The 50,789-nt window shown below is 46.5% G+C and overlaps 4 protein-coding genes across 4 annotated transcripts; all 4 read right to left on the reverse strand.

Annotated features, from left to right (window-relative positions):
• Positions 1 to 796: 796 nt before the first annotated feature.
• Positions 797 to 5,200, reverse strand: LOC144607802 (interferon alpha-1-like). The gene is made up of 4 exons (XM_078424904.1): positions 5,108 to 5,200; positions 4,025 to 4,114; positions 998 to 1,237; positions 797 to 895 (listed from the first exon to the last, which is right to left on the reverse strand). The coding sequence occupies exons 1-4, from the start codon at positions 5,126 to 5,128 to the stop codon at positions 797 to 799; spliced, it is 450 nt and encodes a 149-aa protein (XP_078281030.1). The 5' UTR covers positions 5,129 to 5,200.
• A 5,713-nt stretch (positions 5,201 to 10,913) lies between these two features.
• On the reverse strand, positions 10,914 to 15,567 carry LOC144607769 (interferon a3-like). The gene is made up of 4 exons (XM_078424828.1): positions 15,547 to 15,567; positions 14,469 to 14,558; positions 11,115 to 11,354; positions 10,914 to 11,012 (listed from the first exon to the last, which is right to left on the reverse strand). Exons 1-4 carry the CDS (start codon positions 15,565 to 15,567, stop codon positions 10,914 to 10,916), a joined length of 450 nt encoding a protein of 149 aa, XP_078280954.1.
• A 7,303-nt stretch (positions 15,568 to 22,870) lies between these two features.
• Positions 22,871 to 27,211, reverse strand: LOC144607786 (interferon a3-like). The gene is made up of 4 exons (XM_078424851.1): positions 27,170 to 27,211; positions 26,087 to 26,176; positions 23,073 to 23,312; positions 22,871 to 22,969 (listed from the first exon to the last, which is right to left on the reverse strand). The coding sequence occupies exons 1-4, from the start codon at positions 27,188 to 27,190 to the stop codon at positions 22,871 to 22,873; spliced, it is 450 nt and encodes a 149-aa protein (XP_078280977.1). The 5' UTR covers positions 27,191 to 27,211.
• Positions 27,212 to 36,534: 9,323 nt separating this feature from the next.
• On the reverse strand, positions 36,535 to 43,859 carry LOC144607790 (interferon a3-like). Its single transcript, XM_078424865.1, has 4 exons — positions 43,839 to 43,859; positions 42,755 to 42,844; positions 36,736 to 36,975; positions 36,535 to 36,633 (listed from the first exon to the last, which is right to left on the reverse strand). Exons 1-4 carry the CDS (start codon positions 43,857 to 43,859, stop codon positions 36,535 to 36,537), a joined length of 450 nt encoding a protein of 149 aa, XP_078280991.1.
• Between the last annotated feature and the right edge of the window lie 6,930 nt (positions 43,860 to 50,789).

Raw genomic sequence — 50,789 nt, forward strand, 5'->3', positions numbered from 1 at the left:
TCATTACTTTGGGTGGGGTGGGAGCTGCTTTACGTTCTCATCGTCCACCCTGGGTAGTTCTACGGAACTGGCTAAATTTGCACCAAAGCGTCAACTACGGTTGTCTGAAGCACCAATTGCCACTTTTGATTGTTGTAGTTGACATACAAAAGAAAGATTACTTTGTGTGAAGGATGAAGTTAAGCATAATGATAGAGCAAACCCACCACGTGAGAGGGCTTAGTGTAGGCGGGTGCACTTCCAATGCACAATCTCATTGCAGCAGTGATACATGGAGGACATTTTTTTATAAAAAGGGACAAAAAGCTACAATTCTAAAGTTCAAACTGTTTCCACAGAAGCAAACTGGATGGACATTGTAACAGCTCATATTACTGAGATCATTCAATATGAAATGCCACCAGTTCACTTCAGAGTAGGAAATGAAATAGTATCGACCATAACAGAGACTTGCTACAGCAAGGCATTGAGAATGGTCAGCTGACCACAGAGCACCTTATCCATCATGGAACTCTGCATTGCAGCAGCTGCCAGTCTTTGAAAGAGAATTGTTCACCTGATTCACATTTCATCACAGGATAATGATACAAAAATAAATATCAATAAATTAAAATAACACTTAAATACAGAGAATAAGCCAAATGTTCTTTGTTCTCCATCTCTCGCAAGATGAAATTCACATTAGTATCAGAAAATAATGTATAGTAAAGTCAGCAAATGCTCAAACTCCATATTCTGACAACAGCAGAAGGTGTTCTTTAAATTAATAGACATCAATTTTAGTCTTTAAAAATCTTCAGTGTTCCCTGCTGATTGTTGCCATGATGAGAAGGAGCTGTTGTAAATGTGCCCTGGTCTCAGCGTAGGTTATTTCCCAGGCACAGTCACTGAATCCCTGAAAAGGGAAAAAGTCAAGTAAATTTATTAGATAATGAAGAGGTTGGAATTGTCTGCAAATTCTGTTGGTAATTACAAAGTGTCATGTGTGGCAGCTCACCTTCTGTTTCAGAAACTTTGTCAGATCCTTAAAATATTTAAGAATTGTGGCATTTTTCCTTGCCCTGGACCCTGTCCTTGCTTTCATGACACAGACTTCCAGCTCTCTCAGCTGCCGATCCAAGAGAAGTGTGAAGTGTTCCACTGTGGCCTGGACCCACGTTACTGAGCTCAGCTTCATGCTGTAGATCCTGCGGAGGTGATGCAGTGTTTGATGGACAATCGCGATCCTGTCCTGGGCCTGTGCAAAACACACACGGTGACATTAGACAGATCCTGGATCCAGTAGGTTTTAAAGCAAGAATAGAATGCTTATGAGTCTTAGTAGGGCAAGGTATCAGGTAATCAGGTATAGTTTCAAACAATCAATGCGTAAGTACTAGAGGGCATGGCTTTAATGTGAGAGGGACAGTTTAAAGGAGATCTGTGAGGCAGTTTTCAATACAACTATTGGATCGGCACATGGATACACAGGGATTGGGGGGGATACGAGGTATTGGCAGGTAGATAAGTGATGGTCTTGGCATCAGGTTTGGCACAGACACATTGCGCAGAAGGGCCTGTTCTTGTGCTGTACGTTCTATGTTCAACTGGAGGTCTGCTAACCTTTCACAAATGAAAGAAGGTTAGAGCCAAGTGAAATTGCATATATATTTTTGAACAGTGCATGTGCATTTATCAAAAGGACACAGTGAGTAACTCAGTGGGTCAGGCAGCATCTCTGGAGAAAATGGATGGGTAACATTTTATGTCAAGACACTTTGTCAGACTGATTGTAGGGGTTGGGGAGAAGAAAGCTAAAAAAGTGCAGAGGCTGGGCCAAAGCATGTCATGTAATAGATTAGCATGGGCGAGTGGGGGTTTTGATAGGCCGATGGATGGAACAAAGGCTAGAGGTAAGAGAGAAAGGGGTGGAGTTTGGAAGATTTAACAATTAGTTTGGCCTCAGGCGCAGGACATGAGTATCATGGACTGTGGTAGAATGTGAATCGGTTTATATGACTGGTATGTATGGTGAAGGACCTTCATTACAGAGAGGCGAGAGAAGATGTGGCTGTTCTCCTCAAGCCGGAGAATGTCAAGCTGCGGTGATAAAGAGATGTGCATTGTCATTAAAAGGATGGTGAAGAGGAAACAGTTATATAAACACATGCAGGGCCAGGAACAGACATATGGGTGGTAGGCATAAATAAAGATATTGAGCGTGGGAGGAGAAGTCTTGCAATTTGTCTGAAGGTTCATTATATCTACACCTTGGGATAGCTGTTCGGCATTCGCCATTACTTTTTTTTTAAATCAGCAGAGGCATTTTCCTCATCAAACTTGAATGGAGGGAAATCATCTGGTCAAACAATCAAAGTGCAACACGGTCACTCAAATAGACCCATCATCCCTCCCTGCTCTCATCTCACATGAAGGATTTATTCATATGAACATCAGATCCTTCAATTCTTTGGAGGTTCAACATTTAGACCACTTGGATTCAAGAAAGGAAGTGGTCTCGATACCTCCTAAATGCTGTTAGAATTTCTGCCTCAAGGACCCTCTCAGTCAGTGAGCCCAACATCCAACTACACACTGGATGGAAAATATTTTTTTCCTCTATCCCATCCAAGCATTTAGTTCTCACAATAAAGCAAGACCTCTGGTTAGTGGTACCTCTTTTATGGGGAAATGTTTACTGTAGTCCACCCTATTCATATGGATCATAATGTTGTACACTTCTATTGGGTCCCCTGTGCCCTCTCCTCCATGAACCCAATCGACTTGCTGGGTGATGTAAGGATTTAACCAAACCAGAGGTGAACCTCACAATTGCTCATTGCACTCAATCATTTGGAGGGTAGAGTGGTGTCAAGGTTTCATCGCCTATGCTGGACACAGCTTGTGAGATGATTTAAGAGGAGGGGATAGTGAAGATAGTTGTGAAAAAATTGCAGCAGGTTCTTGATCGATTGGCCAGGTGGGCTGAGGAATGATTGATCGAATACATAAAAATGTGGGGTGTTGCATTTTGGGATGTCTAATATGGGCAGGACCTACACAGTGAAAGGCAGGGCTCTGGGGAGTGTTGTAGAGCAGACAGATCTAGGAGTGCAGGTGAATGGTTCCTCGAAGGTCAAGTCGCAGGAAGAGAAGTTGGTCACAAAGGCTTTTGGAACATTGGCCTTCATCAGTCAGAGAATTAAGTATAGAAGTTGGGAGGTCATGTTGCAGTTGTATAAGAGGGTGGTGAAACTGCATTTAGAGTCTTGTGTTCCGTTCTGGCACCATTTTATAGGAAAGATGTTGTCAAGTTAGAAAGGGCACAGAGAAGATTTAAGAGAATGTTGCCAGGACTAGAGGGTCTGAACCATCGGGAGAGATTGAGTAGGCTGAGACTCTATTCCCTGGAGTGCAGGAGGATGAGAGGTGATCTTATAGACGTGTATAAAATCATCACAGGAATAGATCGGGTGAAAGCACAGAGTATCTTGCCCAGAGTAGGTGAATTGAGGACCAGAGGACATAGGTTTCAAATGAAGTGGAAAAGATTTAATGTGAATCTAACTGGTAAACTTTTCACACAAAGGGATGTGGGTGTATGTAACAAGCTGCCAGAGGAGGTAGTTGAGACTGGGACTAACCCAACGTTTAAGAAACACTTATACATGTACATGGTAAGGACAGGTTTGAATCATTTGGATAGGATAGCTGGGACATGTTGGCCAGTGTGGACAAGTTGGGCCGAAGGGCCTGTTTCCGCACTGTATTGCTGTGACTGTGAGAGGATTGCCAGGAGATTAACTGAAATAAACTCAATAGATGGACGAATGAACTAGATAAGGTGAAACCGGGAGAGATTGGGTGGGAGCGCACTGCAGGGACCACAGGCAGTTGAACAAGGCCGCAGAACAGATGACATGATCAGAAGTAGTTGAATACAGACGTCACATTCTCTGGCAAAGGATCAGATGGGATTCGTTAAAACGTTTAACCGAAGCAACTGGAATGAACCACATAGATGTAAAATGCCGAGTTTACTCACATGAACCCCCATGGAAAGTTTCACCAGCTCCAAGGGTTTGGTTTCCAACGACCGTCGCTCAGTCCCACACTGTCGGGAGAGGTGGCCAACCTGAGACACAAGATGTCAACGTTACTCGGGTTAGGTTTATATTGGCGCGTGTACCGATCTACAGTCATTAACTTTGTTTTGCATGTTATCCATTCTAATCAGAAATACTGTAAATAAATGCAATCAAGTCAAACATGTCGAGTAGGTGGAGCGAAGGGGAAGATCCAGAGTGTAGAATATAAACAACCCCAGACAGACAAATACTGGAGAACAGACTCCGTGTAATCACTGACACTTTAACAACAAACAGGCCGGAGAGTGTCGGATCAGTCACTGGGAGCGGGAACAACTCACCATTTCATTCAGTTTGCCCAGAGTATCCGTGTTGAGAACTTGCAGTAACTGCAGCCTCTCACAGCCCAGGCTCAGGGTCCCGGACAACAACACCCACACAATGCAAACTCTGCAGATACTGCCCAAAGCCATCTTCAACCCACACTGAGTAAAGCACCGATCCGAGACCAGAATCGGCTCCGAAAACGGTCCCTGATCGCTGACTGAAACTCTGGATATGGAAATGCAGCGGCTTGTGATCCTGGAGCGGCCGCCTGTGCTGCCGAGACCGATGTCTGTGGATTCTGTGAGCTGTCTCTGCCATGCTGCCCGCTTTAATATCATACAATCCGAAAATAGGTGATGTTTGAAAAGTAAAATGATTGCGCTGGAAATTTGGAAGGTGTCGGGAGAGAGCGGTCTCCGTTCTGAAGTAAAGAATGTGAAAGTGGGAGAGTCCCGCAGCAGCGACGGGGAAATCCGCGATGGGAGAGAACAAGCGGCGCTGCGGCTCAGAGCTTCGCAGGTTCACATCAGGGGGTCGCAGGTGTTGTGGGGGAGGTTCAGTCTGGGCAGGGGACGGGGTGGGGAGGGGGACGTGACTGTGTCTGTGCATTGCTGGGGGCTGCATTTTATCCGGGTTACAGTAACACTGCGCCTTTCAGCGCTCACCCTCGGAGCCACGGACAGAGATTGTGTTAAAGCCGCCCCTCCACTCACCCAACTGCGGTGAAGCCACATCTCACGGGGACAGTGCGGAGAGCCGGCTCACGGCCGCTTGGTTGGTGGCGACTCTCTCAGCGCCGATACACCTGACCCACACTCTGCTCTCCAAGGGAAAGTGCTTCTGGCCTCTCTGTTCTTTACATCAGACCGAGTGTGAAGTCGGTCCCGATCCCTTTCCTCTCTTCTCTGCCGCCGCGGAAAGTCTCCGGCTCCGTCTGCCGGGGGAAGCGGCCGCGCCGCGACTTCAGCCAAAGCGAAAGTGTCCCGGGGAAAGAGACGGGCTCGTCACATTTGAAAGTGGGCGTGTGTGTGAACCGCTCGGGTCCCGCTGAGAGGCTGAAGGGAAACGGGATCACCTGGTATTGGGTTATTGTTGCACTGAAATATTGTGAAAGCCTTTGTTCTACCCAAAGATACTACTAAGAGACTAGTATCTTTGGTTTTACCGTCATTCGGTTAAATCTAACCTTGCAGTAGCACAACTCGTTTAGTTCAGTTCAAAAGTATGTCCTCGACCCGAAACGACCCATTCCTTCTCTCCAGAGATGCTGCCCGACCCGCTGAGTTACTGCTGCATTTTGTGTCCACCTTAGTTTAGTTCAGACACAGAGCATCGAAACAGGCCCGTCGGCCACCGAATCCACACTGACAAACCATCACTCGTTCACGGTACTTTTCTGTTCTCCCACTTTCCCATCCATTCCCTGCACACTCGGGACAATTTACAGAGGCGCTTCTTCAGGTTGGCTGCCCGTGAATAGTGGAGTTCCGCAAGGGTCGGTGCTGGGGCCGCTTGTTTCCACGTGGTATAATAATAATTTGGATAGGGGATTGAAGGCCTTGAGGCCAAGTTTGCAGATGATGCTAAGAAAGGTGGAAGGCAGGAAGTGTATAGGAAGCAAGGACTCTGCTGAAGGACTTGGACAGGTTAGGGGAGTGGGCAGAGAAGTGGCATACTAATTCAGCATAACAAATTTTGGAATCATGCATTTTGGTAATTAGAATAAAGACGTATTTATTCACAAAATGCTGGAGTAACTGAGCAGGTCAGGCAGCATCTCAGGAGAGAAGGAATAGGTGACGTTTCGGGTCGAGACCTTTCTTCAGAGTGATGTCAGGGGGTGGGACAAAGGAAGGATATAGGTGGAGACAGGAAGATATGGGGAGATCTCGGAAGGAGGAGTGGAGAGAGGGACAGAGGAACTATCTAAAGTTGGAGAAGTTGATGTTCATACCACTGGGCTGCAAGCTGCCCAGGCGAAATATGAGGTGCTTTTCTTCCAATTTCCGGTGGGCATCACTATGGCACTGGAGGAGGCCTATGACAGAAAGGTCAGACTGGGAATGGGAGGGGTAGTTGAAGTGCTCGGCCACTGGTAGACAAGTTTGTCCAATGCGGACCGAGCACAGTTGTTGAGCGAAGCGATCGCCGAGCCTGCGCATGGTTTCGCCGATGTAAATAAGTTGACATTTAGAGCAGCGGATGCAATAGATGAGGTTGGAGGAGGTGCAGGTGAACCTCGGTCTCACCTGCAAAGACTGTTTGGGTCCTTGGTTGGAGTTGAGGGGGGAGGTAAAGGGTCAGGTGTTGCATCTCGTGCGGTTTTAGGGGAAAGTGCCCGGGAATGGTGTGGTTTTGGTAGGAAGGGACGGGTGGACCAGGGAGTTACGGAGGGAATGGTCTCTGCGGAACGCAGAGAGGGGAGGGGATGGGAAGATATGGCCAGTGGTGGGGTCCCGTTGTATGTGACGGAAATATTGGCGGATGATTTGTTGGATCCGCTGGCTGGTGGGGTGGAAGGTGAGAACGAGGGGGATTCTGTCCTTGTTGCAAGTGGGGAGAGGGGGAGCAAAGGCGGAGCTGCGGGATGTAGAATAGACCATAGTGAGAGCCTCATCTATAATGGAAGAGGGGAAGCCCCGTTTCCTGAAGAATGAAGACAATTTGACTTGACTTGACTTGACATCTCTGACGCCCTAGTGTGAAACACCTCATCCCGGGCGCAGATGCGGCGTAGACGGAGGAATTGGGAGTAGGGGATAGACTTTTTGCAGGGGACTGGGTGGGAAGAAGTGTACTCCAGACAGCTGTGCGAGTCAGTGGGTTTATAGTAAATGACCGTCACTAGTCTGTCTCCTGCGATGGAAATGGTGAGGTCCAGAAATGGGAGGGAGATGTCGGAGATAGTCCAGGTATATTTAAGGGCAGGATGGAAATTGGAAGTGAAGTGTATGAAGTCAGTGTGTTCTGCATGGGTACAAGAGTTAGCACCAATGCAGTCGTCGATGTAGCGGAGGTAGAGTTCGGGGATGGGGCCGGTGTACGCCCGGAACAGGGATTGTTCGACGTACCCGACAAAGAGGCAGGCGTAGCTAGGGCCCATAAGACAATAGACAATAGGTGCAGGAGGAGGCCATTAGGTCCTTCGAGCCAGCACCGCCATTCAATGAGATCAAGGCTGATCATTCTCAATCAGTACCCTGTTCCTGCCTTCTCCCCATACCCCTGACTCCGCTATCCTTAAGAGCTCTATCCAGCTCCCTCTTGAATGCATTCAGAGAATTGGCCTCCACTGCCTTCTGAGGCAGAGAATTACACAGATTCACAACTCTCTGACTGAAAAAGTTTTTCCTTATCTCAGTTCTAAATGGCCTACCCCTTATTCTTGAATTGTGGCCCCTTGTTCTGGACTCCCCCAACATTGGAGACATGTTTCCTGCCTCTAACATGGCCAATCCCTTAATAATCTTATACGTTTCGATAAAATCTCCTCTCATCCTTCTAAATTCCAGTGTATACATGCCTAAGCAAACAAGTATAAGAGTGGCCAGAGCTACGCCTCTGCTTTGGAGGATGTGGGAGGAGTCAAAGGAGAACAGCTATCTGGACTACACTTCTTCCCACCCGGTGCCCTGCAAAAAGTCTATCCTCTACTCCCAATTCCTCCGTCTACGTCGCATCTGCGCCCGGGATTTGGAGGCCAAAGTGGATATCTCTAAGGAACAGCTAGACAAATTCCTGATAAGAATGGATGTGAAGGATCATGGGGAGAGGTCAGCAAAGTGGGTTTAGGAGCCATAGGTCAGCCAAGATTGAATGGCAGAGTAGAGTCAAGAGGCCGAATGGCCTTATTTTACTCCAATATCATGGGGAAAAGGCAGGCACGGGTTATTGATTGTGGACGATCAGCCATGATCACAATGAATGGCGGTGCTGGCTCGAAGGCCCGAATGGCCTCCTCCTGCACCTATTTTCTATGTTTCTATGTTTCTATAACTTGTGAACTTGTGAACAATATAGTAACATGTAGATACTAGGGAATGGTGATGTTGATTTAATTAAAATTACGCAAATATCTGGAGTAACTCAGCACGACGGGTAGCATCTAAGGAGGATATGGCCCTTCTTCAGACGGAATGTTGAATGGAGAAGAAAATTGGAAAAGAGATAGGGCCGGGATATGAGAGATGGATACATGTGAGGGGGAACAGTCCTTTTTTGAACGTACAGTGGTACCATCCCGCAGCTCTTTCTTTGCTACATCACGACTGCAATTAACTTTGCCACTAACTTTCACCCTGCACTCATATTCACGTGGACTATCTCCAACACACCTCTCCACTTTCTTCATCTCTCTGTCGCCATCACAGGGGACAGATTATTGACAGGCATTTATTACAAACCCACCAACTCCCAATGCATTGCTTCTGAATGTTTCTTTAGTAAAAATGTTTGCCCCCTGCTGTCACAGAAGGATCCCTCCCTCACTCATGTCTTCATTGTGTCCCATGATTCTGTTCTATTCCAAGAAGGAACAAGGATAAAGTTCCCCTAGTTCTTATTTTTCACACCACGGGCTTTTGCATTCAACAAATCATTCTCTGAAATTTCTGCCAATTTCAAGCGATCCCACCACCATTCACATCTTCCATCCCTTCCCCTTGTCACCTTGGATATAAACCACTCCGTCTGCAACTCCTTTGCTCAAGCCTTCCTTCCCACCCCCATCCCACATACTTTCCCCAGCAACTACAAGATACGTAACACCTGCCCCTTATCTCCTCCCTCACATCCATCCATGCACATGGGCAGTCCATGCAGGTGAGACCAAGGTACACGTGCACCTGCTCTAACCTCATCTACAGCATTTGGTGTTTTCCATGTGTCCTCCTGTACCCAAGAGTCTGATTAGGCCTGCTAGACCTCTCGGTTGCAGGTAACTTCAATTCCTCTTCCCATTCACAGACTGAGCTTCCTCACCTGGGCCTCCTCCATTGCCAGTGAGGCCACACTTAAACTGTAGGATCAGGCCTCGTATTCTGCTTGGGTAGATTACAGCCTAATGGTATGAACATTGAATTCTCCAATACTACAGTTAACTACAGTAACTGGCAAACCAAATGCCTACCTCCCCTTTCTGCCACTGTCTCGTCTCCTTCTACCTATTTTAATTGCTCCGGCCTTACATTATCGCCTTATCTTGCACTTCCAGAAATGTCGCCTATCCATGTTCTCTGGAGATGCTGCCTGACCTGTTGAGTTACTCCAGCACTTGGTGTTTTTCTGCCTATGTTGTACGTTCACTTCAGGCACAAACATTCTTCATTCTTGTTCAGAATTTTGAATGAAATCAAAGGATCAGAGGCAATTCACTTCACTATGAATACACTTGCTTTTTCTGTGCACCTGAGATTACAGAGGAAGGAGTACGTATAGTGGAGGAGGTGCCTAAAATCTAGAGAATTTCCATTCAGCAGAAACTTTGGCATAAACAAATATAATGCTAAAAATATGTCCAATACCAAAAGCATTTTAGAATCACATCTCAATTTAAAGTTTTTTTAATTTATGAAAAAATATTATCCATTGCTTATTTCTCAAAAACAATAAATTAACAAAGATATTGAACTCTATTCACATATGTTTAAAATATATACATCACAGAAAATATTAATAAATTATGTTCAATATATATTCTGACCAGTGAGACAACAAGCTGATAATCATTACTTTGGGTGGGGTGGGAGCTGCTTTACGTCCTCGTCGTCCACCCTGGGTAGTTCTACGGAACTGGCAACATTTGCACCAAAGCGTCAACTACGGTAGTCTGAAGCACAAATTGCCACTTTTGATTGTTGTAGTTGACATACAAAAGAAAGATTACTTTGGATGAAGGATGAAGTTAAGCATAATGGTAGAGCAAACCCACCACGTGAGAGGGCTTAGTGTAGGCGGGTGCACTTCCAATGCACAATCTCATTGCAGCAGTGATACATGGAGGACAATTTTTTATAAAAAGGGGCAAAAAGCTACAATTCTAAAGTTCAAACCGTTTCCACAAAAGCAAACTGGACGGACCTTGTAACAGCTCATATAGCTGAGATCATTCAATATGAATTGCGACCAGTTCACTTCAGAGTAGGAAATGAAATAGTATCGACCATAACAGAGACTTGCTACAGCAAGGCATTGAGAATGGTCAGCTGACCACAGAGCACCTTATCCATCATGGAACTCTGCATTGCAGCAGCTGCCAGTCTTTGAAAGAGAATTGTTCACCTGATTCACATTTCATCACAGGATAATGATACAAAAATAAATTAAAATAAATTAAAATAACACTTAAATACAGAGAATAAGCCAAATGTTCTTTGTTCTCCATCTCTCGCAAGATGAAATTCACATCAGTATCAGAAAATAATGTATAGTAAAGTCAGCAAATGCTGAAACTCCATATTCTGACAACAGCAGAAGGTGTTCTTTAAATTAATAGACATCAATTTTAGTCTTTAAAAATCTTCAGTGTTCATTGCTGATTGTTGCCATGATGAGAAGGAGCTGTTGTAAATGTGCCCTGGTCTCAGCGTAGGTTATTTCCCAGGCACAGTCACTGAATCCCTGAAAAGGGAAAAAGTCAAGTAAATTTATTAGATAATGAAAAGGTTGGAATTGTCTGCAAATTCTGTTGGTGATTACAAAGTGTCATGTGTAGCAGCTCACCTTCTGTTTCAGAAACTTTGTCAGATCCTTAAAATATTTAAGAACTGTGGCATTTTTCCTTGCCCTGGACCCTGTCCTTGCTTTCCTGACACAGACTTCCAGCTCTCTCAGCTGCCGATCCAAGAGAAGTGTGAAGTGTTCCACTGTGGCCTGGACCCACGTTACTGAGCTCAGCTTCATGCTGTAGATCCTGCGGAGGTGATGCAGTGTTTGATGGACAATCGCGATCCTGTCCTGGGCCTGTGCAAAACACACATGGTGACATTAAACAGATCCTGGATCCAGTAAGTTTTAAAGATAGAATAGAATGCTTATGAGTCTTAGTAGGGCAAGGTTTCTGGTAATCAGGTATAGTTTCAAACAATCAATGCGTAAGTTCTAGAAGGCATGGCTTTAATGTGAGAGGGACAGTTTAAAGGAGATCTGTGGGGCAGTTTTTAATACAACTATTGGATCGGCACATGGATATACAGGGATTGGGGTGGATACGAGTTATTGGCAGGTAGATAAGTGATGGTCTTGGCATCAGGTTTGGCACAGACACAGTGCGCAGAAGGGCCTGTTCTTGTGCTGTACGTTCTATGTTCAACTGGAGGTCTGCTAACCTTTCACAAATGAAAGAAGGTTAGAGCCAAGCGAAATTGCATATATATTTTTGAACAGTGCATGTGCATTTATCAAAAGGACACAGTGAGTATCTCAGTGGGTCAGGCAGCATCTCTGGAGAAAATGGATAGGTAACATTTTATGTCAAGACACTTTGTCAGACTGATTGTAGGGGTTGGGGAGAAGAAAGCTAAAAAGGGCAGAGGCTGGGCCAAAGCATGTCATGTAATAGATTAGCATAGGCGAGTGGGGGTTTTGATAGGCCGATGGATGGAACAAAGGCCAGAGGTAAGAGAGAAAGGGGTGGAGTTTGGAAGATTTAACAATTAGTTTGGCCTCAGGCGCAGGACTGAGTATCATGGACTGTGGTAGAATGTGAATCGGTTTATATGGCTGGTATGAATGGTGAAGGACCTTAGTTACAGAGATGCGAGAGAAGATGTGGCTGTTCTCCTGAAGCCGGAGAATGTCAAGCTGTGGTGATAAAGAGATGTGCATTGTCATTAAAAGATGGTGAAGAGGAAACAATTATCTAAACGCATGCAGGCCCAGGAACAGACATATAGGTGGTAGGCATAAATAAAGATATTGAGCGTGGGAGGAGAATTCTTGCTATTTGTCTAAAGGTTCATTATATCTACACCTTGGGATAGCTGTTCGGCATTCGCCATTGCTTTTTTTTAAAATCAGCACAGGCATTTTCCACACCAAATTGAATGGAGGCAAATCATCTGGTCAAACAATCAAAGTGCAACACGGTGACTCAAATAGACCCATCATCCCTCCCTGCTCTCATCTCACATGAAGGAATTATTCATATGAACATCAGATCCTTCAATTCTTTGGAGGTTCAATATTTAGACCACTTGGATTCAAGAAAGGAAGTGGTCTCGATACCTCCTAAATGTTGTTAGAATTTCTGCCTCAAGTACCCTCTCAGTCAGTGAGCCCAACATCCAACTACACACTGGATGGAAAATATTTTTTCCCTCTATCCCATCCAAGCATTTAGTTCTCACAATAAAGCAAGACCTCTGGTTAGTGGTACCTCTTTTATGGGGAAATGTTTACTGCAGTCCACCCTATCCATATGTATCATAATGGGCGGCATATGGGCGGCACGGTAGCACAGCGGTAGAGTTGCTGCTTTACAGCGAATGCAGCGCCGGAGACTCAGGTTCGATCCTGACTACGGGTGCTGCACTGTAAGGAGTTTGTACATTCTCCCCGTGACCTGCGTGGGTTTTCTCCGAGATCTTCGGTTTGCTCCCACACTCCAAAGACGTACAGGTATGTAGGTTAATTGGCTGGGTAAATGTAAAAATTGTCCCTAGTGTAGGATAGTGTTAATGTACGGGGATCGCTGGGCCGCACGGACTTGGAGGGCCGAAAAGGCCTGTTTCCGGCTGTATATATATGATATGATATGATATGATAATGTTGTACACTTTTATTGGGTCCCCTGTGCCCTCTCCTCCATGAACCCAATGGACTTGCTGGGTGATGTAAGGATTTAACCAAACCAGAGGTGAACCTCACAATTGCTCATTGCACTCAATCATTTGGAGGGTAGAGTGGTGTCAAGGTTTCATCGCCTATGCTGGACACAGCTTGTGAGATGATTTCAGAGGAGGGGATAGTGAAGATAGTTGTGAAAAAATTGCAGCAGGTTCTTGATCGATTGGCCAGGTGGGCTGAGGAATGATTGATCGAATACATAGAAATGTGAGGTGTTGCATTTTGGGATGTCTAATATGGGCAGGACCTACACAGTAAAGGCAGGGCTCTGGGGAGTGTTGTAGAGCAATGGATCTAGGAGTGCAGGTGCATGGTTCCTTCAAGGTCAAGTCGCAGGAAGAGAAGGTGGTCACAAAGGCTTTTGGCACATTGGCCTTCATCAGTCAGAGAATTAAGTATAGAAGTTGGGAGGTCATGTTGCAGTTGTATAAGAGGGTGGTGAAACTGCATTTAGAGTCTTGTGTTCCGTTCTGGCACCATTTTATAGGAAAGATGTTGTCAAGCTAGAAAGGGCACAGAGAAGATTTACGAGAATGTTGCCAGGACTAGAGGGTCTGAACCATCGGGAGAGATTGAGTAGGCTGAGACTCTATTCCCTGGAGTGCAAGAGGATGAGAGGTGATCTTATAGACGTGTATAAAATCATCACAGGAATAGATCGGGTGAAAGCACAGAGACTCTTGCCCAGAGTAGGTGAATTGAGGACCAGAGGACATACGTTTAAAATGAAGTTGAAAAGATTTAATGTGAATCTAACGGGTAAACATTTCACACAAAGGGAGGTGAGTGTATGTAACAAGCTGCCAGAGGAGGTAGTTGAGGCTGGGACGAACCCAACGTTTAAGAAACAGTTAGACATGTACATGGTTAGGACAGGTTTGGATCATTTGGATAGGATAGCTGGGACATGTTGGCCAGTGTGGACAAGTTGGGGGCCTGTTTCCACACTGTATTGCTGTGACTCTGTGAGACGATTTCGAGGAGATTAACTGAAATAAACTCAATAGATGGACGAATGAACTAGATAAGGTGAAACCGGGAGAGAGGGGTTGGGAGAGCACAGCAGGGACGACAGGCGGCTGAACAACGCCGCAGAACAGATGACATGATCAGAAGTAGTTGAATACTAACGTCACAATCTCTGGCAAATGATCAGATGGGATCCGTTAAAACTTTTAACCGAAGCAACTGGAATGAACCACATAGATGTAAAATGCCGAGTTTACTCACATGAACCCCCATGGAAAGTTTCACCAGCTCCAAGGGTTTGGTTTCCAACGACCGTCGCTCAGTCCCACACTGTCGGGAGAGGTGGCCACCCTGAGACACAAGATGTCAACGTTACTCGGGTTAGATTTATATTGGCACGTGTACCGAGCTACAGTCATTAACTTTGTTTTCTATGCTCTCCATTCTAATCAGAACTTCTGTAAATAAATGCAATCAAGTCAAACATGTCGAGTAGGTGGAGCGAAGGGGAAGATCCAGAGTGTACAATATAAACATCCCCAGACAGAGAAATACTGGAGAACAAACTCCGTGTAATCACTGACACTTTAACAACAAACAGCCTGGAGAGTGTCGGATCGGTCACTGGGAGCGGGAACAACTCACCATTTCATTCAGTTTGCCCAGAGTATCCGTGTTGAGAACTTGCAGTAACTGCAGCCTCTCACAGCCCAGGCTCAGGGTCCCGGACAACAACACCCACACAATGCAAACTCTGCAGAAACTGTTCAAAGTCATCTTCAACCCACACTGAGTAAAGGACCGATCCGAGACCAGAATCAGCTACGAAAACGGTCCCTGATCCCTGATCTCTGGATATGGAAATGCAGCGGATTGTGATCCTGGAGCGGCCGCCTGTGCTGCCGAGACCGATGTCTGTGGATTCTGTGAGCTGTCTCTGCCATGCTGCCCGCTTTAATATCATACAATCCGAAAATAGGTGATGTTTGAAAAGTAAAATGATTGCGCTGGAAATTTGGAAGGTATCGGGAGAGAGCGGTCTCCGTTCTGAAGTAAGGAATGTGAAAGTGGGAGAGTCCCGCAGCAGTGACGGGGAAATCCGCGATGGGAGAGAACAAGCGGCGCTGCGGCTCAGAGCTTCGCAGGTTCACATCAGGGGGTCGCAGGTGTTGTGGGGGAGGCTCAGTCTTGGCAGGGGACGGGGTGGGGAGGGGGGCGTGACTGTGTCTGTGCATTGCTGGGGGCTGCATTTTATCCGGGTTATAGTAACACTGCGCCTTTCAGCGCTCACCCTCGGAGCCACGGACAGAAATTGTGTTAAAGCCGCCCCTCCACTCACCCAACTGCGGTGAAGCCACATCTCACGGGGACAGTGCGGAGAGCCGGCTCACGGCCGCTTGGTTGGTGGCGACTCTCTCAGCGCCGATACACCTGACCCACACTCTGCTCTCCGAGGGAAAGTGCTTCTGGCCTCTCTGTTCTTTACATCAGACCGAGTGTGAAGTCGGTCCCGATCCCTTTCCTATCTTCTCCCCGCCGCGGGAAGTCTCCGGCTCCGTCTGCCGGGGGGAAGCGGCCGCGCCGCGACTTCAGCCAAAACGAAAGTGTCCCGGGGAAAGAGACCGGCTCGTCACATCCGAGATTGGGCGTGTGTGTGAACCGCTCGGGTCCCGCTGAGAGGCTGAAGGGAAACGGGACCAACTGGTATTGGGTTATTATTGCACTGAAATACTGTGAAAGCCTTTGTTTTACCCAAAGATACTACTAAGAGACTAGTATCTTTGGTTTTACCGTCATTCGGTTAAATCTAACCTTGCAGGAGCACAACTCGTTTAGTTCAGTTCAAAAGTATGTTCTCGACACGAAACGACCCATTCCTTCTCTCCAGAGATGCTGCCCGACCCGCTGAGTTACTGCTGCATTTTGTGTCCACCTTAGTTTATTTCAGACACAGAGCATCGAAACAGGCCCGTCGGCCACCGAATCCACACTGACAAACGATCACTCACTCGTTCAAGGAAATTTTCTGTTCTCCCACTTTATCATCCATTCCCTGCACACCCGGGACAATTTACAGAGGCGCTTCTTCAGGTTGGCTGCCCGTCGGTGCTGGGGCCGCTTGTTTTTACGTTGTATAATAATAATTTGGATAGGGGATTGAAGGCCTTGAGGCCAAGTTTGCAGATGATGCTAAGGAAGGTGGAGGGGCAGGAAGTGTATAGGAAGCAAGGACTCTGCTGAAGGACTTGGACAGGTTAGGAGAGTGGGCAGAGAAGTGGCATACTAATTCAGCATAGCAAATTTTGGAATCATGCATTTTGGTAATTAGAATAAAGACGTATTTATTCACAAAATGCTGGAGTAACTCAGCAGGTCAGGCAGCATCTCAGTAGAGAAGAAATGGGTGAAGTTTCGGGTCAAGACCCTTCTTCAGACTGATGCCAGGGGGACGGGACAAATGAAGGATATAGGTGGAGACAGGAAGATAGAGGGAGATCTGGGAAGGAGGAGGGGGGAGAGGGACAGAGGAACTATCTAAAGTTGGAGAAGTCGATGTTCATACCTCTAGGCTGCAAGCTGCCCCGGCGAAATATGAGTGCTTTTCCTCCAATTTCCGGTGGGCCTCACTATGGCACTGGAGGATGCCCATGACAGATAGGTCAGACTGGGAATGGGAGTGGGAGTTGAAGTGCTCGGCCACCGGGAGACCAGTTTGGCCAATGCGGACCGAGCACAGTTGTTGAGCGAAGCGATCACCGAGCCTGCGCTTGGTTTCGCCGATGTAAATAAGTTGACATCTAGAGCAGTGGATGTAATAGATGAGGTTCGAGGAGGTGCAGGTGAACCTCTGTCTCACCTGGAAAGACTGTTTGGGTCCTTGGATGGAGTTGAGGGGGGAGGTAAAGGGACAGGTGTTGCATCTCGTGCAGTTGCAGGGGAAAGTGCCCGGGGATGGGGTGGTTTTGGTAGGAAGGGACGAGTGGACCAGGGAGTTACGGAGGGAACGGTCTCTGCGGAATGCAGAGAGGGGAGGGGATGGGAAGATATGGCCAGTGGTGGGGTCCCGTTGTATGTGACGGAAATATTGGCAGATGATTTGTTGGATCCGCTGGCTGGTGGGGTGGAAGGTGAGAAATAGGGGGATTCTGTCCTTGTTGTAAGTGGGGAGAGAGGGAGCAAAGGCGGAGCTGCAGGATGTAGAAGAGACCCTAGTGAGAGCCTCATCCACAATTGAAGAGCGGAAGCCCCATTTCCTGAAGAATGAGGACATCTCTGACGCCCTAGTGTGAAACACCTCATTCCGGGCGCAGATGCGGCGTAGACGGAGGAATTGGGAGTAGGGGATAGACTTTTTGCAGGGGACCGGGTGGGAAGAAGTGTACTCCAGACAGCTGTGCGAGTCATTGGGTTTATAGTAAATGTCCGTCACTAGTCTGTCTCCTGCGATGGAAATGGTGAGGTCCAGAAATGGGAGGGAGATGTCGGAGATAGTCCAGGTATATTTAAGGGCGGGATGGAAATTGGAAGTGAAGTGTATGAAGTCAGTGAGTTCTGCATGGGTACAAGAGGTAGCACCAATGCAGTCGTCGATGTAGCGGAGGTAGAGTTCAGGGATGGGGCCGGTACCCGACAGAGAGGCAGGCGTAGCTAGGGCCCATAAGACAATAGACAATAGGTGCAGGAGGAAGCTATTTGGCCCTTCGAGCCAGCACCGCCATTCAATGTGATCATGGCTGATCATTCTCAATCAGTACCCTGTTCCTGCCTTCTCCCCATACCCCTGACTCCGCTATCCTTAAGAGCTCTATCCAGCTCTCTCTTGAATACATTGAGAGAAATGGCCTCCACTGCCTTCTGAGGCAGAGAATTCCACAGATTCACAACTCTCTGACTGAAAAAGTTTTTCCTTATCTCAGTTCTAAATGGCCTACCCCTTATTCTTAAATTGTGGCCCCTTGTTCTGGACTCCCCCAACATTGGGAACATGTTTCCTGCCTCTAACGTGGCCAATCCCTTAATAATCTTATAAGTTTCGATAAAATCTCCTCTCATCCTTCTAAATTCCAGTGTATACAAGCCTAAGTAAACAAGTATAAGTGTGGCCATAGCTATGCCTCTGGTTTGGAGGAAGTGGGAGAAGTCAAAGGAGAACAGCTATCTAGACTACACTTCTTCCCACCTGGTGCCCTGCAAAAAGTCTATCCCCTACTCCCAATTCCTCCGTCTACGTCGCATCTGCGCCCGGGATGAGGTGTTTCACACTAGGGCGTCAGAGATGTCCTCATTCTTCAGGGAACAGGGCTTCCGCTCTTCCATTATAGATGAGGCTCTCTCTAGGGTCTCTTCTACATCCCACAGCTCCGCTCTTGCTCCCCCTCCTCCCACTCGCAACAAGGACAGAACCCCCCCTCATTCTCACCTTCCACCCCACCAGCCAGCGGATCCAGCAAATCATCCGCCAACATTTCCGTCACCTACAACAGGACCCCACCACTGGCCATATCTTCCCATCCCCTCCCCTCTCTGCATTCCGCAGAGACCGTTCCCTCCGTAACTCCCAGGTCCACTCGTCCCTTCCTACCCAAACCACCCCATCCCCAGGCACTTTCCCCTGCAACCGCACGAGATGCAACACCTGTCCCTTTACCTCCCCCCTCAACTACATCCAAGGACCCAAACAGTCTTTCCAGGTGAGACAGAGGTTCACCTGCACCTCCTCCAACCTCATCTATTGCATCCGCTGCTCTAGATGTCAACTTATTTACATCGGCGAAACCAAGCGCAGGCTCGGCGATCGCTTCGCTCAACACCTGCGCTCGGTCCGCATTGGACAAACTGGTCTACCGGTGGCCGAGCACTTCAACTGCCCCTCCCATTCCCAGTCTGACCTTTCTGTCATGGGCCTCCTCCAGTGCCATAGTGAGGCCCACCGGAAATTGGAGGAACAGCACCTCATATTTCGCCTGGGCAGCTTGCAGCCCAGTGGTATGAACATCTACTTCTCTAACTTTAGATTGTTCCTCTGTCCCTCTTTCCCCTCCTCCTTCCGAGATCTCCCCATATCTTCCTGTCTCCACCTATATCCTTCCTTTGTCCCACCCCCTGACATCAGTCTGAAGAAGGGTCTCGAACCGAAATGTCACCCATTCCTTCTCTCCTGAGATGCTGCCTGACCTGCTGAGTTACTCCAGCATTTTGTGAATAAATACTTTCGATTTGTACCAGCATCTGCAGTTATTGTCTTATACATCTTAGAATAAAGACATAGATTATTTTCTAAGTGGAGAGAAAATCCTGAAATCGGGGGTGCAAAGGGACTTGTGAGTGCAGGTGCAGGACTCCCAAAATGTTAATTTGCAAGTCGGTAGTAAGGAAGGCAAGTTCAATGCTGGCATTCATATCAAGAGAACTGGAATACAAGAACAGAGATGTAATGCTATAAGGCGCCGTTAAGGCCGTCTTTGGAGTACTGTGAGCAAATACAGGCCCCATATCTGAGGAAGGATGTGCTGCGTCTGGAGCAGGTCTAGAGGAGGTTTACAAGAATGATTTCAGGAATGAGTGGGTTAGTATATGATGAGCATTTGACAGCACTGGGACTCTACTCGCTGGAATTTAGAAGGTTAAGGAGGGACCTCATTAAGGAGGGATTTCATTAACTTGCAGAATAATGAAAGGTATAAATTGAGTGGATGTGGAAAGGATGTTTCCACTGGTGGGAGAGTCTAAGACCAGAGGTCATAGCCTCGGGAATTAGAGGGCGCTCTTTTGGAAAGGAGGTGAGGAGTAAGTTCTATAGTCACAGGATAGTTAGTAGTTAGTATGTGGAGCTCATTGCCACAGAGGGCTGTGCAGGCCAAAGTGGATATCTCTAAGGAACAGCTAGACAAATTCCTGATAAGAATGAATGTGAAGGATCATGGGGAGAGGTCAGCAAAGTGGGTTTAAGAGCCATAGGTCAGCCAAGATTGAATGGCAGAGTAGAGTCAACAGGCTGAATGGCCTTATTTTACTCCTATATCATGGGGAAAAGGCAGGCACGGGTTATTGATTGTGGACGATCTGCCATGATCACAATGAATGGCGGTGCTGGCTCGAAGGCCCGAATGGCCTCTTCCTGCACCTATTTTTTATGTTTCTATAACTTGTGAACTTGTGAACAATATAGTAACATGTAGCTACTAGGGAATGGTGATGTTGATTTATTTAAATTACGCAAATTTCTGGAGTAACTCAGCACGCCGGGCAGCATCTATGGAGGATATGGACAGATGATTTTTTTGATCAGGGCCCTTCTTCAGACGGAATGTTGAATGGAGAAGAAAATTGGAAAAGAGATAGGGCCGGGATATGAGAGATGGATACATGTGAGGGGAAACAGTCCTTTTTTGAACGTACAGTGAGTGGTACCATCCCCCAGCTCTTTCTTTGCTACATCACGACTGCAATTAACTTTGCCACTAACTTTCACCCTGCACTCATATTCGCGTGGACTATTTACAACACACCTCTCCACTTTCTTCATCTCTCTGTCGCCATCACAGGGGACGGATTATTGACAGGCATTTATTACAAACCCACCAACTCTAAATGCATTGGTTCTGAATGTTTCTTTAGTAAAAATGTTTGCCCCCTGCTGTCACAGATGGATCCCTCACTCATGTCTTCATTGTGTCCCATGATTCTGTTCTATTCCAAGAAGGAACAAGGATAAAGTTCCCCTAGTTCTTACTTTTCACACCACGGGCTTTTGCATTCAACAAATCATTCTCTGATATTTCTGCCAATTTCAAGCGATCCCACCACCATTCACATCTTCCATCCCTTCCCCTTGTCACATTGGACATAAACCATTCCGTCTGCAACTCCTTTGCTCACTCCTTCCTTCCCACCTACATACTTACCCCAGCAACTACAGGATATGTAACACCTGCCCCTTATCTCCTCCCTCACATCCATCCATGCACATGGGCAGTCCATGCAGGTGAGACCAAGGTACACGTGCACCTGCTCTAACCAGATCTACAGCATTTGGTGTTTTCTATATGTCCTCCTGTACCCAAGAGTCTGATTAGGCCTGCTAGATCTCTCGGTTGCAGGTAACTTTAATTCCTCTTCCAATTCGCAGACTGAGCTTCCTCTCCTGGGCCTCCTCCATTGCCAGTGAGGCCACACTTAAACTATAGGATCAGGCCTCGTATTCTGCTTGGATAGATTACAGCCTAATGGTATGAACATTGAATTCTCCAATACTACAGTTAACTACAGTAACTGGCAAACCAAATGCCTACCTCCCCTTTCTGCCACTGTCTCGTCTCCTTCTACCTATTTTAATTGCTGCAGCCTTACATTATCGCCTTATCTTGCACTTCCAGAAATGTCGCCTATCCATGTTCTCTGGAGATGCTGCCTGATCTGTTGAGTTACTCCAGCACTTGGTGTTTTTCTGCCTATGTTGTATGTTCACTTCAGGAACAAACATTCTTCATTCTTGTTCAGAATTTGAATGAAATCAAAGAATCAGAGGCAATTCACTTCACTATGAATGCACCTGAGATTACAGAGGAAGGAGTACGTATAGTGGAGGAGGTGCCTAAAATCTAGAGAATTTCCATTCAGCAGAAACTTTGGCATAAACAAATACAATGCCAAATATATGTCCAATACCAAAAGCACTTTAGAATCACATCTCAATGAAAAGTTTTTTTAATTTATGAAAAAATATTATCCATTGCTTATCTCTCAAAAACAATAAATTAACAAAGATATTGAACTATTCACATATGTTTAAAAAATATATATCACAGAAAATATTAATAAATTATGTTCAATATATATTCTGACCAGTGAGACAACAAGCTGATAATCATTACTTTGGGTGGGTGGGAGCTGCTTTATGTCCTCGTCGTCCACCCTGGGTAGTTCTACGGAACTGGCAAAATTTGCACCAAAGCGTCAACTACGGTAGTCTGAAGCACCAATTGCCACATTTGATTGTTGTAGTTGACATTACCAAAGAAAGATTACTTTGGGTGAACAATGAAGTTAAGCATAATTGTTCAGCAAACCCACTGCCTGAGAGGGCTTAGGGTAGGCGGGTGCACTCCCAATGCACAGTCTCATTGCAGTAGTGATACATGGAGGACAATTATTTTTTAAAGGGGCAAAAAACTACAATTCTAATGTTCAAACCGTTTCCACAAAAGCAAACTGGACGGACATTGTAACAGCTCATATAGCTGAGATCATTCAATATGAAATGCCACCGGTTCACTTCAGAGTAGGAAGTGAAATAGTATCGACCATAACAGAGACATGCTACAGCAAGGCATTGAGAATGGTCAGCTGACCACAGAGCACTTTATCCTGTCATGGAACTCTGCATTGCAGCAGCTGCCAGTCTTTGAAAGAGAATTGTTCACCTGATTCACATTTCTTCACAGGATAATGATACAAAAATAAATATCAATAAATTAAAATAACACTTAAATACAGAGAATACGCCAAATGTTCTTTGTTCTCCATCTCTCGCAAGATGAAATTCACATTAGTATCAGAAAATAATGTATAGTAAAGTCAGCAAATGCTGAAACTCCATATTCTGACAACAGCAGAAGGCGTTCTTTAAATTAATAGACATCAATTTTCGTCTTTAAAAATCTTCAGTGTTCCCTGCTGATTGTTGCCATGATGAGAAGGAGCTGTTGTAAATGTGCCCTGGTCTCAGCGTAGGTTATTTCCCAGGCACAGTCACTGAATCCCTGAAAAGGGAAAAAGTCAAGTAAATTTATTAGATAATGAAGAGGTTGGAATTGTCTGCAAAATTCTGTTGGTAATTACAAAGTGTCATGTGTGGCAGCTCACCTTCTGTTTCAGAAACTTTGTAAGATCCTTAAAATATTTAAGAATTGTGGCATTTTTCCTTGCCCTGGACCCTGTCCTTGCTTTCATGACACAGACTTCCAGCTCTCTCAGCTGCCGATCCAAGAGAAGTGTGAAGTGTTCCACTGTGGCCTGGACCCACGTTACTGAGCTCAGCTTCATGCTGTAGATCCTGCGGAGGTGATGCAGTGTTTGATGGACAATCACGATCCTGTCCTGGGCCTGTGCAAAACACACACGGTGACATTAGACAAATCCTGGATCCAGTAGGTTTTAAAGCTAGAATAGAATGCTTATGAGTCTTAGTAGGGCAAGGTATCAGGTAATCAGGATTAGTTTCAAACAATCAATGCGTAAGTACTAGAGGGCATGGCTTTAATGTGAGAGGGACAGTTTAAAGGAGACCTGTGAGGCAGTTTTTAATACAACTATTGGATCAGCACATGGATATACAGGGATTGGGGGGATACGTGGTATTGGCAGGTAGATAAGTGATGATCTTGGTATCAGGTTTGGCACAGACACAGAGCGCAGAAGGGCCTGTTCTTGTGCTGTACGTTCTATGTTCAACTGGAGGTCTGCTAACCTTTCACAAATGAAAGAAGGTTAGAGCCAAGTGAAATTGCATATATATTTTTGAACAGTGCATGTGCATTTATCTAAAGGACACAGTGAGTAACTCAGTGGGTCAGGCAGCATCTCTGGAGAAAATGGATGGGTAACATTTTATGTCAAGACAATTTGTCAGACTGATTGTAGGGGTTGGGGAGAAGAAAGCTAAAAAGGGCAGAGGCTGGGCCAAAGCATGTCATGTAATAGATAGCATGGGCGAGTGGGGGTTTTGATAGGCCGATGGATGGAACAAAGGCCAGAGGTAAGAGAGAAAGGGGTGGAGTTTGGAAGATTTAACAATTAGTTTGGCCTCAAGCGCAGGACTGAGTATCATGGGCTGCGGTAGAATATGAATCGGTTTATATGACTGGTATGAATCTCTTCGTTAGAGAGGCGAGAGAAGATGTGGCTGTTCTAATCAGCCGGAAAATGTCAATCTGTGGTGATAAAGAGATATGCATTGTCATTAAAAGGATGGTGAAGAGGAAACCGTTATTTAAACGCATGCAGGGCCAGGAACAGACATATAGGTTGTAGGCATAAATAAAGATATTGAGCGTGGGAGGAGAAATCTTGCAATTTGTCTAAAGGTTCATTATATCTACACCTTGGGATAGCTGTTCGGCATTCGCCATTACTTTTTTTAAAAAATCAGCACAGGCATTTTCCACACCAAACTTGAATGGAGGGAAATCATCTGGTCAAACAATCAAAGTGCACCACGGTGACTCAAATAGGCCCATCATCCCTCCCTGCTCTCATCTCACATGAAGGATTTATTCATATGAACATCAGATCCTTCAATTCTTTGGAGGTTCAATATTTAGACCATTTGGATTCAAGAAAGGAAGTGGTCTCGATACCTCCTAAATGCTGTTAGAATTTCTGCCTCAAGGACCCTCTCATCCAGTGAGCCCAACATCCAACTACACACTGGATGGGAAAAAAAAATTCCCGCTATCCCATCCAAGAATTTAGTTCTCGCCATAAAGCAAGACCTCTGGTTAGAGGTACCTCTTTTGTGGGGAAATGTTTACTGTAGTCCACCCTATCCACACGGATCATAATGTTGTACACTTCTATTGGGTCCCCTGTGCCCTCTCCTCCATGAACCCAATGGACTTGCTGGGTTATGTAAGGATTTAACCAAACCAGAGGTGAACCTCACAATTGCTCATTGCACTCAATCATTTGGAGGGTAGAGTGGTATCAAGGTTTCATCGCCTATGCTGGATACAGCTTGTGAGATGATTTAAGAGGAGGGGATAGTGAAGATAGTTGTGAAAAAATTGCAGCAGGTTCTTGATCGATTGGCCAGGTGGGCTGAGGAATGATTGATCGAATACATAGAAATGTGAGGTGTTGCATTTTGGGATGTCTAATATGGGCAGGACCTACACAGTGAAAGGCAGGGCTCTGGGGAGTGTTGTAGAGCAATGGATCTAGGAGTGCAGGTGCATGGTTCCTTCAAGGTCAAGTCGCAGGAAGAGAAGGTGGTCACAAAGGCTTTTGTCACATTGGCTTTCATCAGTCAGAGAATTAAGTATAGAAGCTGGGAGGTCATGTTGCAGTTGTATAAGAGGGTGGTGAAACTGCATTTAGAGTCTTGTGTTCCGTTCTGGCACCATTTTATATCAAAGATGTTGTCAAGCTAGAAAGGGCACAGAGAAGATTTACGAGAATGTTGCCAGGATTAGAGGGTCTGAACCATCGGGAGAGATTGAGTAGGCTGAGACTCTATTCCCTGGAGTGCAGGAGGATGAGAGATGATCTTATAGACTTGTATAAAATCATCACAGGAATAGATCGGGTGAAAGCACAGAGTATCTTGCCCAGAGTAGGTGAATTGAGGACCAGAGGGCATAGGTTTAAAATGAAGTGGAAAAGATTTAATGTGAATCTAACGGGTAAACTTTTCACACAAAGGGAGGTGGGTGTATGTAACAAGCTGCCAGCGGAGGTAGTTGAGGCTGGGACTAACCCAACGTTTAAGAAACAGTTAGACATGTACATGGTTAGGACAGGTTTGGATCATTTGGATAGGATAGCTGGGACATGTTGGCCAGTGTGGACAAGTTGCGCCGAAGGGCCTGTTTCTGCACTGTATTGTTGTGACTCTGTGAGAGGATTTCCAGGAGATTAACTGAAATAAACTCAATAGATGGACGAATGAACTAGATAAGGTGAAACCGGGAGAGAGGGTTGGGAGAGTGCACAACAGGGACCACAGGTGGTTATCAAGGCCGCAGAACAGATGACATGATCAGAAGTAGTTGAATACTAACGTCACAATCTCTGGCAAAGAATCAGATGGGATTTGTTAAAACTTTTAACCGAAGCAACTCGAATGAACCACATAGATGTAAAATGCCGAGTTTACTCACATGAACCCCCATGGAAAGTTTCACCAGCTCCAAGGGTTTGGTTTCCAACGACCGTCGCTCAGTCCCACACTGTCGGGAGAGGTGGCCACCCTGAGACACAAGATGTCAACGTTACTCGGGTTAGGTTTATATTGGCACGTGTACCGAGCTACAGTCATTAACTTTGTTTTGCATGCTATCCATTCTAATCAGAAATACTGTAAATAAATGCAATCAAGTCAAACATGTCGAGTAGGTGGAGCGAAAGGGAAGATCCTGAGTGTACAATATAAACAACCCCAGACAGAGAAATACTGGAGAACAGACTCCGAGTAATCACTGACACTTTAACAACAAACAGCCCGGAGAGTGTCGGATCGGTCACTGGGAGCGGGAACAACTCACCATTTCATTCAGTTTGCCCAGAGTATCCGTGTTGAGAACTTGCAGTAACTGCAGCCTCTCACAGCCCAGGCTCAGGGTCCCGGTCAACAACACCCACACAATGCAAACTCTGCAGACACTGCCCAAAGCCATCTTCAACCCACACTGAGTAAAGGACCGATCCGAGACCAGAATAAGCTCCGAAAACGGTCCCTGATCGCTGACTGAAACTCTGGATATGGAAATGCAGCGGCTTGTGATCCTGGAGCGGCCGCCTGTGCTGCCGAGACCGATGTCTGTGGATTCTGTGAGCTGTCTCTGCCATGCTGCCCGCTTTAATATCATACAATCCGAAAATAGGTGATGTTTGAAAAGTGAAATGATTGCGCTTGAAATTTGGAAGGTGTCGGGAGAGAGCGGTCTCCGTTCTGAAGTAAGGAATGTGAAAGTGGGAGAGTCCCGCAGCAGCGACGGGGAAATCCGCGATGGGAGAGAACAAGCGGCGCTGCGGCTCAGAGCTTCGCAGGTTCACATCAGGGGGTCGCAGGTGTTGTGGGGGAGGCTCAGTCTGGGCAGGGGATGGGGTGGGGAGGGGGACGTGACTGTGTCTGTGCATTGCTGGGGGTTGCATTTTATCCGGGTTATAGTAACACTGCGCCTTTCAGCGCTCACCCTCGGAGCCACGGACAGAGATTGTGTTAAAGCCGCCCCTCCACTCACCCAACTGCGGTGAAGCCACATCTCACGGGGACAGTGCGGAGAGCCGGCTCACGGCCGCTTGGATGGTGGCGACTCTCTCAGCGCCGATACACCTGACCCACACTCTGCTCTCCGAGGGAAAGTGCTTCTCGCCTCTCTGTTCTTTACATCAGACCGAGTGTGAAGTCGGTCCCGATCCCTTTCCTCTCTTCTCGCCGCCGCGGGAAGTCTCCGGATCGGTCTGCCCGGGGGGAAGCGGCCGCGCCGCGACTTCAGCCAAAGCGAAAGTGTCCCGGGGAAAGAGACGGGCTCGTCACATCCGAGAGTGGGCGTGTGTGTGAACCGCTCGGGTCCCGCTGAGAGGCTGAAGGGAAACGGGACCAACTGGTTTATTCACAAAATGCTGGAGTAACTCAGCAGGTCGGGCAGCATCTCGGGAGAGAAGGAATGGGTGACGTTTCGGGTCGAGACCCTTCTTCAGACTGATGTCGGGGGTGGGACAAAGGAAGGATATAGGTGGAGACAGGAAGATAGAGGGAGATCTGGGAAGGAGGAGGGGAAGGGAGGGACAGAGGAGCTATCTGAAGTTGGAGAAGTCGACGTTCATACCACCGGGCTGCAAACTGCCCAGGCGAAATATGAGGTGCTGCTCCTCCAATTTCCGGCGGGCCTCACTATGGCACTGGAGGAGGCCCATGACAGAGAGGTCAGACTGGGAATGGGAGGGGGAGTTAAAGTGCTGGGCCACCGGGAGATCAGGTGCGTTAATGCGGACCGAGCGCAGGAGTTCAGCGAAGCGATCGCCGAGCCTGCGCTTGGTTTCGCCGATATAAATAAGTTGACATCTAGAGCAGCGGATGCAATAGATGAGGTTGGAGGAGGTGCAGGTGAACCTCTGTCTCACCTGGAAAGACTGTTTGGGTCCTTTGATGGAGTTGAGGGGGGAGGTAAAGGGACAGGTGTTGCATCTCGTGCGGTTGCAAGGGAAAGTGCCCGGGGTTGGGGTGGTTTGGGTAGGAAGGGACGAGTGGACCAGGGAGTTACGGAGGGATCGGTCTCTGCGGAACGCAGAGAGGGGAGGGGATGGGAAGATATGGCCAGTGGTGGGTCCCGTTGTAGGTGACAGAAATGTTGGTGGATGATATGTTGGATCCGCTGGCTGGTGGGGTGGAAGGTGAGAACGAGGGGGATCCTGTCCTTGTTGCGAGTGGGGGGAGGGGGAGCAAAAGCGGAGCTGCGGGATGTATAAGAGACCCTAGTGAGAGCCTCATCTATAATGGAGGAGGGGAAGCCCCGTTTTCTGAAGAACGAGGACATCTCGGAAGCCCTAGTCTGCAACACCTCATCCCGGGCGCAGATGCGGCGTAGACGGAGGAATTGGGAGTAGGGGGTAGACTTTTTGCAGGGGACCGGGTGGGAAGAAGTGTAGTCCAGATAGCTGTGCGAGTCGGTGGGCTTGTAGTAAATGTCCGTCACTAGTCTGTCTCCTGTGATGGAGATGGTGAGGTCCAGAAATGGGAGGGAGATGTCAGAGATAGTCCAGGTATATTTAAGGGCAGGATGGAAATTGGAGGTGAAGTGTATGAAATCAGTGAGTTCTGCATGGGTGCAAGAGGTAGCACCAATGCAGTCGTCGATGTAGCGGAGGTAGAGTTCGGGGATGGGGCCAGTGTACGTCTGGAACAGGGATTGTTCGACGTACCCGACAAAGAGGCAGGTGTAGCTAGGGCCCATGCGAGTGCCCATAGCTACGCCTCTGGTTTGGAGGAAGTGGGAGGAGTCAAAGGAGAAGTTGTTGAGGGTAAGAACCAGCTCTGCTAGGCGGAGGAGAGTGTTGGTCGATGGGGATTGGCTGGTTCTACGGTCGAGGAAGAAACGGAGGGCTTCGAGACCATCCTTATCATATCATATACATACAGCCGGAAACAGGCCTTTTCGGCCCTCCAAATCCGTGCCGCCCAGTGATCCCCATACATTAACACTATCCTACACCCACTAGGGACAATTTTTACATTTACCCAGCCAATTAACCTACATACCTGTATGTCTTTGGAGTGTGGGAGGAAACCGAAGATCTCGGAGTAAACCCACGCAGGTCACGGGGAGAACGTACAAACTCCTTACAGTGCAGCACCCGTAGTCAGGATCGAACCTGAGTCTCCGGCGCTGCATTCGCTGTAAAGCAGCAACTCTACCGCTGCGCTACCGTGCCGCCATCCTTGTGGGGGATGGAGGTGTAGAGTGACTGGACATCCATGGTGAAAATGAGGGAGTGGGGGCCTGGGAACCAGAAGTTATCCAGGAGATGGAGAGCGTGTGAGGTGTCTTGGACGTAGGTGGGCAGGGATTTAACCAGGGGGGATAGGATGGAGTCGAGGTAGGTAGAGATAAGTTCGGTAGGGCATGAACAGGCAGAGACAATGGGTCTGCCGGGACAGTTGTGTTTGTGGATTTTGGGTAGGAGGTAGAATCGGGCCGTGCGGGGCTGGGGAACTATGAGATTGGAGGCACTGAGGGGTAGATCGCCGGAGGTGATGAGGTCGGTGATGGTGCTGCTGATAAAGGTCTGGTGTTTATCGGTGGGGTCATGGTCCAGGGATAGGTAGGAAGAGGTGTCTGATAGTTGTCGTCTGGCCTCGGTGCGGTAGAGTTCAGCACGCCAGACTACCACAGCCCCTCCCTTCAGCGGGTTTAATTATCAAGTCCGGGTTGTTGCGGAGTGAGTAGAGGGCTGCACGTTCAGGAGGGGAGAGGTTGGAGTTAGTCAGGGGAGTGGAAAATTTGAGGCGGCTGATGTCACGCCGGCAGTTTGAGATAAAAAGTTCTAGTGAGGGTAGTAGGCCATACTGGGGGGTAAAAGTGGAGGGGGTCCATTGGAGATGGGAGAAGGGGTCATCAGTGGGGGGTCGGGACTCCTTCCCGTGGTAAAAGGCTCGGAGGCGGAGGCGGTGGAAGAAGAGCTCCACGTCATGGCGGACGCGGAACTCGTTGATGTGGGGGCGGAGGGGAACAAAGGTAAGGCCTCTGCTGAGGACCGACCGTTCGGTGTCTGAAAGGGGGAGGTCAGGTATTGGGTTATTGTTGCACTGAAATATTGTGAAAACATTTGTTTTACCCAAAGATACTACTAAGAGACTAGTATCTTTGGTTTTACCGTCATTCGGTTAAATCTAACCTTGCAGGAGCACAACTCGTTTAGTTCAGTTCAATATATGTTCTCGACCCGAAACGACCCATTCCTTCTTTCCAGAGATGCTGCCCGACCCGCTGAGTTACTGCTGCATTTTGTGTCTACCTTAGTTTAGTTCAGACACAGAGCATCGAAACAGGCCCGTCGGCCTCCAAATCCACACTGACAAACCATCACTCGTTCAAGGTACTTTTCTGTTCTCCCACTTTCCCATCCATTCCCTGCACACTCGGGACAATTTACAGAGGCGCTTCTTCAGGTTGGCTGCCCGTGAATAGTGGAGTTCCGCAAGGGTCGGTGCTGGGGCCGCTTGTTTTCACGTTGTATAATAATAATTTGGATAGGGGATTGAAGGCCTTGAGTCCAAGTTTGCAGATGATGCTAAGGAAGGTGGAGGGGCAGGAAGTGTTTAGGAATCAAGGACTCTGCTGAAGGAGAACTCCCTCTTAAATATAGCCAATGAACTGGCCTCAAGTACCTGATGTGGCAGAGAATTCCGCAGATTCACCACTCTCTGTGTGAAAAAAAACGTTCTCATCTCGGTCCTAAAAGACTTCCCCCTTATCCTTAAACTGTGACCCCTTGTTCTGGACTTCCCCAACATCGGGAACAATCTTCCTGCATCTAGCCTGTCCAACCCCTTAAGAATTTTGTACGTATCTATAAGATCCCCCCTCAATCTTCTAAATTCCAGCGAGTCTAAGCCGAGTCTATCCAGTCTTTCTACTCACTATCCCGCGGTCTAGGCTTAAGCTCAGGGGTGACCGCACTTTTGCGGTTGCAGCTCCTAGACTGTGGAACAGCATCCCTCTCCCCATCAGAACTGCCCCCTCCATCGACTCCTTTAAGTCCAGGCTCAAAACCTATTTCTACTCCCTAGCGTTTGAGGCTCATTGAGGAGGCGCTGTGAACTGTTTGCGTGCTACTGTCTGTTTCATTTTTTTCCCTTAGTACCTAATCAGATGTACAGCACTTTGGTCAACGTGGGTTGTTTTTAAATGTGCTATACAAATAAAATTGACTTGACTTGACTTGACTTGATATGAAAGTCCTGCCATCGCAGGAATCAATCTGGTGAACCTTCCCTGTACTCCCTCTATGGCAAGAATGTCTTTCCTCAGATTAGGAGACCAAAACTGTACACAATACTCCAGGTCTGGCCCTGGGGGTTTATCGGCCTTTAATCCATTCAATTTACGTAACACCACTTCCTGACTAACCTGGAATTCACTCAGTTCCTCCATCTCATTTGACCCCCGGTCCCCTGCTATTTCCGGCAGATTATTTATGTCTTCCTTAGCGAAGACAGAATCAAAGTAGTTATTCAATTGGTCTGCCATGTCCTTGTTCCCCATGATCAATTCACCTGTTTCTGACTGCAAGGGACCTACATTTGTTTTAACTCATCTTTTTCTCTTCACATATCTATAAAAGCTTTTGCAGTCAGTTTTTATGTTCCCTGCCAGTTTTCTTTCATAATCTATTTTCCCTTTCCTAATTACGCCCTTTGTCCTCCTCTGCTGGACTCTGAATTTCTCCCAGTCCTCTGGTAGGCTGCTTTTTCTTGCTAATTGGTACGCTTTATCTTTTGTTTTGATACTATCCCTAATCTCCCTTGTTAGCCACGGATGCACTACCTTCCCTGATTTATTCTTTTGCCAAACTGGGATGAACAATTGTTGTAGTTCATCCATACGGCCTTTAAATGCCTTCCATTGCATATCCACCGTCAACCCTTTAAGAATCAATTGCCAGTCTATCTTGGCCAATTCATGTCTCATGCCCTCAAAGTTACCTTTCTTTAATTACAGAACCGTTGTTTCTGAATTAACTAGGTCACTCTCCATCCTAATGAAGAACTCAACCATATTATGGTCACTCTTGCCCAAGGGGCCACGCACATCAAGACTGCAAACTAACCCTTCCTCATTACTCAATACCCAGTCTAGAATAGCCTGCTCTCTCATTGGTTCCTCTACATGTTGGTTTAGAAAACTATCCCGTATACATTCCAAGAACTCCTCTTCCTCAGAACCTCTGCCAATTTGATTCACCCAATCTATATGTAGATTGAAGTCACCCATTATAACTCTTTTAACTTTGTTGCACGCATTTCTAATTTCCTGTTTGATGCCATCCAAAACTCTACAACTACTGTTAGGTGGCCTGTACACATCTCCCACTAGCGTTTTCTGCCCCTTAGTGTTTCGCAGCTCTACCCATATCGATTCCACATTCTCAAACCTAATGTCCTTCCTTTCTATTGCGTTAATCTCTCTAACCAGCAATGCTACCCCACCCCCTTTTCCTTTCTGTCTATCCCTCCTGAATATTGAATATCCCTGGATGTTCAGCTCCCAACCTTGGTCACCCTGGAGCCATGTCTCCGTAATCCCAACTATATCATATTCATTAATAACTATCTGCACATTCAACTCATCCACCTTATTACGAATGCTCCTTGCATTGAAACTCAAAGCCTTCAGGCTTGTTTTTACAACACTCTTACCCCTTATACAATTATGTTGAAAAGTAGCCCTTTTTGATTTTTGCCCTGGATTTGTCTGCCTGCCACTTTTACTTTTCACCTTGCTACCTATTGCTTCTACCCTCATTTTACACCCCTCTGTCTCTCTGCTCATGCTCCCAACCCCCTTCCACATGAGTTTAAATCCTCCTACTGGTGGGAGAGTCTAAGACCAGAGGTCATAGCCTCAGAATTAAAGGGTGCTCTTTTGGAAAGGAGGTGAGGAGGAACTTCTATAGTCACAGGATGATGACTCATTGCCTCAGTATGTGGAGCTCATTGCCACAGAGGGCTGTGGAGGCCAAAGTGGATATCTCTAAGGAACAGCTAGACAAATTCTTACCCCAGGGCCATACGAGAACTGAACACTACCTTTGCACTAGGCAACACCATTAAAAAATCTTGTACTTAATATAATTGTATTTAATTGTATTTATGTATTTATTTGTTTTTGCATTTATTGCATATATGTGGGTTTTCTCCGAGATCTTCGGTTTCCTCCCACACTCCAAAGACGTACAGGTATGTAGGTTAATTGGCTGGGTAAATGTAAAAAAAAAAATTGTCCCTAGTGGGTGTAGGATAGTGTTAATGTACGGGGATCACTGGGCGGCACGGACTTGGTGGGCCGAAAAGGCCTGTTTCCGGCTGTATATATATGATATGATATGATATGATATGATATGTTTGTACGCACCGTCAGGATTGGCTATTTTTTAATTTCGTTGTACTCGTTGCAATGACAATAAATGAATATTATTATTATTATTATTATTATGTGAAGGATCATGGGGAGAGGTCAGCAAAGTGGGTTTAGGAGCCATAGGTCAGCCAAGATTGAATAACAGAGTAGAATCAACAGGCCGAATGGCCTTATTTTACTCCTATATCATGGGGAAAAGGTGGGCACAGGTATTGATTGTGGACGATCAGCCATGATCACAATGAATGGCGGTGCTGGCTCGAAGGCACGAATGGCCTCCTCCTGCACCTATTTTCTATGTTTCTATAACTTGTGAACAATATAGTAACATGTAGATACTAGGGAATGGCGATGTTGATTTAATTTAAATGACACAAATTTCTGGAGTAACTCAGCACGACGGGCAGCATCTATGAAGGATATGGACAGATGATTTTTTTGGTCAGGGCTCTTCTTCAGACAGGGCCGGGATATGATAGATGGATACATGTGAGGGGGAACAGTCCTTTTTCGAACAAACAGTGGTACCATCCCCCAGCTCGTTCTTTGCTACATCGCGACTGCATCGACGCTGACCCTGCACTCTTGAAAATCTTGCTGATTTAATTAACTTTACCACTAACTTTCACCCTGCACTCATATTCAAGTGGACTATTCTCCAACACACCTCTCCACTTTCTTCATCTCTCTGTCGCCATCACAGGGGACAGATTATTGACAGGCATTTATTACAAACCCCTTCAACTCCCAATGCATTGGTTCTGAATGTTTCTGGTGCCACCTCCTCCCATCCTTCATGTTGCAAATATTCTATTCCCTCATCTCAATGTCTCCATCTCTTCCACAATTCCCAGCAAGATATTTCCCAATTTAGGCCATCCAAGATATCCTCTTTCTTTAGTAAAAATGATTGCCCCCCGCTGTCACAGATGGATCCCTCACTCATGTCTCCATTGTGTCCCATGATTCTGTTCTATTGCAAGAAGAAACAAGGATAAAGTTCCCCTAGTTCTTACTTTTCACACCGCGGACTTTTGCATTCAACAAATCATTCTCTGATATTTCTGCCAATTTCAAGCGATCCCACCACCATTCACATCTTCCATCCCTTCCCCTTGTCACCTTGGACATAAACCACTCCGTCTGCAACTCCTTTGCTCACTCCTTCCTTCCCACCCCCATCCCACATACTTTCCCCAGCATCTGCAGGATACGTAACACCTGCCCCTTATCTCCTCCCTCACATCCATCCATGCACATGGGCAGTCCATGCAGGTGAGACCAAGGTACACGTGCACCTACTCTAACCTCATCTACAGCATTTGGTGTTTTCCATGTGTCCTCCTGTATCCAAGATTCTGATTAGGCATGCTGGGCCTCTCGGTTGCAGGTAACTTCAAATCGTCTTCCCATTCGCAGACTGAGCTTCCTCTCCTGGGCCACCTCCATTGCCAGTGAGGCCACACTTAAACTGTAGGATCAGGCCTCGTATTCTGCTTGGGTAGATTACAGCCTAATGGTATGAACATTGAATTCTCCAATACTACAGTTAACTACAGTAACTGGCAAACCAAATGCCTACCTCCCCTTTCTGCCACTGTGTCGTCTCTTTCTACCTATTTTAATTCCTCCGGCTTTACGTTATGTCCTTTGTCTTTATCTCCTTATCTTGCACTTCCAGAAATGTCGCCTATCCATGTTCTCTGGAGATGCTGCCTGACCTGTTGAGTTACTCCAGCACTTGGTGTTTTTCTGCCTATGTTGTATGTTCACTTCAGGCACAAACATTCTTCATTCTTGTTCAGAATTTGAATGAAATCAAAGAATCAGAGGCAATTCACTTCACTATGAATGCACTTGCTTTTTCTGTGCACCTGAGATTACAGAGGAAGGAGTACGTATAGTGGAGGAGGTGCCTAAAATCTAGAGAATTTCCATTCAGCAGAAAGATCGGCATAAATAAATATAATGCTAAAAATATGTCCAATACCAAAAGCACTTTAGAATCACATCTCAATTAAAAGTTTTTTTAATTTATAAAAAAATATTATCCATTGCTTATCTCTCAAAAACAATAAATTAACAAAGATATAGAACTATTCACATATGTTTAAAAAATATATATCACAGAAAATATTAATAAATTATTGTCTATATATATTCTGACCAGTGAGACAACAAGCTGATAATCATTACTTTGGGTGGGGTGGGAGCTGCTTTATGTCCACCCTGGGTAGTTCTACGGAACTGGCAAAATTTGCACCAAAGCGTCAACTACGGTAGTCTGAAGCACCAATTGCCACTTTTGATTGTTGTCGTTGACATACAAAAGAAAGATTACTTTGGGTGAAGGATGAAGTTAAGCATAATGGTAGAGCAAACCCACCACGTTGAGGGCTTAGTGTAGGCGGGTGCACTTCCAATGCACAATCTCATTGCAGCAGTGATACATGGAGGACAATTTTTTATAAAAAGGGGCAAAAAGTTAAGTTCAAACCGTTTCCACAAAAACAAACTGGACGGACCTTGTAACAGCTCATATAGCTCAGATCATTCAATATGAAATGCCACCAGTTCACTTCAGAGTAGGAAGTGAAATAGTATCGACCATAACAGAGACATGCTGCAGCAAGGCATTGAGAATGGTCAGCTGACCACAGAGCACCTTATCCAGTCATGGAACTCTGCATTGCAGCAGCTGCCAGTCATTGAAAGAGAATTGTTCACCTGATTCACATTTCTTCACAGGATAATGATACAAAATAAATATCAATAAATTAAAATAACACTTAAATACAGAGAATACGCCAAATGTTCTTTGTTCTCCATCTCTCACAAGATGAAATTCACATCAGTATCAGAAAATAATGTATAGTAAAGTCTGCAAATGCTGAAACTCCATATTCTGACAACAGCAGAAGGTGTTCTTTAAATTAATAGACATCAATTTTAGTCTTTAAAAATCCTCAGTGTTCCTTGCTGATTGTTGCCATGATGAGAAGGAGCTGTTGTAAATGTGCCCTGGTCTCAGCGTAAGTTATTTCCCAGGCACAGTCACTGAATCCCTAAAATGGGAAAAAGTCAAGTAAATTTATCAGATAATGAAGAGGTTGGAATTGTCTGCAAATTTTGTTGGTAATTACAAAGTGTCATGTGTGGCAGCTCACCTTCTGTTTCAGAAACTTTGTCAGATACTTAAAATATTTAAGAATTGTGGCATTTTTCCTTGCCCTGGACCCTGTCCTTGCTTTCATGACACAGACTTCCAGCTCTCTCAGCTGCCGATCCAAGAGAAGTGTGAAGTGTTCCACTGTGGCCTGGACCCACGTTACTGAGCTCAGGTTCATGCTGTAGATCCTGCGGAGGTGATGCAGTGTTTGATGGACAATCGCGATCCTGTCCTGGGCCTGTGCAAAACACACATGGTGACATTAGACAGATCCTGGATCCAGTAGGTTTTAAAGCTAGAATAGAATGCTTATGAGTCTTAGTAGGGCAAGGTATCAGGTAATCAGGTATAGTTTCAAACAATCAATGCGTAAGTACTAGAGGGCATGGCTTTAATGTGAGAGGGACAGTTTAATGGAGATCTGTGAGGCAGTTTTTAATACAACTATTGGATCGGCACATGGATATACAGGGATTGGGGGGGATACGAGGTATTGGCAGGTAGATAAGTGATGGTCTTGGCATCAGGTTTGGCACAGACACGATGCGGAGAAGGGCCTGTTCTTGTGCTGTACGTTCTATGTTCAACTGGAGGTCTGCTAACCTTTCACAAATGAAAGAAGGTTAGAGCCAAACGAAATTGCATATATATGTTTGAACAGTGCATGTGCATTTATCAAAAGGACACAATATGCTTGAGTAACTCAGTGGGTCAGGCAGCATCTCTGGAGAAAATGGATGGGTAACATTTTATGTCAAGACACTTTGTCAGACAGATTGTAGGGGTTGGGGAGAAGAAATCTAAAAAGGGCAGAGGCTGGGCCAAAGCATGTCATGTAATAGATTAGCATAGGCGAATGGGGGTTTTGATAGGCCGATAGATGGAACAAAGGCCAGAGGTAAGAGAGAAAGGGGTGGAGTTTGGAAGATTTAACAATTAGTTTGGTCTCAGGCGCAGGACTGAGTATCATGGACTGTGGTAGAATGTCAAGTCAAGTCAAGTCAATTTTATTTGTATAGCACATTTAAAAACAACCCACGTTGACCAAGGTGCTGTACATCTGATTAGGTTCCAATGGAAAAAAAAATGAAACATACAGTAGCACGCAAACAGTTCACAGCGCCTCCTCAATGAGCCTCAAACGCTAGGGAGTAGAAATAGGTTTTGAGCCTGGACTTAAAGGAGTCGATGGAGGGGGCAGTACTGATGGGGAGAGGGATGCTGTTCCACAGTCTAGGAGCTGCAACCGCAAAAGCGCGGTCACCCCTGAGCTTAAGCCTAGACCGCGGGATACTGAGTAGCCCCAAGTCGGCCGACCTGAGGGACCTGGAGTTAGAGAGGGGGGTTAGAAGATTTTTGATGTAGGGGGGAGGAGTGTCCATTTAGGGCTTTATATGTGAATAGGAGGACCTTGAAGTTGATTCTGTACCGTACAGGGAGCCAGTGGAGAGAGGCCAGAATCGGGGTGATGTGGTCCCTTTTACGGTTACCCGTCAGGAGTCTCGCTGCGGCGTTTTGGACCAGTTGCAGGCGGGACAAGGAAGATTGGCTGATCCCAGTGTATAGGGAGTTGCAGTAGTCTAGGCGGGAGGAAATGAAAGCGTGAATGATTTTTTCTGTGTCGTCGAATTGGAGGAAAGGTTTGATTTTAGCTATGGTTCGAAGTTGGAAGAAGCTGGCTTTTACCACATTGTTGACTTGCTTATCAAATTTTAATGCAGAGTCAAATATCATGCCGAGGTTTTTGACATGCGGTTTGACTAGGCAGGATAGACTTCCAAGACTGCCTGTTATCAATTTGATGGAGTTGGGGGGGGCGAATAGGATGACCTCAGACTTGCTCTCATTTAATTGGAGGAAGTTCTGTGCCATCCAACATTTTATGTCCACAAGGCAGTGTGAGAGGCTGTTTAAATTTGACTGGTTGTTGGGTTTCAGGGGGAGGTAAAGCTGAGTGTCATCGGCATAGCAGTGGAAAGAAATGCCGTGCCTTTGAATGATTTGGCCAAGGGGGAGCATGTATAGAGAGAAGAGAATGGGGCCTAGGATGGAGCCTTGTGGAACTCCGCAGGAGAGGCTAGCTGGAGCAGAGGAATAACTGCCTATGTTGATGGCGAAACTCCTATCTTTGAGGTACGAAGCAAACCAGCTCAGGGCAGTGCCATCAATGCCAACCGCGTACCGGAGACGGTCAATAAGGATGGTGTGGTCCACTGTATCGAACGCTGCGCTGATGTCGAGAAGGAGCAGGATTGCACAGTCGCCGGTGTCGATGGCGAGAAGCAGGTCGTTGTGTACCTTCAACAAGGCAGACTCTGTGCTGTGGTGGGATCTGAAACCTGACTGGAAACTTTCCAGGATGGTATTTTGGTGCAGGTAGGGCACTAATTGGTTTAGAATTGCCTTTTCAAGGACTTTTGACAGGAATGGCAGTTTGGAAATGGGTCTGTAGTTGCTAGGCAAGGTGGGGTCTAGGTTAGGTGTTTTCAGTAGGGGCTGGACCACCGCGTGCTTGAAACTGGTTGGAACAGTGCCAGTGGCCAGAGAACAGTTGATAATAGAGAGGATGCTGGGACCGGCTATTGCAATGACATCCTTCAGATGGGTAGTGGGGGCAGGATCAAGGGGGCAGGTTGCAGGTTTCATAGCGGAGACAAGCTTTGCAAGGCAGGATAGAGTGACGGGTTGGAAGCAGTTCAATTTAGATGAACAGACTAGTGAGACAGCTAGGTCACGGGTGGGAGGGGAAATGTTCATTCTAATATTCTCAACTTTGTTGGTGAAAAATTTAGCGAATTCTTCGCACTTTGCAGGGGACCCAACTAAGCTGGTACTGGGGGCGGGACATATGACAGAGGTAATTGTTCTAAATAGGACCTTGGAGTTATGAGAGTTTTTGGAAATAAGGTCGGAGAAGTATTGTGCTCTAGCAGACTTTACTGCTTCCTGGTATTTGAGAAGATTGTTTCTCAGAATTTCGAAGGAAATTTGAAGCTTGTCACATTTCCACCTCCTTTCTGATTTTCTGCACTCCCTTCTTAGGGCTTTGGTGGAGTCATTGAGCCACGGCCGACCTTTGGGCTTAGGCTTTTTCATTTTAAGGGGAGCGATAGAATCCAGGATGGAAGAGCAAGTGATATTAAATAAAGAGGCGAGATCCTCAGTGCTGAGATGGGGGGGAGAGGCCTCAATAGTGCAGATGTTGGGGGCAGCTGTGAGAGCCTCGGAGAATTTACTGGCAGTCAATGAATTTATGTCGCGGGAGTAGCGAACAGGGAGATGAGATTTTGCGAGATATAAAGACAGAGATGCGTCAAAAATGATAGCGCTGTGGTCCGATAGACAGGCTTCAGTAGTTTCAATGTTGTTGATTGGGAATCCGGACGATAACACTAGGTCGAGAGTATGGCCTAACTTGTGAGTGGGTCCCGTGGTGTGAAGAGTCAGATTGAAGGACTCAACCAGGTGCATAAATTCACTCACAAGAGGCTTAGTGGGACAGCAAACATAAATATTAAAGTCACCAAGAATCATGATCTGGTCAAATTTGGGCAAAATGCTAGAAATCAGATCAGCAAATTGGGTGATGAAGTCCTTATGCATTTTTGGTAGGCGATACACAAGAACAATTAAGAGGGGATAGGCTAGGCCTACTTTAATTAGTTGCACCTCGAAACTGGAGAAATTATCAGCGTTCAGGAGGCGGCAGTTGAAATGTTTCTTAAACACAGTGGCTAAGCCCCCACCGCGTCCGGAGAGCCTAGGCGAGGTGAAGAAGTTACAGTTATCAGGACAGAGTTCCACGAGTGGAGCAAGCTCACCAGGGTTAAGCCAGGATTCTGTGAGCTTATGTGAGAATGTGAATCAGTTTATATGACTGGTATGAATGGTGAAGGACCTTCGTTACAGAGAGGCGATGTGGCTGTTCTAATCAAGCCAGAGAATGTCAAGCTGTGGTGATAAAGAGATGTGCATTGTCATTAAAAGGATGGTGAAGAGGAAACAGTTATCTAAACGCATGCAGGCCCAGGAATAGACATATAGGTGGTAGGCATAAATAAAGATATTGAGCTTGGGAGAAGAAGTATTGCAATTTGTCTAAAAGTTCATTATATCTGTAAAGTTCAGTCTGAAGAAGGGTTTCGACCCGAAACTTCACACATTCCTGCTCTCCCGAAATGCTGCCTGACCTGCTGAGTTACTCCAGCATTTTGTGAATAAATCATCATATCTACACCTTGGGATAGCTGTTCGGCATTCGCCATTACATTTTTTTTTTAAATCAGCACAGGCATTTTCCACACCGAACTTGAATGGAGGCAAATCATCTGGTCAAACAATCAAAGTGCAACAAGGTGACTCAAATAGACCCATCATCCCTCCCTGCTCTCATCTCACATGAAGGATTTATTCATATGAACATCAGATCCTTCAATTCTTTGGAGGTTCAATATTTAGACCACTTGGAATCAAGAAAGGAAGTGGTCTAGATACCTCCTAAATGCTGTTAGAATTTCCGCCTCAAGGACCCTCTCAGTCAGTGAGCCCAACATCCAACTACACACTGGATGGAAAATATTTTTTCCCTCTATCCCATCCAAGCATTTAGTTCTCACCATAAAGCAAGACCTCTGGTTAGTGGTACCTCTATTATGGGGAAATGTTTACTGTAGTCCACCCTATCCACACGGATCATAATGTTGTACACTTCTATTGGGCCCCCTGTGCCCTCTCCTCCATGAACCCAATGGACTTGCTGGGTTATGTAAAGATTTAACCAAATCAGAGTGAACCTCACAATTGCTCATTGCACTCAATCATTTGGAGGGTAGAGTGGTGTCAAGATTTCATCGCCTATGCTGGACACAGCTTGTGAGATGATTTAAGAGGAGGGGATAGTGAAGATAGTTGTGAAAAAATTGCAGCAGGTTCTTGATCGATTGGCCAGTTGGGCTGAGGAATGATTGATCGAATACATAGAAATGTGAGGTGTTGCATTTTGGGATGGCTAATATGGGCAGGACCTACACAGTGAAAGGCATGGCTCTGGGGAGTGTTGTAGAGCAGACAGATCTAGGAGTGCAGGTGCATGGTTCCTCGAAGGTCAAGTCGCAGGAAGAGAAGGTGTTCACAAAGGCTTTTGGCACATTGGCCTTCATCAGTCAGAATATTAAGTATAGAAGTTGGGAGGTCATGTTGCAGTAGTATAAGAGGGTGGTGAAACTGCATTTAGAATATTGTGTTCAGTTCTGAGCCCTATTTTGTAGGAAAGATGTTGTCAAGCTAGAAAGGGCACAGAGAAGATTTACGAGAATGTTGGCAGGACTAGACGGTCTGAACCAAAGGGAGAGATTGGGTAGGCTGGGACTCTATTCCCTGGAGTGCAGGAGGATGAGAGGTGATCTTATAGAGGTGTATAAAATAATGAGCGGAATAGATCGGGTGAAAGCACAGAGTCTCTTGCCCAGAGTAGGTGAATTGAGGACCAGAGGACGTAGGTTTAAAATGAAGTGGAAAAGATTTACTGTGAATCTAAGGGGTAAACTTTTCACACAAACGGAGGTGGGTGTATGTAACAAGCTGCCAGAGGAGGTAGTTGAGGCTGGGACTAACCCAACGTTTAAGAAACAGTTAGACATGTACATGGTTAGGACAGGTCTGGATCATTTGGATAGGATAGCTGGGACATGTTGGCCAGTGTGGACAAGTTGGGCCGAAGGGCCTGTTTCCACACTGTATTGCTATGACTCTGTGAGAGGATTTCCAGGAGATTAACTGAAATAAACTCAATAGATGGACGAATGAACTAGATAAGGTGAAACCGGGAGAGAGGGTTGGGAGAGTGCACAACAGGGACCACAGGCGGTTGAACAAGGCCGCAGAACAGATGACATGATCAGAAGTTGTTGAATACAGACGTCACATTCTCTGGCAAAGGATCAGATGGGATTGGTTAAAACTTTTAACCGAAGCAACTAGAATGAACCACATTGAAGTAAAATGCCGAGTTTACTCACATGAACCCCCATGGAAAGTTTCACCAGCTCCAAGGGTTTGGTTTCCAACGACCGTCGCTCAGTCCCACACTGTCGGGAGAGGTGGCCACCCTGAGACACAAGATGTCAACGTTACTCGGGTTAGGTTTATATTGGCACGTGTACCGAGCGACAGTCATTAACTTTGTTTTGCATGTTATCCATTCTAATCAAAAATACTGTAAATAAATGCAATCAAGTCAAACATGTCGAGTAGGTGGAGCGAAGGGGAAGATCCAGAGTGTACAATATAAACAACCCCAGACAGACAAATACTGGAGAACAGACTCCGTGTAATCACTGACACTTTAACAACAAACAGGCCGGAGAGTGTCGGATCGGTCACTGGGAGCGGGAACAACTCACCATTTCATTCAGTTTGCCCAGAGTATCCGTGTTGAGAACTTGCAGTAACTGCAGCCTCTCACATCCCAGGCTCAGGGTCCCGGACAACAACACCCACACAATGCAAACTCTGCAGACACTGCCCAAAGCCATCTTCAACCCACACTAAGTAAAGCACCGATCCGAGACCATAATCAGCTGCGAAAACGGTCCCCTGATCGCTGACTGAAACTCTGGATATGGAAATGCAGCGGCTTGTGATCCTGGAGCGGCCGCCTGTGCTGCCGAGACCGATGTCTGTGGATTCTGTGAGCTGTCTCTGCCATGCTGCCCGCTTTAATATCTTACAATCCGAAAATAGGTGATGTTTGAAAAGTGAAATGATTGCCCTGGAAATTTGGAAGGTGTCGGGAGAGAGCGGTCTCCGTTCTGAAGTAAGGAATGTGAAAGTGGGAGAGTCCCGCAGCAGCGACGGGGAAATCCGCGATGGGAGAGAACAAGCGGCGCTGCGGCTCAGAGCTTCGCAGGTTCACATCAGGGGGTCGCAGGTGTTGTGGGGGAGGTTCAGTCTGGGCAGGGGACGGGGTGGGGAGGGGGACGTGACTGTGTCTGTGCATTGCTGGGGGCTGCATTTTATCCGGGTTATAGTAACACTGCGCCTTTCAGCGCTCACCCTCGGAGCCACGGACAGAGATTGTGTTAAAGCCGCCCCTCCACTCACCCAACTGCGGTGAAGCCACATCTCACGGGGACAGTGCGGAGAGCCGGCTCACGGCCGCTTGGTTGGTGGCGACTCTCTCAGCGTCGATATACCTGACCCACACTCTGCTCTCCGAGGGAAGGTGCTTCTGGCCTCTCTGTTCTTTACATCAGACCGAGTGTGAAGTCGGTCCAGATCCTTTTCCTCTCTTCTCGCCGCCGCGGGAAGTCTCCGGCTCGGTCTGCCCGGGGGAAGCGGCCGCGCCGCGACTTCAGCCAAAGCGAAAGTGTCCCGGGGAAAGAGACGGGCTCGTCACATCCGAGAGTGGGCGTGTGTGTGAACCGCTCGGGTCCCGCTGAGAGGCTGAAGGGAAACGGGACCAACTGGTTATTATTGCACTGAAATATTGTGAAAGCCTTTGTTTTACCCAAAGATACTACTAAGAGACTAGTATCTTTGGTTTTACCGTCAATCGGTTAAATCTAACCTTGCAGGAGCACAACTCGTTTAGTTCAGTTCAAAAGTATGTTCTCGACCCGAAACGACCCATTCCTTCTCTCCAGAGATGCTGCCCGACCCGTTGAGTTACTGCTGCATTTTGTGTCTACCTTAGTTTAGTTCAGACACAGAGCATCGAAACAGGCCAGTCGGCCACCGAATCCACGATGACAAACCATCACTCGTTCAAGGTACTTTTCTGTTCTCCCACTTTCTCATCCATTCCCTGCACACTCGGGACAATTTACAGAGGCGCTTCTTCAGGTTGGCTGCCCGTGAATAGTGGAGTTCCGCAAGGGTCGGTGCTGGGGCCGCTTGTTTTCACGTTGTATAATAATAATTTGGATAGGGGATTGAAGTCCTTGAGGCCAAGTTTGCAGATGATGCGAAGGAAGGTGGAGGGGCAGGAAGTGTCAGGCAGCATCTCAGGAGAGAAGGAATGGGTGACGTTTCGGGTCGAGACCCTTCTTCAGACAGATGTCAGGGGGGCGGGACAAAGGAAGGATATAGATGGAGACAGGAAGATAGAGGGAGATCTGGGAAGGAGGAGGGGAAGAGAGGGACAGAGGAACTATCTAAAGTTGGAGAAGTCGATGTTCATATCTCTGGGCTGCAAGCTGCCCAGGCGAAATATGAGGTGCTGTTCCTCCAATTTCCGGTGGGCCTCACTATGGCACTGGAGGAGGCCCATGACAGAAAGGTCAGACTGGGAATGGGAGGGGGAGTTGAAGTGCTCGGCCACCGTGAGACCAGTTTGGCCAATGCGGACCGAGCGCAGGTGTTGAGAGAAGCGATCGCCGAGCCTGCGCTTGGTTTCGCCGATGTAAATAAGTTGACATCTAGAGGAGCGGATGCAATAGATGAGGTTGGAGGCGGTGCAGGTGAACCTCTGTCTCACCTGGAAAGACTGTTTGGGTCCTTGGATGGAGTTGAGGGGGGAGGTAAAGGGACAGGTGTTGCATCTCGTGCGGTTGCAGGGGAAGGTGCCCGGGAATGGGGTGGTTTGGGTAGGAAGGGACGAGTGGACCAGGGAGTTACAGAGGGAACGGTCTCTGCGGAACGCAGAGAGGGGAGGGGATGGGAAGATATGGCCAGTGGTGGGGTCCCATTGTCGGTGACGGAATTATTGGCGGATGATTTGTTGGATCCGCTGGCTGGTGGGGTGGAAGGTGAGAATGAGGGGGATTCTGTCCTTGTTGCGAATGGGGGGAGGGGGAGCAAGAACGGAGCTGCGGGATGTAGAAGAGACCCTAGTGAGAGCCTCATCTATAATGGAAGAGGGGAAGCCCCGTTTCCTGAAGAATGAGGACATCTCTGATGCCCTAGTGTGAAACACCTCACCCCGGGCGCAGATGGAGGAATTGGGAGTAGGGGATATACTTTTTGCAGGGGACCGGGTGGGAAGAAGTGTAGTCCAGATAGCTGTGCGAGGCTGTGGGTTTATAGTAAATGTCCGTCACTAGTCTATCTCCTGCGATGGAGATGGTGAGGTCCAGAAACGTGAGGGAGATGTCGGAGATAGTCCAGGTATATTTAAGGGCAGGATGGAAATTGGAAGTGAAGTGTATGAAGTCAGTGAGTTCTGCATGGTTACAAGAGGTAGCACCAATGCAGTCGTCGATGTAGCGGAGATAGAGGCAGGCGTAGCTAGGGCCCATAAGACAATAGACAATAGACAATAGGTGCAGGAGGAGGCCATTCGGCCCTTTGAGCCAGCACCGCCATTCAATGTGATCATGGCTGATCATTCTCAATCAGTACCCTGTTCCTGCCTTCTCCCCATACCCCTGACTCTGATATCCTTAAGAGCTCTATCCAGCTCTCTCTTGAATGCATTCAGAGAATTGGCCTCCACAGCCTTCTGAGGCAGAGAATTCCACAGATTGACAACTCTCTGACTGAAAAAGTTTTTCCTCATCTCAGTTCTATATGGCCTACCCCTTATTCTTAAATTGTGGCCGCTTGTTCTGGACTCCCCCAACATTGGGAACATGTTTCCTGCCTCTAACGTGGCCAACCCCTTAATAATCTTATACGTTTCGATAAGCTCTCATCCTTCTAAATTCCAGTGTATACAAGCCTAAGTAAACAAGTATAAGAGTGGCCATAGCTACGCCTCTGGTTTGGAGGAAGTGGGAGGAGTCAAAGGAGAACAGCTATCTGGACTACACTTCTTCCCACCCGGTCCCCTGCAAAAAGTCTATCCCCTACTCCCAATTCCTCCGTCTATGCCGCATCTGCGCCCTGGATGAGGTCAAGTCAAGTCAAGTCAATTTTATTTGTATAGCACATTTAAAAACAACCCGCATTGACCAAAGTGCTGCACATCTGATTAGGAAAAAAGAAAGAAACATACAGTGGCGTTTCACACCAGGGCGTCAGAGATGTCCTAATTCTTCAGGAAACGGGGCTTCCCCTCTTCCATTATAGATGAGGCTCTCACTAGCGTCTCTTCTACATCCCGCCGCTCTGCTCTTGTTCCCCCTCCCCACACTCGCAACACCTGCGATTCGCTCAACACCTGCGCTCGGTCCGCATTGGCCAAACTGGTCTACCGGTGGCCGAGCACTTCAACTCCCCCTCCCATTCCCAGTCTGACCTTTCTGTCATGAGCCTCCTCCAGTGCCATAGTGAAGCCCACCGAAAATTGGAGGAACAGCACCTCATATTTCGCCTGGGCAGCTTGCAGGCCAGTGGTATGAATATCGACTTCTCCAACTTTAGATAGTTCCTCTGTCCCTCTCTCCCCTCCTCCTTCCCAGATCTCCCCATATCTTCCTGTCTCCACCTATATCCTTCCTTTGTCCCACCCCCTGACATCAGTCTGAAGAAAGGTCTCAACCTGAAATGTCACCCATTCCTTCTCTCCTGTTCCTTCTCTCAGTTCCTTCTCTCAGTTACTCCAGCATTTTGTGAATAAATACCTTCGATTTGTACCAGCATCTGCAGTTATTGTCTTATACATCTTAGAATATATCGGAGGTGCAAAGTGACTTGGGAGTGCAGGTCTCCCAAAATGTTAATTTGCAAGTCGGTAGTAAGGAAGGCAAGTTCAATGGCATTCATATCAAGAGAACTGGAATACAAGAACAGAGATGTAATGCTATAAGGCGCTGTTAAGGCTGCCTTTGGAGTACTGTGAGCAAATACAGGCCCCATATCTGAGGAAGGATGTGCTGGGTCTGGAGAAGGTCTATAGGAGGTTTACAAGAATGATTTCAGGAATGAGTGGGTTAGTATATGATGAGCATTTGACAGCACTGGGACTCTACTCGCTGGAATTTAGAAGGTTAAGGAGGGACTTCATTGAAACTTGCAGAATAATGAAAGGCATAAATTGAGTGGATGTGAAAAGGATGTTTCCACTGGTGGGAGAGTCTAAGACCAGAGGTCATAGCCTCAGAATTAAAGAGCGCTCTTTTGGAAAGGAGGTGAGGAGGAACTTCTATAGTCACAGGATAGTTAGTATGTGGAGCTCATTGCCACAGAGGGCTGTGGAGGCCAAAGTGGATATATCGAAGGAACAGCTAGACAAATTCTTGATAAAAATGGATGTGAAGGATCACGGGGAGAGGTCAGCAAAGTGGGTTTAGGAGCCATAGGTCAGCCAAAATTGAATGGCAGAGTAGAGTCAACAGGCCGAATGGCCTTATTTTACTCCTATATCATTGGGAAAAGGCAGGCACGGGTTATTGATTGTGGACGATCAGCCATTATCACAATGAATGGCGTTGCTGGCTCGAAGGCCCGAATGGCCTCCTCCTGCTCCTTATTTTCTATGTTTCTATGTTTCTATAACTTGTGAACTTGTGAACAATATAGTAACAGGTAGATACCAGGGGATGGCGACGTTGATTTAATTAAAATTACACAAATTCCTGGAGTAACTCAGCACGACGGGCAGCATCTATGGAGGATATGGACAGATGATTTTTTTGGTCAGGGCCATTCTTCAGATGGAATGTTGAATGGAGAAGAAAATTGGAAAAGAGATAGGGCCGGGATATGATAGATGGATACATGTGAGGGGGAACAGTCCTTTTTCGAACATACAGTGGTACCATCCCCCAGCTCTTTCTTTGCTACATCGAGGCTGCCCCTGCACTCTTGAAAAATTTGCTGATTTAATTAACTTTACCACTAACTTTCACCCTGCACTCATATTCATGTGGAATATCTCCAACACACCTTTCCACTTTCTTCATCTCTCATATCTCTGTCGCCATCATGTTGGAAATATTCTATTCCCTCATCTCAATGTCTCCATCTCTTCCACATTTCCCACCGTTATTTTCCAAATTAAGCCATCCAAGATATCCTCCTTCTTTAGTAAAAATGTTTGCCCCCTGCTGTCACAGATGGATCCCTCACTCATGTCTCCATTGTGTCCCATGATTCTGTTCTATTCCAAGAAGGAACAAGGATAAAGTTCCCCTAGTTCTTACTATTCACACCACGGGCTTTTGCATTCAACAAATCATTCTCTGAAATTTCGGTCAATTTCAAGCGATCCCACCACCATTCACAACTTCCATCCCTTCCCCTTGTCACCTTGGACATAAACCACTCCGTCTGTAACTCCATTGCTCACTCCTTCCTTCCCACCCCCATCCCACCTACTTTCCCAGCAACTGCAGGATATGTAACACCTGCCCCTTATCTCCTCCCTCACATCCATCCATGCACATGGGCAGTCCATGCAGGTGAGACCAAGGTAGACGTGCACCTGCTCTAACCTCATCTACAACATTTGGTGTTTTCCATGTGTCCTCCTGTACCCAAGAGTCTGATTAGGCCTGCTAGACCTCTCGGTTGCAGGTAACTTTAATTCCTCTTCCCATTCGCAGACTGAGCTTCCTCTCCTGGGCCACCTCCATTGCCAGTGAGGCCACACTTAAACTGTAGGATCAGGCCTCGTATTCTGCTTGGGTAGATTACAGCCTAATGGTATGAACATTGAATTCTCCAATACTACAGTTAACTACAGTAACTGCCAAACCAAATGCCTACCTCCCCTTTCTGCCACTGTCTCGTCTCCTTCTACCTATTTTAATTCCTCCGGCTTTACGTTAAGTCCTTTGTCTTTATCTCCTTGCACTTCCGGAAATGTGCCTATCCATGTTCTCTGGATATGCTGCCTGACCTGTTGAGTTACTCCAGCACTTGGTGTTTTTCTGCCTATGTTGTATGTTCACTTCAGGCACAAACATTCTTCATTCTTGTTCAGAATTTGAATGAAATCAAAGAATCAGAGGCAATTCACTTCACTATGAATGCACTTGCTTTTTCTGTGCACCTGAGATTACAGAGGAAGGAGTACGTATAGTGGAGGAGGTGCCTAAAATCTAGAGAATTTCCATTCAGCAGAAAGATCGGCATAAACAAATATAATGCTAAAAATATGTCCAATACCAAAAGCACTTTAGAATCACATCTCAATTAAAAGTTTTTTTAATTTATAAAAAAATATTATCCATTGCTTATCTCTCAAAAACAATAAATTAACAAAGATATTGAACTATTCACATATGTTTAAAATATATATATTACAGAAAATATTAATAAATTATTGTCTATATATATTCTGACCAGTGAGACAACAAGCTGATAATCATTACTTTGGGTGGGGTGGGAGCTGCTTTATGTCCTCATCGTCCACCCTGGGTAGTTCTACGGAACTGGCAAAATTTGCACCAAAGCGTCAACTACGGTAGTCTGAAGCACCAAATGCCACTTTTGATTGTTGTCGTTGACATACAAAAGAAAGATTACTTTGGGTGAAGGATGAAGTTAAGCATAATGGTAGAGCAAACCCACCACGTGAGAGGGCTTAGTGTAGGCGGGTGCACTTCCAATGCACAATCTCATTGCAGCCGTGATACATGGAGGACAATTTTTTATAAAAAGGGGCAAAAAGCTAAAGTTCAAACCGTTTCCACAAAAGCAAACTGGACGGACCTTGTAACAGCTCATATAGCTGATATCATTCAATATGATAGCGCAGCGGTAGAGTTGCTGCTTTACAGCGAATGCAGCGCCGGAGACTCAGGTTCGATCCTGACTACGGGTGCTGCATTGTAAGGAGTTTGTACGTTCTCCCCGTGACCTGCGTGGGTTTTCTCCGAGATCTTCGGTTTCCTCCCACACTCCAAAGACGTACAGGTATGTAGGTTAATTGGCTGGGTAAATGTAAAAATTGTCCCTAGTGGGTGTAGGATAGTGTTAATGTACGGGGATCGCTGGGCGGCACGGACTTGGTGGGTCGAAAAGGCCTGTTTCCGGCTGTATATATATGATATGATATGATATGATATGAATTGCCACCAGTTCACTTCAGAGTAGGAAGTGAAATAGTATCGACCATAAGAGACATGCTACAGCAAGGCATTGAGAATGGTCAGCTGACCACAGAGCACCTTATCCAGTCATGGAACTCTGCATTGCAGCAGCTGCCAGTCTTTGAAAGAGAATTGT

Source organism: Rhinoraja longicauda, chromosome 29 (genome assembly GCF_053455715.1).
Source record: "Rhinoraja longicauda isolate Sanriku21f chromosome 29, sRhiLon1.1, whole genome shotgun sequence".
Classification (NCBI taxonomy): domain Eukaryota; kingdom Metazoa; phylum Chordata; class Chondrichthyes; order Rajiformes; family Arhynchobatidae; genus Rhinoraja; species Rhinoraja longicauda.

Coding starts and splice junctions, on each gene's coding strand:
- LOC144607802 (XM_078424904.1), bottom strand. CDS start 5,128: ATGTGGCTTCACCGCAGTTGG. Junction 1,238..4,024: donor AACTTTCCATGGGGGTTCAT/GTGAGTAAACTC, acceptor TGTTTTGCACAG/GCCCAGGACAGGATCGCGAT. Junction 896..997: donor CAAAGTTTCTGAAACAGAAG/GTGAGCTGCCAC, acceptor TTCCCTTTTCAG/GGATTCAGTGACTGTGCCTG.
- LOC144607769 (XM_078424828.1), bottom strand. CDS start 15,567: ATGTGGCTTCACCGCAGTTGG. Junction 14,559..15,546: donor TGTGGCTTCACCGCAGTTGG/GTGAGTGGAGGG, acceptor CTTGTGTCTCAG/GGTGGCCACCTCTCCCGACA. Junction 11,013..11,114: donor CAAAGTTTCTGAAACAGAAG/GTGAGCTGCTAC, acceptor TTCCCTTTTCAG/GGATTCAGTGACTGTGCCTG.
- LOC144607786 (XM_078424851.1), bottom strand. CDS start 27,190: ATGTGGCTTCACCGCAGTTGG. Junction 23,313..26,086: donor AACTTTCCATGGGGGTTCAT/GTGAGTAAACTC, acceptor TGTTTTGCACAG/GCCCAGGACAGGATCGTGAT. Junction 22,970..23,072: donor CAAAGTTTCTGAAACAGAAG/GTGAGCTGCCAC, acceptor TTCCCTTTTCAG/GGATTCAGTGACTGTGCCTG.
- LOC144607790 (XM_078424865.1), bottom strand. CDS start 43,859: ATGTGGCTTCACCGCAGTTGG. Junction 36,976..42,754: donor AACTTTCCATGGGGGTTCAT/GTGAGTAAACTC, acceptor TGTTTTGCACAG/GCCCAGGACAGGATCGCGAT. Junction 36,634..36,735: donor CAAAGTTTCTGAAACAGAAG/GTGAGCTGCCAC, acceptor TTCCCATTTTAG/GGATTCAGTGACTGTGCCTG.